Source organism: Salvelinus namaycush, chromosome 11 (assembly GCF_016432855.1).
Source record: "Salvelinus namaycush isolate Seneca chromosome 11, SaNama_1.0, whole genome shotgun sequence".
In the NCBI taxonomy this organism is placed as follows: Eukaryota; Metazoa; Chordata; class Actinopteri; order Salmoniformes; family Salmonidae; genus Salvelinus; species Salvelinus namaycush.
In genome coordinates this window covers 20,617,442-20,682,113 of record NC_052317.1, presented here as the reverse complement: position 1 = coordinate 20,682,113, position 64,672 = coordinate 20,617,442, and the positions used below count along the sequence as shown (strand labels likewise).

Genomic DNA, 64,672 nt, shown 5'->3' with positions numbered 1-64,672 from the left:
TATTGAGAAAATAGACAGTTTGAGAAAACTTGACTGTTGGAGTTTGAGAAAATGTATGAATTTGCTGAAACTTGACTGTTGGAGTTTGAGAAAATGAATGAATTTGCTGGAAGTTGTCCTTACCATTTCATAACGTGTGATTCCACGCTGTCATTGTATCTATAAGTGACCATAACTGCTTAGGAATAAACAAGCTATAGCCTACATATTTAAGAGACTGTGTGAATAATGTGAATATAATCTGAATAACAACTGGGGCCATATAGAAGTTGTACCAAGTTCTTGTTTTTATGTTTCCGGGTTTGTCCAGCAGAGGACATTGCTACAATAGAAAAATGGCTCAAAACATTTTACTGGAGAGGTCTTGTTGGCAATCAGAATAATGTGAAAACTTCCCACTGTCAATAACTTGCAAAGGTTTAGCACTCGTGACAGTGAGAACTAAACTGGACCAGTCAGTTATCAGTAGCAAATGAAAGGCTTTCATTAAATTGGGACTGGAAAACTGTACTGCACTCAAAGTGTTTACTTTTATCCAACATCCACTGTCATAGCCTACCATAAAAACATCATGATATACATTTGAAAACACTTTCCAACATGTAACTGTTGAAGCATATCCTATGACATTTCCCATGATATTGTCTTATTATGCTGCTTGGGCACTTTCCACTGGCAAGGATTATTATCATGTGGCTGGGAATCAACGCCTAGCAACCTCTGAAACTGTCCCAACAGCCCAGCACAAACAGCTACTGTGTTAAACCAACTTATGTAAGTCCTTCCAGACTAAAGGGTCACAGACACAATGCTAACTAATGTTCTAGAAATAAGTATAATGCCTCTAACAACATGCATTTGTATCCCAAAGCACATGAGAATTTAATTCAAGTGAGCCATGTTTATTGATGTTAATGTTGTTTGTGATTAGTGTTTTCCCATTTAGGACAGTACAGTCACCCATTACTTATCAGAGAAGCCCTCACTAAAACTTTCCTCCCAAATAGAGCTGTGCCGTGATGCGTGAGCAAACCAGACAAATTAGGAAATGAGGATCGGCCAGGAACTTCCAGAAAAACGAAGACCTCCATGATGTTTTGTTTCCCTTTATGGGTTAACAATTATCACAGGATGTTATTCAATTATTTTCCACTTACTTGGCCCACTTATAAATGGCATGATGGGGGTGTTGTACCATGCTGTACCATATTAGCCAGATTTCCCTGGGACTACTAGAGCCTTGCACTGCATATCTTGTTCTCTTTTTACAGTCTGACTGGGGAGACGTTTAAACTGCGTCTAGCATCCTTAGAGAAATACTGCTATGAGAACTGAACTGAACAAACTGATTTAGTATTGGGGGTACAGAAGGGTGACATGGGTTTTGGGATTATACAGTTACATTGGAGAGCTTTATGTCACACTCAAAACAGTTACCCAGTTATCAAACTTCTCAGCTTTTGTATGTACTTTGCCAAGACGTAGTTTCACTGTTGTTATCTTGAAACATTTAATGTAGGAAGCCCCCATCCCAGATCCATGCCCCACCTCTCCTCTCCTGGATGTTTGATGGTCTGTGACTAAAGAGAGCAGACTGTGGCCCTTTCAGCTCAGTGTCACCCTGGGTACCCCACAGATATCAACCTGTTCAAAGCCTGACAGAATTCTAAAATAATGGGTCCCATTTTTAACCATTGTACACACCCCAATCCCAGAGCCCAGTCTATAAGAGGTTGCTTCAGAGACATGGGGGTGGAGGAGGCAACCCTCTATGGAAATTGTTTTTCTCACTCACATTATAGACATTTCCCTATAGGCATTATTGTATGCAGGAGGACACTTAAGACAGTGTGGAGTAGCCTAGTGGTTAAGAGTGTTTGGCCAGAAACTGTAAAGTTGCTAGTTCGAATCCCCAGGCTGACTATGACTTGGTGAAAAATCTGTGAGGCCCTTGAGCAAGGCACTTAACCCTAATTGCTCCTGTATGTCACTCTGGATAAGAGAGTCTGCTAAATGACTGAAATGAAAATGGAGTTTAGCTGTTTACCATACAGTAGATCACACCTAATAAATGAATTACAACTGAAATATGTTTATCACAAACTGTGATACTACCAGAGATTGTATCAAATACTGGGGGCTAAAGTGTGCATTTGTGGGGGGCTGTGTGTGTGCGGAATGTTCATGGCAAATGTACATTTTGTGGCTTCATTTTCTACATATTTGAAAGCTTCTTTGAAATAATCTTGTGCTCAATCAGAATTGAACTAATTAAATTGATTAAGATTGGTAATGGCAATTGCTGACCCATGGTTTGAAAGATCCGAATTACATGCACTGTCCTGATTTAGCCCTCCTCTGTAAGCTGTTGGCTAACCCAGTCACATCCCACAAATGGCATTCCACACAAGTCACATTTCAATTTTTTTCAAGCACTGAATACTAAGGCTGTTCTTGGGGAAAATCCACTTTCAGTACGTAAGCCATTACCGCGGTTACCAAAGCAATCAGTCAACAACCTATAACAACCATAGGGACACAGCAGGGGATCTGGCCTCCCATCATGTAAAAGAAAGCAAGTCTCACTTCTCAGATCTAAACTCACCATGTAGAACGACTCAGAAACAAAGCAGGCATTGGGAAAATATTAATCCACTCTCCACTTTTAAGCATAAAATTACCAATTCAAACTCATTCTACTGTAACGAGTATGATAAAGCTGTGAGTTGAATAGGCTTACAACATAAAAAGGAAAGGCGTTTTTTATCTACCTCTGAGAAGGATGATAGTGGTCTCATATACAGATATTGATGCTTTTGATGGCCATGGTTTGTGCCTTCCTTAGTCACAGTTTAATTTAACCACAACATACAGGTTTGTCATCATGGGCAGATTGGCGATTAAGAGTACACTGTGAATGGAATCCTTGACCCTGGAGATTGAATGAACGGACAGTGTTCTGCTTGCCCATTGAAACTCCCATTCCTTTCCACTGCCTCGAATCGTTAGATTTGGAACCATGTGAATTGTCCAAGAGGATGCAGACCTGCGGCCTGACATCGCACAATATGACATCGCACAAGAAAATCCCCTGCCCTTCCACAGAGCCTCTTTCACCACCAGCCACATGAGCCATGCGTGCCCTAGCCAAATCACTTTAAGTAATTTGCGGGACATTAACATTAAAGTTGATTTGACCCTCGATCTAAATTTAGCCAATCTAACTAAACTTGTTGAGTGCCTCTTTGTAACATCTCTATTGGTGTCTAGGACAGAATACTGAATCTCAGATCAAGAATGTGAAAATGTTTGTTGTATGAACAAAGAGAGGTTGTTGTTCGCTAGGTTTCAATGGAAAACAAAATTACTTAGGCTTTAATAACGTATCAGCTGCATCTTGCTGAGAGTGGAATTCAACTAAGCCCTGGGATGTAAAGTAATGTTCTCAGTGCTTAGTTATCATCAGAATGCTTGTCGAAGGTGCAAGTGATGTGAAGAATGTACACTCAGTGCAGACTGAGGAATGGGTGTTACTTTAGATTCCGTTGGGGTTACTAGATTCAAACTGGGATAGTTTGGAGCAAAAAGATAAAGAAGCATGCTGTGACTGCAATCTTTCTATCAGATTACTCTACTGGCGATAACATTAATTGCCAACAATTCATTCATAATCTGCCAACGGAGTAATGGGTTAACTCTACAGGTCAGGGTTTGTAACTTGTGAGAGACAGCCAATAGCTGACCAAGGGCAATAACACTGCTGTGTCATTAGCTAGCTGTGTCTTGTCTCAACTTAAGGCCCTAGGCGCTACACTTAACCCCAGGGGTCGGAGGTCGGCTGACACCAGACCTTGTTGATAACAAATTATTTCTGTTGAGTGGCTTCATTAAGAAAAGGCTCTGTGACCTGGCTTGTTAAAGCATGGTACAGAACAGCCAAATGATCATTAAATTGCAGGGGGGGATACAGAGGTTGAGGAGACAGGTGCTCCTGCTAGAAAATAATACCTCATGTAGGTGTCACTACTCATAAGCCTTAAAGCCTAATGAGAGGAACAATGGAGAGAACAACCAAAAAACAATGGAGAGGGGTGGTATTTGTGGTTTCAGAAATAAGAAGGCTAAACTCTGAGTAATATCTGTTAATGAATCTAGGCCTTGAATTAAATACTAGAAATCAGATGAGTTATACATTTTTAAACATATTGTAAAAATTACATGGCACAGAATTATATGATGGAACAATGCCGTCTCTATAGTGAAACAAATGCTCTTTGCAAGTTTCAGCAGAACATCTTCATTGACATGACAACAACAAATCAGTTATCTAAAATAGATAAGATCTGACCCTGTAGCGTATTGTCCTTGGGAGATTAGAAGAGCATGTAAACTCCAATCATCAGGGAGAAACAATCATGTCTGCATTCTCCACAGTTTAAATGTAGAGTAGGGAACCTTTACCAGAAAACCATTATCATTCTGACACCTACTAACTGTAGGTGTTAACATCCCAACCCAACTATTTTCACTGAAACCAGCCTCTTCTGTGTTCTTGGTGAGGGAAAGGTTGTTACATGCAGATAGCTGTTCTTACAATGTTATTCTGTTATAGTGCAATGGTTTGCCATAACACGGCTCACTTTGTCAGTGCGTGACTATGCCACTAGTTCCTTTATTACAGAATTAAATGGTTTTGGTTTGGGTATGTAATGGTTTTGGTTTGGGAATGTCATGGTTTTGGTTTGGGAATGTAATGTAATGGTTTTGGTTTGGGAATGTAATGGTTTTGGTTTGGGAATGTAATGGTTTTGGTTTGGGAATGTAATGGTTTTGGTTTGGGAATGTAATGGTTTTGGTTTGGGAATGTCATGATTTTGGTTTGGGAATGTAATGGTTTTGGTTTGGGAATGTAATGATTTTGGTTTGGGAATGTCATGATTTTGGTTTGGGAATGTAATGGTTTTGGTTTGGGAATGTAATGGTTTTGGTTTGGGAATGTCATGATTTTGGTTTGGGAATGTAATGGTTTTGGTTTGGGAATGTAATGGTTTTGGTTTGGGAATGTAATGGTTTTGGTTTGGGTATGTTTTGGTTTGGGTATGTAATCATGTTGGTTTGGGTATGTAATCATGTTGGTTTGGGTATGTAATAGCTTTGGTTTGGGTAAGTAATGGTTTTGGTGTGGGTATGTAATCATGTTGGTTTGGGTGTGTAATCATGTTGGTTTGGGTATGTAATGGTTTTGGTTTGGGTATGTAATCATGTTGGTTCGGGTATGTAATCATTTTGTTTTGGGTATGTAATGGTTTTGTCATGATGTGTTTTGTGAGACAGAGGAAAGTGTGGCTGACTGATTAGAGGACTTCAGCTAAAATAACAATTAGGCAAATTGTCTGAGTAAATTGTTTTCAAGTCGGTGCAAGTAAATTAACAACATAAATCTTCATCAGGATTGCTTTCATTAGAGCTTTCTTTCCCTCTCCCAGTTTTCTTGGAAACATCATGTCATAAACTTTATTGTAATAAATCAGTTGATAAACAATTATTAAATCATGTTAGATTGACCAATGACCATCCAAGATTGATGTTAACTTCTCCATGATCCTTTAAAGAGAGCACATCCAATTTCAAACTCTGTTCTGGAGGAATCTGGTGCAGTTGCATATCAACTGATATCAGCTCATAATAGCATATTGTGTCAGGTATTTGTGGGGATGCCTGGCATGGTCAACATGCCAACGGAGTACACCTTGCTAACGCTACCCTTGTCTCCAGCAGGTCCAGTTCATGAAGTCTGCCACAGATTAGCATCTAGACAGGGTGCTGAGAGTAATGTGATACAGGGTCTATGGAAAGGCCTTAACAGACCCCAGTGGTTGATGACAGCTAAACATCAAACAGACTTGCAAGGTCTATGACCTTATTACTAAACTTCCCTGTCACAGTGCCACTACCTGTTGTTAGGTATCAGCCATGAAAGGATGTTTACCATTCGTTTTGCAATATTTGACAAATATTTATTTAACTAGGCAAGTCAGTTAAGAACAAATTCTTATTTTTAATGACACCGAGGAACAGTGGGTTAACTGCCTTGTTCAGGGGTAGAACAACCTTGTCAACTCAGGGATTTGATCTTGTAACCATTCGGTTACAAGTCCAATGCTCTAACCACTAGGCTACCTGCCGCCCAATATTTTGTGATAAAATTATTTCCATTGTTGAGCAACTTCAAGTCTCATGAATCAGAACAATTTTTTTCAATTTCCCCCCATCTTGTCTCATTGAGTCAGAACAAAGTTTTGGCCAACTCAAAAATGTGAATTTATTGCAACACTCCAAATGAAACACTTGTGGAATTGGTTATAATTTTTTTCAGTTAGGCCACCTCTATTTCTTTTTTTACAGTATGTTGAGGAGCTATCCCCAGCCAGCTTGATAAAATGATTGCAATATAGCTGTCATGCCATCATATTCAGTAGCTATAATAAAAATAAAAATAAATAGTGCTGCTGGAAAAGTCGATGGCAGTTCAGCTAGTCGCCATAAAAATGGCGAGGATAAGAAGTTTAACGCAGCGGTTCAGTGAGGGATTTTAAGGAGTCAGATTTCCATGTCCATGGGCCAGTGACTCACTGAAGAACTGAGAATGTCTTTGTTCGATTGGTGGGTTTACTCCAGGCTGTCGGAGAGAGAGAGAGAGAGAGAGGGAGAGAGCTTGAGAGTGCACTCAGCCGCAGGAGATGCAAAGGTCCGCAGGAGACAGAGCGCGTGAGAGAGCAGATTCCAACTCTAAGCACGTTAAGGACCATTTTGAATTCTTGGATTTTGCAAATCGAGCCCAAAATGATTATTCGGTAAGGGTGTTTATTTTAATGTTTTGTGCTTAATTTTGAAGACCAAAAAAGATTCGGGCTAACTCACCTAACATCATTTGCTTATCTCCAGCATGTCCAGGTGGTCTCTGGTTATTCATCTCGTCCTGCTGTATCACTTTTCTACTGCGGTTCAGGTCATTGAAGGTAAGACGTTTTGAAATGTAAGTATTCATAATTAATATATGTCTATTTGATGTTTTTTTTTCTGGGAGATAGGCTACTTGGAAGTGCTGTATGTGATTCTCAAAGCCTAGGCTATTGACCTGCTACGTGTACCGCGGTAAAGAATGTCTTGAACATTGGCTAATTGAAAGACAAAGTAGCTTCTTTTCAAATAGCCTTCTTTATGTGAAATTGGTTACATACAATATGTCAAATTGATAAAGGCTACATGATCACTTTGCGAGGAGGTTGATTTAAAGCATGAATCCTTAGTTGCTAAATCGATTTTTGTACCTATAAATTAATGTTATACTCTATACCCATTGATTATTGAAGAAGATAACGTATAAATGCCTCATGAGCTTAGTTCAACTGTTCTACCCCATCAGAACCAATCATATAAGCTTGTTTTACTCCAATGTTTGTAAACTATGTAAATGTAAACACACACTGTATAGCCTCAAAACATGATTAAAACTCTAATTTGGATGGCCAGTCCTTGCATCCATAGCTCTGTCTATGAAGTTGAGAGTGGTTACATTTCTCCAGGCCATCTCTCAGCTTTTTACTAAAACAGAGGCTGGGCAACTGCTTTGTTATTGTTTCAATTAAAGCCACAGTGCGGTCAAAATTCTGTTATTCCTGTGTTTTATATCATATTGTACAACAGGTGATGAAACTAACTGCAAAAGTGTGAAAAAAATGTAATCAGTGTTATTTCCTGATACATGCATTCCGAAAGTATTCACACCCCTTGATTTTTCCACATGTTGTTGTGTTACAGCCTGTATTAAATGTGGATACAATTTCGATTATTTTTCACTGGCCTACACACAATACCCCAAAATGTCAAAGTGGAATATGTTCATCCAAATTAATTAAAAATGAAAAGCTGAAATGTCTTGAGTCAATAAGTATTCAAGCCCTTTGTTGTGGCAAGTTTAAATAAGTTCAGGATGAAATATGTGCTTAACAAGTCTATAAGTTGCATGGACTGTGTGCAATAATAGTGTTTAACATGATTTTTTGATGACTACCTCATCTCTATACTCCACACACCCAATTATCTATGAGGTCCCTCAGTCAATCAGTGAATTTCAAACACAGATTCAACCAAAAAGATCAGGGAGGTTTTCCAATGCCTCGCCATGAAGGGCTCTTATTGGTAGATGAGTAAAAAAAATCTGCCATTGAATATCCCTTTGAGCAGGGTGAAGTTATTATTACACTTTAGATGGTGTATCAAAACACCCAGACACTACAAAGCTACATACGTCCTTCCTAACTCAGTTGCCAGAGGGAAGGAAACCATTCAGGGACTTCACTATGAAGCCAATGGTGACTTTAAAACAGTTATAGAGTTAAATGGCTGTGATAGGAGAACTAAGGATGGATCAAAACATTGTAGTTACTCCACAACACTAACCTAATTGACAGAGTGAAAATAAGGAAGCCTGTTCAGAGTACAAATATTCCAAAACATGCATCCTGTTTACAACAAGGCGCTAAAGTAATACTGCAAAAAACGTGGCACAGCAATTTACTTTTTGTCCTGAATAAAAAGTGTTATGTTTGGGGAAAACCCATTAAAACACATTACTGAGTACCACTCCATATTTTCAAGCATAGTGGCTGCCTCATGTTATGGGTATGCTTGTAATCGCTAAGGACTGGGGAGTTTTTCAAGATATAAAATACATGGAAGGGAGCTTAGCACAGGCAAAATCCTAGAGAAAAACTGTTTCAGTCTGTTTTCCACCAGACAATGGGAGATGAATTCACCTTTCAGCAGGACAATAACCTAAAACACAAGGCCAAATATACACTGGAGTTTCTTACCAAGAAGACAGTGCATGTTCCTGAGTTTCAGAGTTACAGTTTTGACATAAATCTACTTGAAAATCTATGGCAAGACCTGAAAATGGTTGTCTAACAATGATCAACAACCAATTTGAAAGAATTTAGAAAAGAATAATGGGCAAATGTTGCACAATCCAGGTGTGGAAAGCTCTAGAGACTTACCCAGAAAGACTCACAGCTGTAATCACTGATAAAGGTGCTTCTAAAAAGTATTGACTCATTGGTGTGGATACTTATGTAAATTAGATATTTCTGTATTTAATTTTCAATAAATGTGCAAACATTTCTACAAACATGTTTTCACTTTGTCATTATGGGTAATTGAGTGCAGACTGGTGAGAAAATAAATCAGTTTAATAATTTTTGAATTCAGGCTGTAACACAACAAATGTGGAATAAGTCAAGGGGTATGAATACTTTCTGAAGGCACTGTACTTGCTGGTTAAAAATACAATCTACACAGGACCTTCTAATCAGCAGGTTTACATGGGCGGGAGTTTTAGCTTTGCATGGTGTCATCACCATGCTGTAAATTGGTTAATAGACCAATAACAAAGAGAGTACCAAATCTCGATACCAATAACAGCGATTTCTTTGTTTTTCCCTCCCCACTCAGACCACTCCCAGACATTTGCTAAAAACCTACTTTTGCCGATTTTAATGGAATTATATTACAGTATGGTACTTAATCGTTACCCAGAAATGAAATGATTTGATGTTGATATAAAAATGGCTGCATTGGGCCTTTAAGGACTCTGGCTTTAAGGTGTGAGATGTAAGCCTATGTAGTTTTATTTTAGTGTACATTACATTGGACCACCCAGGCTGCAGATGCTTTTCAAATGACCTGTCAGCTGAAAATTTTACCTCCACACTGAAAGTTGAATGCAACTATTTTATTGTATGAATAGCTGAAGGCATGTTTTATTCCATCACGTAGATTATCATGTGCATACAGTAGCATATGATAAACAGATTCAGAGCTAGTCTTGAGTTATATGATCATATGACGTCCTTATGTGGACCTGCATTTTTTGCATATGTATTCAAAATAATATGTGAGTCACATACAGTACAAGTAAGTGAACACTTTTTACATTTACGTCATTTAGCAGACGCTCTTATCCAGAGCGACTTACAAATTGGAAAGTTCATACATATTCATCCTGGTCCCCCCGTGGGAATTGAACCCTGGTCCCCCCGTGGGAATTGAACCCACAACCCTGGCGTTGCAAGCGCCATGCTCTACCAACTGAGCCACACGGGACCGGGACCTATACACTATAGAGTGTATAGATATCCCCCCCCCCTCCCAATTTAGCATGTCTAATTTATTGAATTTGTTTCAATAGGTCCTCATATACTGTGCTATAGGATGTGGATCTATTGTTTGTTTGATGGGACATGGTTTCCTCCCCATCCTTATGTGTGCACAGTGGACCTGGAAGCAGTGGTCTGGTTAAACACAGCACCTGGGTGTGAACTGGTGTGGTCACTTCTTATGTAAATTAGGACTTCCCTCTTGTCCACATGCTTGTAATGCTGACCAAGCCCGTGTGGAAAAGTGACTTTGAAGTGGGAGAGGAGGAAAACACTCCCATCCCATTCCCTCTATGGGTTTTAGACAGGGACGTGAGAGGGAGGGATGATATTGGGGTGTTTCTCCCACCCTGTGTGACAGGGTTTAATACGGTCTCTGTGTTTACAGAGCTGCACCTTCACTGGGTTTAAGTCCAACCAAGAAAGCCAAAAACATCCCCTCTGGCTACAGACTAATGTTGATTGAGTTGGTGAGCAGATATTATCCATTTATGCTTCAGCTTGTCATCTCAGACAAGTGCACTATTGTGGCACCTTATGAAGTAAGGTTCACTAGGACATTGTTATTACCATAGAGATATAACTGTGCTGTTATTTAAGGTTGTTACTTTATCATTAACCTGACTCTGCACAGTACCATCTGTTGAACACAGACTTATGTTAATCTCTGAAGGACTGTTCAGAAATACATATTTCCTTTTCAATCTGCTGTCTAATGGAGTGGCTCTGGAGAATATCATGTTAATTATGCTTCGAATCAAATTAGAATAAAAATACCAAAAGCCTGTATAATAACATAATTCCGATTCGCAATGTGCAGTTTTGAGATGTCTGCGTTAAAACATGGGAATGTGTGTATGTGTAGGAATGTCGTAATTCTAAATATAATCATCACTCGATTGCCAAAACATCTGGTAATTAAGATGTGAAAGGCAACAGGGATTGTGTCGTCTTCCCACAAAATCCACTGCTAACTGAGGTTTAATTTTTTTATGACCGAGGACTTCATCATTTTACAGTCAAGTCTATTTCACAGATTTTATTTTATTTTATTGGGGCCGAATATTACTGCCTTTCACATTTGATTTTAGTTTAGTTCAGTTCCTCATGAAGGAACTCATGTTTGGCCAATAAAGTACAGTGAGGTGACCCCCTGTAACGCTCGTCTGATGAAGAAGGAGTGGACCAAGGTGCAGCGTGGTATGTGTTCATGATATTTTATTAAATCAGAACACTAGAACAAAAATAACAAAGAGAAAAACGAACAGTTCTGTAAGGATACTGAACTATACAGAAAACAACTACCCACAAAACACAGGTGGGAAAAGGCTGCCTAAGTATGATTCCCAATCAGAGACAACGATAGACAGCTGCCTCTGATTGAGAACCACACCCGGCCAAACACAAAGAAATAGAAAAACATAGAAATAAAGAAACTAGAATGCCCACCCTAGTCACACCCTGGCCTAACCAAAATAGAGAGTAAACGCCTCTCTATGGCCAGGGCGTGACACCCCCAGTGGGTGTTTTCTTTCGAAGCCCAGTTAATATGTTGAACAATTCACAATATTAACCTTATTCACAGATTTATGGGCTAAGAAATTCCCTCCACTTCTTGGAAAGGGTCCCAGTAAGCTCCATTTCCAGTATATTGCCATGAAGAACAGAATTGTGTTTAAAGACCAACTGTAAAAGTTATCACTGAGCTATAATGTAACGGTTAGCTTTAGTTTTGAGGAGAAAAGCCACTCAATGGAAAGTTATTTTACTTTTTGGGACGTTGACGTGAATATCATATTTTCCATGTGCTCAAAATGTGTTATTTTGTAGACGTGAGGTTTCCTCCTTGGTTACATCTGTTGAAAAGGCTAGTAAGTACAACCCTCATCTAAAGATTATCCACATTTGAATGTGAAGGCAATCTTGTGTCTGCCTTAGAAAACTCTCTCTCTCTTTTCTCTCTCTCTCTCTCTCTCTCTCTCGGCTGCTGCTCCGTCCTGTAAAGTTGTGGAAACACACCCAGTGAAAGGGAAGTCCTGGCCATTATGCAGCTGTGTTGGGGACGACCTGACACAGATTCATAGAGAGATTACACTGGCATGGAGAATGAATGACTAGATGTACCTCCTGTCAACACCTCACATTTAGGTTATATCCCAAATGGCACCCTATTCACTTTATAGTGCACTACTTTTGACTAGGAGAGTGTTATTCCTGCTGGATGGTGTCTTCTCTCTCATCTGTGAACTCTTGCTCTGATTGGTCTGCTTGTGTTTGTGTTTGTGCTGCACAGATTACCTATTGTCTATTGTTAGATTATAGCAGCATCTCACCACCTCATCAAAGGGTCAGAGTGCTGTCTCATGAGAACCATTGAATGAACTAGACCAGGTGACACATTTAACATCCCAGGTGTGTTCAAACTCTACACTGTTCTCATTGTTAGGAAGAGGTTAACCAAACGTAGCATGTGTAAAATAAAATAAAAACTGTCAGGGGAGGTTCTCTTCTGCACTGTTCAACCAATCCAGGAGCAGGAGTTAAGATGTCGCCTGGTTAATGTTAAAAAGCAGAAGTCGTGTCCATTTCCCCTGAAAACTTGAACATCCGGTTGTTGGGGACTCTACAGAGACTAGTTAGAGGTTAACATGAGCTCAAAATGAACTTGTAAGATCATAAATGCTGCTGGCATATGGGTGAATTTACACAAAATGACTCCAGTCTTCTCCTGTGAGACCATAATTAGAGGAGAGTGTGACTGTGGGGCTACAAATCATTGAGATACCAGTCGACACTAGACAGTGATCATCACAGTGACAGTTCATAGTTTGAGGGCACGTTACTAAGTTATCTCACCTGTACATTTGACCTCTTTCACTCCCTACAAAGGGAGATTTATGAATGAACTCTGCTGGTGCTGAATCACTGCTCAGTCACTGTAACACATCTGTCTCAGCCTGAACAACAATCAATAGAGGTTTGTTTTACTGGACTGTTTTCCTGTGTGGACATAATGTTGCCACATTCTGTTATGACGTGATGCCACCAGTGCTGTATGATTTCTGGTTGGTTGAGTGAGCCAGTGAAATGGCTAGATAGTCTTTATAGAGCGGACTGAAAGACAAAACCAGACACAGAGGCATTGTGTTTTCCTTACCTGCCAAAGTACGTGTGTGTGTGTCTGTGTGTGTGCGCATGCATTTGTGTACTTGTTGTTTTTGGAAGGGGCTTGCTTGTCTGAACCCTGATACCCTGCTAACTCTTCTGTCCTGTTGTGTTGTGAAGGGACCCTTGGCAGACCCAGAGAGACGGCCCAGGCCCTCCTCTGTCTGACCCAAATAAGCATGAGTGGCAGACCACACAATGCATCTCAACAGGTCTCTCTGCCCAGCCATTACTACTAATTGTGGGAACAGCGTTGCAGCAGAAACGTCCCTAGTGAACTGTACTGTACTCCCAGATGTTATTAGGAATCTAGTGACTCTATCAGACACTTTATCAGCTACCTTTCCTTTTTTAGTGGATTTGGACATTAGGCCACTTTAAGCACTTAATGATCAAGGACTGTGTTATTTTGGCATGGCATCATACAATATAAGAAATGTATGTTCTTAAACAATTTATTGCATTAATGGTACTGTAGTACTTTAGCTGACCTGACCTCCCAGAAGGTATTCATTTAGAATTAGGTAAATAAACTCATCTGATTACCCAGCAAGACAGGTGATGTTTCAGAAAACGTTCCTGTTAATTACACTGATCTTTAAAGGTGTGCCCTTAAGGCTGACCCTGAGCTCTGTTTGTTATTGCTTCCAATGAGGACACAAAATGAAATATGGCCGTGTTAGCCCTTGTAGTGCTACTGTACTGTAGACCTGTGTTCAGGTCAGCCCAGCCTCTCTATACAGCCAAATGTAAATAGTTACACCCAAGCACAGGAAGACATGGCCATGAATGAACTATTCTCAACTGAAACATGATGTAGAGGTGTTTAAGAGGTGAATAGGACTGGGGGGAATTTAAATGCAATCACTTAGATTGTAAACAGGAAAGGATAGATTATATGTTATGTCATGCTCGGAGACACTATAAAAAGTGACACTATTTACAGTTGAAAGTGGCATGAAACATTTCATAATTTCAGTACTAACAGTACTCTGTGAACATCCTGAAACCAAGAAAATGTCAGCTACTAGCACATGACCCACCCTCCTTCACCACCCCCCTCCAGTGAGAATGGGATCTGAGGATTTACACTTGTGCTCAAGAGATTAAAAGTTTCAAGATTTTTCAGGCTGAGAAGTTGTGTTTAGATAGTGGCTTACAGCTGGGCAAACAAGAGGGCTGGCCACAGAAGTGTCTCCTAGCCAACCTCCACAAATGTCCATAGACAAGAAACCTCGTGATATTCATATAATACAATATGTTGATTGGAGATTCAATAGAATTCTCCCATTCAAACTCGTGTAAAATCCCACATTTTTGGGGCGTTTGAGCTAGGTCAAACAATTACACAATTGACAATGGGAGTGAACCTACAAGGCCACCACGGGCCAAATGAGCTCATAAAGGGTAGATCAACCATGAGAGACCACTTGTCTATAGGACTTACCACATTGACTCGCCTATTCAGCTCTCCCAATTATCTGGGGCACGCATTACCCAATGGAAAAACCACATCAATGTCCCCTACTGCGCTTGTCTTCAGGCGATGGTGGGCTTGGGGTGAGGGTGGGGGTGAGGATAAGGGTGGGGGTTAGGGTAAGGTCGGGGGACACTTGAAACAATAAAAACTGAGTCTACTGTATTTCAGTGGGCCAGATGTCAAGATTGACCAAGGCTTAGCCCCGCATGGCAGGCTTAGTATTGTCAGAGGACACACAGCTGTTGAAAGAGACTTTGACATTCAAGAGTTAATTGAAGTTAATACTAAAAGGTTGCTCAAATGTTTCATGCCTTGTATTATTCAATCTGTGGACATTAGTGTACACATCGTACAACTGAATGATTCCTGATCAAAATCAAATTTTATTGGTCACATACATATGGTTAGCAGATGTTAATGCGAGTGTAGCGAAATGCTTGTGCTTCTAGTTCCGACCGTTTAGTAATATCTAACAAGTAATGTAACAATTTCACAAAAACTACCTTATATACACAAGTGTAAAGAAATGAATAAGAATATGTACATATAAATATATGGATAAGCAATTGCCATGCGGCATAGGCAAGATGAAGTAGATGGTATAGAGTACAGTATATACATATGAGATGAGTAATGTAGGGTATGTAAACATTATATAAAGTGGCATTGTTTAAAGTGACCAGTGAAACATTTATTACATCTCATGTTTAATTATTAAAGTGGCTAGAGATTTGAGTCGGTATGTTGGCAGCAGCCACTCAATGTTAGTGATGGCTGTTTAACAGTCTGATGGCCTTGAGATATAAGCTGTTTTTCAGTTTCTCGGTCCCAGCTTTGATGCAGCTGTACCTCGCCTTCTGGATGCTAGGGGGGTGAACAGGCAGTGGCTCGGTTTGTTGTTGTCCTTGATGATCTTTTTGGCCTTCCTGTGACATCGGGTGGTGTAGGTGTCCTGGAGGGCAGGTAGTTTGCCCACGGTGATGCATTGTGCAGACCTCACTACCCTCTGGAGAGCCTTACGGTTGAGGGTGGAGCAGTTGCCGTACCAGGAGGTGATACAGCCCGACAGGATGCTCTCGATTGTGCATCTGTAAAAGTTTGTGAGGGTTTTCAGTGACAAGCCAAATTTCTTCAGCCTCCTGAGGTTGAAGAGGCGCTGTTACACCTTCTTCACCACGCTGTCTGTGTGGGTGGACCATTTCAGTTTGTCCGTGATGTGTATGCCGAGGAACTTAAAACTTTCCACCTTCTCCACTGCTGTCCCGTCGATGTGGATAGGGGGGTGCTCCCTCTGCTGTTTCCTGAAATCCACGATCATCTCCTTCATTTTGTTGACGTTGAATGTGAGTTTTTTTTTCTGACACCACACTCCGAGGGCCCTCACCTCCTCCCTGTAGGCCGTCTAGTCGTTGTTGGTAATCAAGCCTACCACTGTAGTGTCGTCTAGTCGTTGTTGGTAATCAAGCCTACCACTGTAGTGTCGTCTGCAAACTTGATGATTGAGGTGGAGGTGTTCATGTGTTATGTGCTCTGATAACTTCCAAAATAACTTGCATTTAACATAGGTTTATATTATTGATCTCACTGTAATGCATTTAGTACAAGTCATTCCACTCAATGAGCCAATGCCAGACACTGTATATCTTCTTTACTCAATTACCAATGGCTGCAGGCAACTGCTGTCCACCATCCCTACATGGCTGTCACAGCACACAGCCACACGCTTTAGGCCACTGTCTGTATCTGAGGAGAGGAGAATGTCTGAGGTTGGATAATTCTCCTCTCATGACTTCCTTTAAAGCTAATAGAATTGGCTGGACGACCTGCCCTGGACATCACAACCACTTTGGTCAAAAGAGACCCTCTCTGTACTCACTCTGTGGAGAGCTGTGTCGCTTTATACACTAAGTTCTCTCAAGGTTATCTAGAGCCAAAGCCAAACTCTGGATTTATGGCATAGAGGCATATCCTCAAATACAAGGCGCCTTTGGGATATTTTAATTTGCTGCTGAGCCACGTTACTGCTCTTCACAGTTGTGACAGTCGGTAAGCCGAAGTGCAAAGTACTTTTCTGTATAAGTTACCCACTGTCAACTGAAGACCTGTAAGTAAGCAGTTCGATTAGCGAACATACTCACTCAAGGACATTGATTGTCTATCAGTAACAAACAAGTACTTGGAAGACACCCTCAACATCAGGTTTAGTCTAATGCTACACTCAATCTGCACTCTGTGGTTTACACAAAATAGGAGGGTCACTACCCAGGCTTAGGTGATGAAGAGTATTTTGGAAATACAGTTTTGTATCTCAACCTCATAGGTTGAGGTCTCACAAGGGTCAGATATTGCTGTGCCTTAATAATCATTTGTTGGCTTTTTGGCTTTTCATTCTTTCTCTGAGGACATTCTAGAACAGGCATTCTTATTGTGAGGTCAGCTTTCTGGCCACCCCCAGGTTAGGTAACAACACACCCACTCATAGGCTCTATCTTCTCTCTGTTTTGGGGCTTTTCCCACCATACTTAGTCTGTCTCCTGGGACCCCTCCTCTCTTCCCAGCCCAGGTTAACTGTGATTGATCCCTGAGTGACAATAGAGGAGCTCCCTAGTTCTAAAATAATTGATTGAAGAAAATGCATTCACTCTCTTCTCCCCCCCTTTTCAGCTCTGACCTGCAAGTGGTCACTGTGTCTTTAGCTGGGTGTTGGGGAGACAGGAGGTGTCTTCAGCTCTAGCATTCTTTACATTCTCTGGATTTCACCTTCCCTGAGGGAGGCAGTCTGCATCACAATAAAGATGGGCAGGACTGGCCTTAGCCCTACCTAATCACAAACAAAGCCTATGTCAAAACCCCTTAGGGCTGGTTCACACACATGGGGTGGCAGGTAGCCTAGTGCTTAAGAGCGTTGGGCCAGTAACTGAAACGTCACTGGTTCGAAACCCTGAGCCAACTGGGGAAAAAATCTGTCGATGTACCCTTGAGCAAAGCAGTTAACCATGTAAATTGCTCTACTTCCACTTTTAATCCAACCCCACATACATAGGTTTTGGCGAGGTGAACTGCCACACTGGGAGCTATTGTAGGGTTTAAGCGTCTTGCTCAAGGGCAGGACTTTGGCATCTAGGATTTGGGGATTTTTTCCTATTGCTGTTTTCCTAGCAATAGGAAAACAGACCTGCAATCGAGGCTGCATTGAGTTGTATCGCTAGAAGGGAGAGTGAACTTATGTATCTATGTGTGGAGGGAGAGTTTAAAAGTTAAATGTTATATTATTACCTGTCCCAGACTGGAGAACAGTCACACACTGTCTACATCTCCACTGGTCTACACCTCTAGCTCTTATGTCTAGACAAGGATTTGGATTTTATGTTCCTCTGACACAATAAATACATTGGCTACCGTATGGACATCCTACATACTCTGTCCTCAAAGTGGATTGGTCCAACTGTAAATTCCAAGGAATATTTTATGCTTTTTATGTCAAGTTGGCATTTTGTCCATAGTAACGCCCTTTTATTTGAATGTCATGTGGCAGTTTTATGCCGTTGAGATGTTATGTCGTTTTATTAAAGACATTGGCCAGCCCTCAGATAAAATTTAGGCTGAACTGAATGTATACAGTGCATTCGGAAAGTATTCAGTCCCTTTGACTTTTTCCACATTTTGTTACTTTATTCCACTGTGCTTCCCTTTGTAGTCTGTAATAGTTGTAGTACAATTCAATCTTGTCCTGAAGCCACTCATGTGTTGTCTTGGCTGTGTGCTTAGGGTCGTTGTCCTGATGGAAGGTGAACCTTTTCCCCAGTCTGAGGACCTGAGTGCTCTGGAGCAGGTTTTCATCAAGGATCTCTCTGTACTTTCATCTGTCCCTCAATCCAGACTAGTCTCCCAGTCCCTGCCGCTGGAAAACATTCCCAACAGCATGATGCTGCCACCACCATGCTTCACTGTAGGGATGGTGCCAGGTTTCCTCCGGACTTGACGCTTGGCATTCAGGCCAAAGAGTTCAATCTTGGTTTCATCAGACCAGATAATCTTGTTTCTCATGGTACGAGAGTCCTTTAGGTGCCTTTTGGCAAACTTCAAGCGGGCTGTCGAGCCTTACTGAGGAGTGGCTACCTTAGTATTTAAAATAAGGTATTTCTGTTTTTTATTTGTGATACATTTGCAAAGAATTCTAAAGACCTGTTTTCACTTTCTCATTATGGGGTATTGTGTGCAGATTGATGAGGACATGTTTTTATTAAATCCATTTTAGGATAAGGCTGTAACGTAACAAAATGTGGAAAAGTCAAGAGGTCTGAATACTTTCCTTACTGTAAACAACTGGTGAGGATAGTTACTGGAGAAGGGATCTCCTGAATATCCTAATGTCTGGTGGCATACTAAAAATGTATTATTTAGCAAGGAAAATAATATTCAAAGAACAATAGAACATCAGAATGTTTGTCTTGCTACATGATGGGACAAATCTTTTTTTGAGAAAGAGACTTAGACCAGACTGAACTAGAGGCCACGTGTCTGATTAAATCACCCCAATAAATTCAGACTGCTTTTGATCTGCTGCCCATAATAATGATACAATATTTGAGGGGCTCTTGATGAGAGAGCTTCCCAGTGATGGTGATTTAATGTGGCGAAGCTCTGTTTTTGTTCACCCGTGAAGCCTCCTTTGCTTTGCTAAATGATTAGTGAGAACTGACCTCTGTCAAGGTTGGCTGTCAGGTTGGCTCTTCTCTTTAGTGAGACCTGACCCCTACTGACATCACATTGGTCAATCTAAAGTGACAGAGACTGCTGTGATTGGCTGTGGGTTGTATCTCTGTATCCCAAATTCCACTCTATTCCTTGTGTAGTGCATACTGTTGACCAGGGCTTTGGTTAAAAGTAGTGTACTATAGAGGGAATAGTGTGCCATGTGGGATGCAAGGGACGCAGACTGTGTATACAAGGCTGTTTTCTTAAGGGAATGAAGTTCTGTCTGTGATTCTAGATGTGACCACATGGTGGAGCTAGAGGACCACTGTGTGTGTAGTTGTTTTAGACTTCTCAGCGTAAACACTGAATTTACGACTATAGACAGTCCCAGTCGGTGTTCATGTAATATTAAGGAATTCCCCTTGACCATGCCCACAAATTGGGGAAAACCAACATTCTTTCCTATTGACCCCCACTGTAAAATAGGCAACATCGTTGTTGATTTTTTGTTATACAGAAATAACAAAACATGTAGAAAACACAGCTATGATGTTGTTCAATGTACATGTAGACAGGTAAAAAATCCCGACCTACGGTTCGAAATGCTCCAACGTAGAGAAATAGAGCCTGCAAGAAGAGCCCTGTGGCTTCAGGCTATTCGGTGTTGGAGAGGAAAAGGGGCATAAGGGAAGCCCAACAATATAACTTTCTCTCAGTAGGGAGAACGTTAGGGAGCAGGCAAGGTTGAAAAGTCATCTTTAGACATGTTGTACTCTTCTTAATTGTCGTTTTGTAATTTACTAAAACAACCAGACAACAGGCACGTTTTTGCTATGAGCCAATGGGGTAACCTAGGAATCCACAGGTTGTTTTCCCCACAGGCAGACAGGGTCGGACGTTCTATCTAATACTGGGTCTATGGTGATGGTGATTGCATTTACACCTGTTACAAATTACACAGTTACCAAAAATCTGAATTCTTATATTAAACACAGAGACATTTTCTGCTTCAAAGAGGTTCCATCACCATAGTGAAATTGACAGGAATTTATCACAGATTTTAATGGGTATTCAAACCCATTTTTTATAGTTAGGCTTTATATGTGCTCAATATTTATAGCATCAGTCCTCATTGTTCATTGCAATGGGCATTGAAATCACTTTGGGCCAAAGCTCTTCTATACATGTGATGAAGTTGCAGGTGTTACTATATTACTATATTGTCAAAGGTCTTGTGTGCTGTTTCCCTTTGGAAAATTACAGTCTCATCTCTGTGTGAATAGATTCACAACATGCTTCAGCTGATGGCTTGTGACAATAAACCAATTCATGGATGTCGTGGGGGCATTGAAGTGAGACTGAGGTTAGTGGTTACCTTCCCTGGCCTCCTAGCCCCTTGCCCCTCTGGCCTCTAGTCCCCCTGGATAAGACTGGGATTAGAGAGGGGTGCAACATGGATCCCCAGAACACCCGTACATAATACACTACCACCAGGGGGCAGGCTAACCAGGGCTTCCTTTCTTCCTCTCTGCTTTTCTCCAGATTACAGTAAATCCATCATCTGGTCCATTTAGCAAACATCCAGTCCCTCATTATGACCACTGTAGCACCAGTGTCCAGTCTCTTTAGTATGGAGTCCATCCATAGCACCACTGTGGATTGCTGGGAAATGATAATGCACTGTCAATTTCAAGTCCTGGTCGAAATATCCAAACATGCACATCACAGTAACAGTTAGTGTTCAATGGATGATTGTGTATAGGTAATCTTACTGTGCATTTTAATGGGTACCGTTACTGTTAATGACGCAATATCTGAACAGTGTGTTCCTCTGTTACTTATAAATGATTGGTCCGGAGTGGGCTCATCCTCCTCTCTGTGTGTGTGTGTGTATGTGTGTGTGTGTGTGTGTGTGCTGCTGGCAGGGCTGTCAGGACCTGTCCATAGGCCCCATCCTCATCCCCTCAACACACAACACCAGAGCCATGAGTACTGAGTAGCGGAAGAGGCTTCTCTTTGTCACTACGCCTGCCTGCCTGTGTCTCTGCCCAGCCCCTCTGATCACTGAACTGTGCAGGCTTGGCAGAAACCCATCTCCTCTCCTCCGTGCCTTGTTTCTCCTCCCCTCTTTTGTCACAGTCCAGCTTTTCACTCTCCCATGTAAAATCAGTGTCCATGGCCCCTCAAAGTCAGACAGCCACTGATTGGCAGATTCCTGGCCCTGTACTATTTGCCCGAGTTGAGCATTTATGTCAATAATTTAAAAAACTGTGGAGATGTACCTCTACACCTGTACTTCTATTGAGTTTATTAATGGACATGAATGCAACTGACTGAGGATAGGTAATATGTTAAATGCCAAATGTTGTAGAAACCGTTAATGTTACATTTAATTATTTGTTCGTTTGTGGTGCCTTTTTTACAGAATTCTTTTGAGATCTTGTAGTCCTGATTTCTGTCCCTGGGGGATTGAAAAATGTGTGCAGTGCTCACTATGTCCTTATAAGCAGGAAATATCTCATCCAGGAGCCTAGCCAATGTCGCAGTGCCCATTATTGAACATTCTTCCAACTGACCACAATTTGTTTTGTAAACAAAGACCAGTGATAGACAGTTCCTTCATGCTCAGGAAGCTGTAGTAGAGTTAGTGATAGTGGTATACGGAGGTAGATTGCATTACTCAAGAGGGCTGTGGCTTACATGCTCTTAACAGACCCACTGTGATGCTGGCCGGACATAGTGTACAGCTGCTGCTGTGCCGGACGTATAGTAGAGCTGCTGCTGCTGCTGCTGCTGCTGCTGCTGCTGCTGTGCCGACTGTGAAATACCTAAGTCTGCATGGTGCTGAGGGGGTCTGGAGCATGGGTCACCGATAGACACTGAGCAGAGCAGAGGAGGACCAGGAAGGGAGAGAGAGAGGAGAGAGATAGGAGAGAGAGAGAGAGCGAGAGGAGAGAGTGGCTCGCAAACACACACACAAAGAGAAAGAGAGAGAGAGAGAAAGAGAGAGAGCAAGAGCATAAAGTGAGAGAGCAAGAGAGAGCGAGAGCATAAAGTGAGAGAGTTAACATAGATAGAAGCAGGGAAGAGAGGGAAGGCTGAGAGCTGAACTGTTCTGCTGAGAACATACATCTTGTTGAAGTTTTTAGTCAGTACTTGGAGCATCAGGACAGGATGGCTCTCCTGCGTCTTTATAGTCTGCTGCTGCTCATGGCTCCTGTTCATGGCCAGTGGTGGAGTGCTTTCCTGGGGAAAGCACAGGAGATAACCACACAGCCCCCCACCACCATCCCCACAACCACCCAGGTATTGTGGACCACAGAAGGGACAGAGGTGGGCCAGGTGGGGACTCAGACGGAGGTCTTCACCACTGCACCTGTTCAGAGTACCCCACTACAGAGCATACAGGAGCCTGCTGGTGATGGAACCACAGAGATCAAGCCCAAGGCTAAGAAAATATCTCTGAAAATGTGGAAGAGTCGTGGTGAGTTAGTCTGGAGTATGTTGGGTGATGTAGTTGTTTCAGTTTTATTTCCGTGGGGGGATTCTGTCCAAAAAGTTGTCTTTATTTTGGGGTTAAATAACAATCAGTTCTGTTACTGGTTCTGCACATTAATTGTTTGCACTTTCAATGAAAGAGAACCAATGCAGTAATGATTTAGCATAATGCTATGAAAACTCTTTCCTGAATGAATCTGAAGACACTGACATGTGGCAGCTGTGGAGCTGTGGACTCATGGTGGTTCATTATTTTTTGTTAAAGTAGTCTCAAGCTGATACTTGTAGTGGGATCATGACAGGGATTAGTTAGTGTGTTCCCCCACAGCTTGAGTGCGGCTACGCTTTTTTAACTTGTCTAATTGAGGCTGTGCGTTGTCGAGGGGAGTAGGCTTGTGGTTTCCTGCTAGCCCCTTGGTTTCCAATGTTAATCCCTATCACATGATATTATAATAATAGGATTAGGGCCAGGAGCCTTCCTGGAACCTGGAGAAATTGGGGTCTGAGCGTGAGCATTGTTTCAGAGCCTCCCGCTGGGCTGGGCTGGGTTGTGGGGTGAGAGAAAGAGGGGAGTGGGGGACAGACGGTTGATGGATGGGAGGGCTGGGATACGGGGTCCAGAGTTATTATGTGTACCACAGGATGATGGTCCCGCTGGGTTGTGGGGTCAGGGGGAGAGGGGGAGAGGGGGAATCAGGGACGAATGGGTGAGGGATGGGAGGGAGGACTGAGATCAAGAGGCTGGAGATGATAGGAGAGGAGAGATACAACATGTTTATCATTGAGATGGATGGTGCACCAGTTCTAGGGAAATCAGTTACCAACATACTAAACTCAGCAAAAAAAGAAACGTCCTCTCACAATAAACTGTGTTTATTTCCACCAAACTTAACATGTGTAAATATTTATATGAACATAACAAGTTTCAACAACTGAGACATAAACTGAACAAGTTCCACAGACATGTGACTAACAGAAATTGAATAATGTGTCCCTGAACAAAGGGGGGTCAAAATCAAAAGTTACAGTCAGTATCTGGTGTGGCCACCAGCTGCATGAAGTACCGCAGTGCATCTCCTCCTCATGGACTGCACCATATTTGCCAGTTCTTGCTGTGAGAAGTTACCCCACTCTTCCACCAAGGCACCTGCAAGTTCCCAGACATTTCTGGGGGGAATGGCCCTAGGCTTCACCCGCCCATCCAACAGGTCCCAGTCGTGCTCAATAGGATTGAGATCCGGGCTCTTCGCTGGCCATGGCAGAACACTGACATTCCTGTCTTACAGGAAATCACACACAGAACGAGCAGTATGGCTGGTGGCATTGTCAGGCTGGAGGGTCTTGCCAGGATGAGCCTGCAAGAAGGGTACCACATGAGGGAGGAGGATGACAACAAGCTCAGTCAGATGATGCTGTGACGCACCGCCCCAGACCACGACGGACCCTCCACCTCCAAATCAATCCCGCTCCAGAGTACAGACGCTCATTCCTTCGACGATAAACGCAAATCCGACCATCACCCCTGGTGAGACAAAACCGCAACTCGTCAGTGAAGAGCACTTTTTGCCAGTCCTGTCTGGTCCAGCGACGGTGGGTTTGTGACCATAGGCGACGTTGTTGCCGGTGATGTCTGGTGAGGACCTGCCTTACAACAGGCCTACAAGCCCTCAGTCCAGCCTCTCTCAGCCTATTGTGGAAAGTCTGAGCAATGATGGAGAGATTGTGCGTTCCTGGTATAACTTGGGCAGTTGTTGTTGCCATCCTGTACTTGTCCCGCAGGTGTGAATTTCCGATGTACCGATCTTGTGCAGGTGTTGTTACACGTGGTTTGCCACTGCGAGGACGATCAGCTGTCTGTCCTGTCTCCCTGTAGCGCTGTCTTATGCATCTCACAATGCGGACATTGCAATTTATTGCCCTGGCCACATCTGCAGTCCTCATGCCTCCTTGCAGCATGCCTAAGGCACGTTCACACAGATGAGCAGGGACACTGGGCATCTTTCTTTTGGTATTTTTCAGAGTCAGTAGAAAGACCTCTTTAGTGTCCTAAGTTTTCATAACTGTGACCTTAATTGCCTACCGTCTGTAAGCTGTTAGTGTCTTAATGACCGTTCCACAGGTGCATGTTCATTAATTGTTTATGGTTCATTGAACAAGCATGGGAAACTGTGTTTAAACCCTTTACAATGAATATCTGTGAAGTTATTTAGATTTTTACGAATTATCTTTGAAAGACAGGGTCCTGAAAAAGGGACATTTGTTTTTTGCTGAGTTTATATGTCTGAAGTCTTAACTGACTAGAAGAATTGGGCGCTAAATGATCGTCCAGTAGACTCTTCAGAAAATCACAAGTCAAAGAGGACAAGCTCTCTCAGAACAAAATGTGTTGTTAGCATTTATAGTAAAAACATAAGCTTCATGATGAAGGCTCTCCTGTCTATTCCTCTGTCTGAGCTGTACTGTAGGTGTGATGCCCTGACAGCTTTTCTTCACCATGGTAATGTACAACAGCTGTCTGTCGCTCCAGCCTCCATAAACAGTAGCTCTGCACCCAGATGTCCGCTCACTCAGTATGACAAGCTACTTAAAGAACTTTACACAGGTTCACACCCTTCACCTGTATGTTATTAGCATTACTGTGTTGATATACTAAGGCAGGGTCCTCATTGGATGTGCATGTTTCGATATATTTCCACCAAACTGCTTTACATGAAATTCTAATGGATCTCTCTCTCTCTCTCTGATCGCACTTATAGATTGGCTTGTCTGTGGCAGTGTGGGTTGTGCGACTCAGTCAGTGTTGGTGTGAGGCTGCATGTTGTGGGAGGCATTCGTTCCGAGTGGAGGATGTTCAAACACTACCACCCTCCTCCCTAACTGTCATGTCTTTTTCCACTTCGCTAATTTGATGAATTACAGACCCAATCAGAGACCCTGTCTAGCCTAGTGGCAGAGATCAGAGGCCCACTGATGTGTAGAGGAAGGTTAATACTTGACAAGACTGAGGTGAAACTAACGGCCAAGAGGTTACCTCAGTGGAATGTTGGGGTGAGAGTGGTCGTCACGGGAGATGAGCTCCATGTGGGAGAGAATGTGATCGATCTTTCTCCACTAAGCACTCTCCCTACGCCATGATGATAAGCCCCCCAACGCCAATGAAAGGCTTTTCACCTAGTGTCTGGAGTTATTTGGGGGGAATTAGGGTCTGAAGAGGGGAAGGGGAAGAAGAGGGAGAGCAATGATCCATAGGTGAATGTCTAACTCATTAGGGGTTTGTTACTGTCAGTGATGAGGATAGATGAATTTGTGAAAAAACTATAGACCATGGACACATCAGTTACCGCAAGATGAGATATTCTCTACATCTGTGCTTATGCTTTGTGTGTTCTCATGCAAACAATGATGTAATAGTGATTGTGATGATAGTCAGGTGATAGCACAGAAGTACATCTGCTAACTGATTAGTTACATTGGAGGAGATCCATAAATGTTCAGTGGTGAAATGGCATACATATCTTTATGACGTATGGTGACATATCTTGACGAGAGCATTGGATGTTATCGTTGTACAGTTATGCAATGCTGAAATTAGAAATGTTGCTGATATCTATAGTAGTACCGTACCCTTTATATCCGTACATATATATCCAAGATGGCGTAGCAGTCAGACGTCTTTGTCTTGTCTTGTCTCGTCCCATGTACATATCTTTTTATATCTTTTTCTTCGCATTCTTTTTTATATTTTTTCCTAAAGCTCAACTTCAAAATACTCTCCTGCAACCCGCCTCACCCAATGTGGTTTGGATCTGTTTTTTCCCCAAAGTATTTATATTTACCTCAACTGTAGCTAGCTAACTAGCTAGCTAACTAGCTATCAGCTATCAGTCAGCTAACCTTTAGCTCGGAAAGCTCTCGCCAGTTCGTACAACGCGTTTCAAACCAGAGCATACCGGACCTATTTTCCTCTCCATATCCCCCGATTCCTACCGCAAACTCTGAACCCTTTCATCTGGATCATGGTAGCTAGCTAACCGCAACCCGGGTTGACTACTCCTGGCTAACGTTTCCGTGCTGGAGCAAGCACCAACTAGCCTGGGGCTAGCCCAAGCTAGACCCATCTCCCGGCTAGGGCTCCTGGGCTACTCCTGAAGCCCACTCCTCGGCTACAATATCCGGAACCCTTCTACTGCCGGTACGGGGCACGGAACCCCGCCGATCCTTCACGACTCCGAATACCGACAAAATCTGCCCGAGGATCCCAACAGGCCCCTCAGGCGCGACGTCCCCTGAAGGCCCATTCTGCTAACCGCGGCCAGCTAGCTATCTATAGCATATTGGACTGTTAGCTGATCCATCGGACAGTTTCTTGGACCGCTATACCCATTTTGCCAATTGGACTTGGACCCCTCTGCTACTTTGAACCCTACTAATTCCACGACTGGTCTATCGACGTCACCGCACGAGGAGGCAAAAACAGACCACCATCTCACCATCGCAACATCCCTCTAAGGCCCTTATGCTAGCTTGCTAGCCCCGGCCTGCTAACTGTCTGAATCACTGTGTCCCCAGCCAGCCCAACCACTCACCGGACCCATACGATCACTTGGCTACGCACGCCTCTCCCTAACATCAATATAACTTGTCCATTACTGTCCTGGTTAGTGATTACTGTCTTATTTCACTGTAGAGCCTCTAGCCCTGCTCAATATGCCTTAACCAACCATGTTGTTCCACCTCCCACATATGCGATGACATCACCTGGTTTAAACGTCTCTAGAGACTATATCGCTCTCTTCATTACTCAATGCCTGGGTTTACCTCCAATGTACTCTCTTCCTACCATACCTTTATCTGTACATTATGCCTTGAATCTATGCTATCGTGCCCAGAAACCTGCTCCCTTTAATCTCTGTTCCGAACGTGCTAGACGGCCAGTTCTTATAGCCTTTAGCCGTACCCTTATCCTACTTCTCCTCTGTTCCTCTGGTAATGTAGAGGTTAATCCAGGACCTGCAGTGCCTAGCTCCACTCCTACTGTGTCACGGATACTAAGAGTGGTGGGTAGGAGTCAGGCGCAGAGAGCAGAGGGTTCAGTGATTTGTTCAGTGATGTATTTCTCCGGCACAAAACGGTCACGCCAAAATACAGGGCGCATAAACACTGACCAGCCCAAACACAGGGCAAACGATCCGGAGAAAAATGAAAACACATCCACAACGGACAGAGAACACAAATAACCCCCCCAAACCTAAGCGGGCCTAACAGGCTTAAATAGACCAAAAATCAAGAAACAAAAAGCAACAGGTGCAACTAATAAGACTAAACTAACAGAAAAGGAAAAAGAAATCGGTGGCGGCTAGTAGACCGGCGACGACGACCGCCGAGCACCGCCCGAACAGGCAGGGGAGCCACCTTCGGTGGGAGTCGTGACAAGGTGCTCTCATTTGTTGACTTCTGTAACCGTAAAAGCCTTGGTTTCATGCATGTTAACATTAGAAGCCTACTCCCTACGTTTGCTTTATTCACTGCTTTAGCACACTCTGCCAACCTGGATGTCCTAGCCGTGTCTGAATCCTGGCTTAGGAAAACCACCAAAACCCCTGACATTTCCATCCCTAACTATAACATTTTCCGCCAAGATAGAACTGCCAACGGGGGCGGTGTTGCAATCTACTGCAGAGATAGCCTGCAGAGTTCTATCTTACTATCCAGGTCTGTACCAAAACAATTCGAGCTTCTACTTCAAAAAATTCACCTTTCCAGAAACAAGTCTCTCACCGTTGCCGCTTGCTATAGACAACCCTCTGCCCCCAGCTGTGCCCTGGACACCATATGTGAATTGATTGCCCCCCATCTATCTTCTGAGCTCGTGCTGCTAGGTGACCTAAACTGGGACATGCTTAACACCCCGGCCATCCTACAATCTAAGCTTGATGCCCTCAATCTCACACAAATTATCAATGAACCTACCAGGTACAACCCCAAATCCGTAAACACGGGCACCCTCATAGATATCATCTTAACTAACTCTCCCTCCATATACACCTCTGCTGTTTTCAACCAAGATCTCAGCGATCACGGCCTCATTGCCTGCATCCGTAATGGGTCTGCGGTCAAACGACCACCCCTCATCACTGTCAAACGCTCCCTAAAACACTTCTGCGAACAGGCCTTTCTAATTGACCTGGCCGGGGTATCCTGGAATGACATTGACCTCATCCCGTCAGTAGAGGATGCCTGGTTATTCTTTAAAAGTGCCTTCCTCAACATCTTAAATAAGCATGCTCCATTCAAAAAAAATTGAACTAGGAATAGATATAGCCCTTGGTTCACTCCAGACCTGTCTGCCCTTGACCAGCACAAAAACATCCTGTGGCGTTCTGCATTAGCATCGAATAGCCCCCGTGATATGCAACTTTTTAGGGAAGTTAGGAACCAATATACACAGGCAGTTAGGAAAGCTAAGGCTAGCTTTTTCAAACAGACATTTGCATCCTGTAGTACAAACTCAAAAAAGTTCTGGGACACTGTAAAGTCCATGGAGAATAAGAGTACCTTCTCCCAGCTGCCCACTGCACTGAGGCTAGGAAACACTGTCACTACCGATAATTCCACAATAATTGAGAATTTCAATAAGCATTTTTTTATGGCTGGTCATGCTTTCCACCTGGCTATCCCTACCCAGGTCAACAGCCCTGCGCTCCCCACAGCAACTCGCCCAAACCTCCCCCACTTCTCCTTCACCCAAATCCAGATAGCTGATGTTCTGAAAGAGCTGCAAAATCTGGACCCCTACAAATCAGCCGGACTAGACAATCTGAACCCTCTCTTTCTAAAAATTATCTGCTGAAATTATTGCAACCCCTATTACTAGCCTGTTCAACCTCTCTTTCGTATCATCTGAGATTCCCATAGATTGGAAAGCTGCCGCGGTCAACCCCCTCTTCAAAGGGGGAGACACTCTAGACCCAAACTGTTACAGACCTATATCTATCCTACTCTGCCTTTCTAAGGTCTTTGAAAGCCAAGTTAACAAACAGATTACTGACCATTTCGAACCTCACCGTACCTTCTCCGCTATGCAATCTGGTTTCCGAGCTGGTCATGGGTGCACCTCAGCCACGCTCAAGGTCCTAAACGATATCATAACCTCCATCGATAAGAGACATTACTGTGCAACCGTATTCATCGACCTGGCTAAGGCTTTCGACTCTGTCAATCACAACATTCTTATTGGCAGAATCAACAGCCTTGGTTTCTCAAATGATTGCCTCGCTTGGTTCACCAACTACTTCTCCGATAGAGTTCAATATGTGAAATCGGAGGGCCTGTTGTCCGGACCTCTGGCAGTCTCTATGGTGGTGCCACAGGGTTCAATTCTCGGGCCGACTCTCTTCTCTGTATACATCAATGATGTCGCTCTCGCTGCTGGTTGTTCTTTGATCCACCTCTACGCAGACGACACCATTCTGTATACCTCTGGCCCTTCGTTGGACACTGTGTTAACTAACCTCCAGATGAGCTTCAATGCCATACAACTCTCCTTCCGTGGCCTCCAACTGCTCTTAAATGCAAGTAAAACTAAATGCATGCTCTTCAACTGATCGCTGCCCGCACCTGCCCGCCCGTCCAGCATCACTACTCTGGACGGCTCTGACTTAGAATATGTGGACAACTACAAATACCTAGGTGTCTGGTTAGACTGTAAACTCTCCTTCCAGACTCACATTAAACATCTCCAATCCAAAATTAAATCTAGAATCGGCTTCCTATTTCGCAACAAAGCATCCTTCACTCATGCTGCCAAACATACCCTCGTAAAACTGACCATCCTACCGATCCTCGACTTCGGCAATGTCATTTACAAAATAGCCTCCAACACTCTACTCAACAAATTGGATGCAGTCTATCACAGTGCCATCCGTTTTGTCACCAAAGCCCCATATGCTACCCACCACTGCGACCTGTATGATCTCGTTGGCTGGCCCTCGCTTCATACTCATGCCAAACCCACTGGCTCTATGTCATCTATAAGTCTCTGCTAGGTAAAGCCCCGCCTCATCTTAGCTCAATGGTCACCATAGCAGCACCCACCCATAGCACGCACACCAGCAGGTATATCTCACTGGTCACCCCCAAAGCCAATTCTTCCTTTGGCCGCCTCTCCTTCCAGTTCTCTGCTGCCAATGACTGGAACGAACTGCAAAAATCTTTGAAGCTGGAGACTCTTACCTCCCTCACTAGCTTTAAGCACCAGCTGTCAGAGCAGCTCACAGATCACTGCACCTGTACATAGCTCATCTGTAAATAGCCCATCCAATCTACCTCATCACCATACTGTATGTATTTATTTATTGTCTTGCTCCTTTGCACCCCAGTATCTCAACTTGCACATTCATCTTCTACACATCCTACCATTCCAGTGTTTAATTGCTATATTGTAATTACTTTGCCACCATGGCCTATTTATTGCCTTACCTCTCTTATCCTACCTCATTTGCACATGCTGTATATATATTTTTTCTACTGTATTATTGATTGTATGTTTGTTTATTCCATGTGTAACTCTGTGTTGTTGTACGTGTCGAACTGCTTTGCTTTATCTTGGCCAGGTTGCAGTTGCAAATGAGAACTTGTTCTCAACTAGCCTACCTGGTTAAATAAAGGTGAAATAAAATAAAATAAAAAATACCCAGAGTTTTCTATACAGCTTTAGGCTCATACATGTGATTCTGTTCATTTTGTTTAGATCTCATGAATCTGTTGTTTCCTCCTCCTTACAGAGCGTGGCTCTACGGGACACCTAGACCTGACCGAGTTGATCGGAGTGCCACTCCCTCCCTCTGTCTCCTTCATCACCGGCTATGAGGGCTTCCCGGCCTACGGCTTTGGGCCTGACGCCAACATCGGACGTCTCACCAAGACCTTCATGCCCGATCCTTTCTTCAGGGACTTTGCCATCATCGTCACCATCAGGCCCAGCAGCAAACAGGGAGGGGTGCTGTTCGCCATCACTGATGCCCAGCAGAAGGTGGTGCAGCTGGGGTTGGCACTGACGCCCGTGGAGGACGAGACCCAGAGGATTCAGCTGTACTACACCGAGGGGGGCGAAGAGTCCTCACATAGCCAACAGGTGGCGTCCTTCAAGTTGCCTGATATGAGGAATAAGTGGACGCGCTTCACTCTGTCGGTGCAGGACCAGGAGGTACGCCTCTATATGGACTGTGATGACTTCCAAGCAGAGACCTTCCACAGGAGCAGCCGCCAGCTCAGCTTTGAACCCAGCTCGGGCATCTTCGTGGGCAATGCTGGAGGAACTGGCCTGGAGAAGTTTGTGGTAAGTAATGTCTACCACTTATTGGTCTTCTGTTTCATTTGACCATGTTGCAGTGTGTGTGTGTGTGTGTGTGTGTGTGTGTGTGTGTGTGTGTGTGTGTGTGTGTGTGTGTGTGTGTGTGTGTGTGTGTGTGTGTGTGTGTGTGTGTGTGTGTGTGTGTGTGTGTGTGTGTGTGTGTGTGTGTGTGTGTGTGTGTGTGTGTGTGTGTGTGTGTGTGTGTGATCACATTCCCTGCGCTGTGTAGTGTGAGTCCTACTGTTTGCCCAGTCTGTGTTAGCATGAACATTACTCCAATAACATGATAAAGACTCAAAGATCGTCTGTGTAGAATTATTCTTAACAACTGTACTAAAAGCTCCACAGCTGGGACTTCTTCCAGCTGGCTGTGCACCACTTGTCTAGCATACAATATCCTATTCTGACAAGAATGTTTAGCTATACCATGTATAGTGATTACTGTATGAATGTGCTCAGTCATGGATTATAGTCAGTTGATCACAGTTTTTCAGAATCAGCTCATATAAGGTTGTATAACTCAGCTCAAAACATTCTGGTATTTGACAGCCATCGATAGGACACAGACCTGATTCAAGGCTAACGGGAGGTCTTGGCGGTCTCTCAGAGAGGAAGGGAGAGATATCAGTAAGCCTTGTTTAATAAACAGAACCACCTCTGCATGGTCAACTCAGCTCAGCTCAAGGCCTCGCGTTAATGTATCCTGTGATCTCTGTTCCAGTCTTCTCTGAGAGGAGAGACTCTGAGGTTCACTCAAATCAAATCAAATTTTATTGGTCATATACACATGCTTAGCAGGTGTTATTGCGAGTGTAGGGAAATGCTTGTGCTTCTAGTTCCGACAGTGCAGTAATATCTAACAGTAATCTAACAATTCCACAACAACTCCCTAATACACACAAATATAAGTAAAGGGATGGAATAAGAATATATACATATAAATATATGGATGACCGATGGCAGAGCAGCATAGGCAAGATGCAATAGATATTATATTATATTATATAAAATACAGTGTATACATATGAGATGAGTAATTTAAGATATGTAAACATTATTAAAGTGGCATTATTAAAGTGACTAGTGATCCATTTATTAAACGGTGTCTTCCCCTTCTACCCCACATTGACTGTCTTCCAGTGACGTTACAGAGAGTGAGACCATTGAGATATTTCATATAGATTATCTATGGAGACAACTGTACAGCTGTTTCAATATAGTCTATGAAAATATTAATATCATACTTCAAGCCCAATAAGAGCAAAACTTCCCTTAAAGCCTGGCCACTTCAATATGGTCCAACAAACACTGATGATGATGGAGTGAATGTGAATGGGACTTTATTCTCCAAATGAACCGTCCTTGTCACGTCCTGACCAAAGAGAGTCCTTATTTTCTATGGCAGAGTAGGTCAGGGCGTGACTGGGGGGTTAGTCTAGTTTATTATTTTTATGTGGGGTTCTAGGTTTGTTTTTCTATGTTGGTGATTCTGTATTATTCCCAATTAGAGGCAGCTGGTATCGTTGTCTCTAATTGGGGATCATATTTAGGTAGCTTTTTTCCACCTGTGTTTATGGGATATTGTTTTGAGTTAGTGCCCGTAGCATCGCTGTAGTCACGGTTCGCTGTTAGTTTATTGTTTTTGTTAAGTTTCACGTTATTCGTGAAATTATGTGGAACTCAACATCCGCTGCGCCTTGGTCCGACATTTATTCTAGTGAACGTGACAGTCCTGCAATGTTCTTTATTAGCATGCTGCTGCACTTTAAGAGTGGTGCTGACGGTGGTGGTAGTGGTGTGTGTTTGGGAAAGTGGTTTCCATGGCGATGGCAGCAAAGTGGGTAGCTTTTCCTTTTGTTGTTGTGAGGCACTTTGGTGCCTACCAGGGGCCTGAGGAGGCCAGGAGGGGTAAAGACAGTGTCTGTCAGTCAGAGCAGAGGGGCCAGAGAGGGAGGGAGGAGAAGGGGGAGGGAGGTGGAAGAGGAGAGAGGCAGGGAGGTGGAGGGAGATGGGTAGAGGGGTGAGTGAAAGGGGGGAAGAGATCCCACAGCCAACAGAACACAGTGGACTGTCATGCTGGGAGATACAATACTGATGGGCCAAATGCCGTGCCAAGAGATGGCTCTCACCCTTCAAAACCAGCCTGGACAAAGCTCTGGGTTTTGTTCTGATGCAGCCTTCATTAGTTTCACTCGCTCCCTCTGTCTGTCTTTGTATCTTTGGACTTGATTTTATGATTTCACAGTAAATGTGTTTCAGTCAGTAGTTTGCTGTGTTCTGTACTCTGTATTTTACTGATCATAATCTGCTACTGAATCTGCTACTGTACGTGATGTTAATCTACTCATCCTGTTGGCTTCTAGTCCAGGGGCCTTAGCCAATGTTTTTATTGCCACACTCTTTCATGATCAGTGGTATTCTCTATAATGTCCTCCAATGACGTCATCGTGTTGCACATTACACGCTTTAGGTTAATAACGTGGAAGGAATGCTTGTGAAAATGACAGTTAATGAGTGTGTGTCAGGCCCGTCCCTATCAAATACTGCTCACAGATTAAAATGTGTGTAACCATGTGTTGCTTGTAGAAAGGGCCTCTTGCCTCTAAAAGTCAGCATTCTACCTGTATAGGAAAGCCTTCAAAATAAACATTCCTGCTGTGTGACTCTTTTTGCTTCTCACTCTCTCTCGCTCTCGTCTCTCTCTCAATTTAGCCAATTCAATTAGCTATATCAGCACAATAACTCCCTATTATACATCACCAACGCATTATCACATATCTCGCTTTCTCTCCCTCTGTACAGGGCTCTATCCAGCAGCTGGTGATCAAGCCGGACCCTAGGGCTGCAGAGGAGCAGTGTGAAGAGGATGATCCCTATGTGAGTGGCTACACCACAGCCTGTTCCATAGATATGTATTTATCCATAGCCTTGAGCTCCTGATATTTTAAAGGCCGTGCCAGCACAGATTCTTTAATACGTGTTAAGCGTCTGGCTCTCAAGACTAATTTATACATGACTTGACTCTGCATAGAGCATACTGGTGGCTCCCTCTTGTGTTTAAAATATGAAATACTGTTTACTAGTTGATTGCTTCACTGGCTCATATCACTCACTATGTAACAACATTTGAATGTACAAAGCTGCCACTACTCTGGCCTTCTGTGCCTAAATTATGGAATGAAGAGTTAATTTCCTCTAGTGATTAGTGAGAGAAATGCTACTTCTAGGTCACTGGTGTCAATCTTTTTTTTTATACATTTTTTTATTTCACCTTTATTTAACCAGGTAGGCTAGTTGAGAACAAGTTCTCATTTACAACTGCGACCTGGCCAAGATAAAGCACAGCAGTTCGATACATACAACAACACAGAGTTACACATGGAATAAACAAACATACAGTAGACAAAAAGAAAAATCTATATACAGTGAGTGACAATGAGGTAAGATAAGGGAGGTAAGGCAATAAATAGGCCATGGTGGCGAAGTAATTACAATATAGCAATTAGACACTGGAATGGTAGATGTCCAGAAGATGAATGTGCAAGTGGAGATAATGGGGTGCAAAGGAGCAAGATAAATAAATAACAGTATGCGAATGAGGTAGTTGGATGGGCTGTTTACAGATGTGCTATGTACAGGTGCAGTGATCTGTGAGCTGCTCTGACAGCTGGTGCTTAAAGCTAGTGAGGGAGATATGGGTCTCCAGCTTCAGTGATTTTTGCAGTTCGTTCCAGTCATTGGCAGTAGAGAACTGGAAGGAGAGGCGGCCAAAGGAGGAATTGGCTTTGGGGGTGACCAGTGAGATATACCTGCTTCTTTGAATAGAGATGTGTGGTAATGTCTCCTGTATTCCAGGCTTCTGGGGATGGGAGTGGTGATTACACGTTGGATGACCGTGAAACAGATGACAAGTCGATGAAGAACATGGAACGAAAAAAGGAAACAGCACGGGTGAGTAAAAGTGGGAGGTGTGAGCATGGGGTGTAAGAGAGGAATGTGTTCGGTGAAACGGAATGTCAGCGGACGCTGGGTGAGCGTTGGTGAGACAAGGAACGTCCGCACAGCTAAGATTGGCTTGGGCACAAGGCACATTGTTGTCTGAGCAACACTCCCTGACAGACTTCATTGAACGTCTCTTACATGTAGCAGAACATCTTTTCTGTTTCATCAGTTGAAATTTGTCCTGGTACAAACACAAATATGTAAAATTGAACACGGGGATATGTTCCAGTAGGGAGATTCAGTACCTCTATCTCTCTATCTCTACCCAGAGATAAGTCTCTACACTGGCCTTTCATGTGTCTGTTATGGCTATGGGTAGCAGTGGTTGTTTATGTAGCTAGTGAACACCCCTTTGTTTTTGTCCGTTTCTCTTCCTTTGCTGGATTGCTCCAGATTCTGTCTGTGTGTACGCTACATTCACTTTCATCCTCCTATCACTAGCCGTGTAACATACTGTACTTGTCATCTCACTCTGCCCCTAAATAAACGCACAATCCGCCCTGACCCCAATTACTACAAATAAATATATTACATAAGCTGTCTGTTCTTATTTGAATCTTGTCCAGATGTTTTAATTAGCTAGATATTTCCTGTGTTACTCCTCAATATTTCAAATAAATTGGACATTGTTTTATCAGTTTACTTACTGTTCATTCCTGCTTCCCTCCCTTTACATTATCTATCTTCCTCCCTAATTTTCTTTCCCTCCAGCCAGAGGACATGCTAAGCGTGCCAGTGCGAGCCCCGCCCACAGAGTCGGAGCTAGATGTTCACCTGACCACCACAAACAAGGCACATCAGGAGATGCTGCTCGAAGGTGGGGAAGGCAGGTTCACCATACTCTTATCTTAACCAATCATGTCATGGCATTACAGGGCACTTTCAAATAACTTGATAGGCAAGCTTGATTTAACTCACCTGGTGACTGTGTAAATTATTATTTGATTTTCCCTTTGCATTGATCAATCTTATCTGTCTCTCATTGGCTAATCTAGTTTTTTTTTAATTTTACCTTTATTTAACTAGACAAGTCAGTTAAGAACAAATTCTTATTTTCAATGGCGGCCTAGGAACAGTGGGTTAACTGTGGTTAACTCAGGTGGGGCAGAACGGCAGATGTTTTACCTTGTCAGCTCAGGATTCGATCTTGCAACCTTTCAGTTACTAGTCCAACGCTCTAACCACTAGGCTACCTGCCGCCCCAGGTAGTCTAGTGGTTAGAGCGGTGGTTGTTGTTGTTTGAATACATCAAATATCCCTCAATGGTTAGCATTATTGAAGCCTCATTGGTGAATCATATTGGTGTCGCTTTTTCCTCTCAGGATCCCACCAAACAGAGGAGCCAGGGGAGAGGTCAGGGGATGTAAGTAATAGCTAAGATTATTACACGTAACGTGCCTCAAAACCTGATGTGCTTTAAATGCTTAAGTTATTCAGCTTAAGTTATTCAGTATTTAATAGATTTTACACAATGTTCTCCTGCTGATCCTCAGGACAGGCCTCTTAGCCACGGACAGAAAGGAGAGCGAGGAGAGCCTGGGCCTATGGGTCCTGCTGGCCCCCGTGGCCCCGCTGGCCCTTCCACTCCCTCTGAGGATAGGTCTGGACACGGCCAGCCAGGACCAAGGGGCCCTCAGGGGCCTTCAGGGGCCCCTGGGGTGCCAGGGAAGGACGGACAGCCGGTGAGCTTTACCTCATTATAATCTCCCATTACTCTGTGATACTAGTACATGTTTGATTATGTTTTCTATTATCTTCACTTCACTTGGCAAGATTGAACACATACATCTAAGGACTGTTCTCATTTTTCAGGGAAGCAAGGGTGAAGATGGAGACCCAGTGAGTACATCTGGTCTTGTGTCAAATGTGTACGGTTTTGTTATGTTATTATAGAAATATACTGTATGTCTTTAAATATGACCTATGTTAATCCCCACAGGGACAAAGAGGACCTCATGGATTCCCAGGGTTGGCAGGAGAGGTTGGAGTCAAGGGAGAAAAGGTACAATAATTACAAGTTAAAAAAAATTGTCAATGTGCATGAGATAGGCAGTTAGTCTTACCATGTGTTCTCTTCTGTACAGGGGGACACAGGAGTAGGCTTACCGGGGCCTCCAGGCCCACCCGGACCTCCCGGACCACTCAAATCTCACAGTGTACCGGTGGGTGTCAGTGTAACATCCTGGAAACATCGGATTGAACAGGGGATCAAATGGGGATTTGTGTTTAATTGCCTGTTTTCCTTTGAATTGCAGTATGGAGAGGATGCACTTGGCTCTGGCTTTGGGGACCTTGACGATACAGAATTTATCAGAGTAAGAACATTCTTCTAATCTGTCATTCTGCTGTCAGTCTATCTTGTGAGCGGACCAAGTAATTTGGTGTCACTCTAAAGCGGAAAGGTGGAATAAACGAGTCAGGAGATTGAACACAGTTCTCTATTGAGAGATTTCTGTCAATACAAACACCAACACAATCAATGAGAATCTCCCAAGGAACAACATACATATTCTCCTTTAGATGACACAGGAACACAAGAGACGATTATCTTTAAACTATAACAACAATCACAGATTTGTCACCATCTTAATGGATCTTCTTCGATAGCTCCCCTCTCTTGGTAGTCATTCTACCGAGATAGTTTATCTTCTTCCCCTTTCCTGCTGGTTCCCTCCTCTCTCTTATAGGGGAAAGAGAATATATCATTAGTACCGTCAGCTGTGCTTAATTGCCTCTGGTTACCTTGTCTCACATGACTTGTTGGGCTACTATCCGTGAGCCCAGCCTGCCCTCTGGTGGTCCTTCCACATACCTCCCCCTCAGGACCGGACCGGAGGGTCGGGCGCCAGATGCACTGTCTTGGTCGCGTCGGGACAGCGCGTCTGCATTCCCGTTCCTCGATCCGGCCCTGTGGATAACATGGAAAGAGAACGGTTGTAAAGCAAGAAACCATCTGGCTATTCTGTTGTTATTGTTTCTCTTACCAGCCATCCACGTGAGGGGAGCATGGTCAGTAGCTAATGTAAACCTACGACCCAGTAGGTAGTACCGGAGATAATCGAGAGCCCACTTAATGGCTAGGGCCTCTTTCTCTATGGTAGCATATCTCTGTTCCTGATCGCTGAGCTTCCTACTTATGAAGAGAATCGGCCTCTCTGCTTCGCCTTCACCCTGAGCTAGGACGGCCCCGAGCCCCGTATCCGAGGCGTCTACCTGCACAATGAACTCTTGTGAGAAGTCCGGAGCCTGTAGGACGGGATCAGAACATAGGCCATCTTTTAGCAATTGAAAGGCATCTTCCGTCTCGTCCTTACACTCTACCCAGTTTGGCAAGTTTTTCTTGATGAGGTTTGTGAGGGGGTTGGCAATGGTTGCATATCCAGGGATGAAACGGCGATAATATCCCGTTATCCCTAAGAAGGCCCGAACGTCCCGCTTGGTCCGGGGTCGAGGCCAATCTCGAATTGCCCTGGTTTTCTCTGCCTGTGGGCGTATTTTCCCATTCCCCACGGTGTACCCCAGGTATTCCGCTTCGGACAGACCCAGGCAGCATTTTTTGGGATTGGCCGTCAACCCTGTGGCTTCCAGGCTCACGAGCTCCGCCCATAGTCGCAGGAGGTGACTATCCCAGTCCTCGCTGTGGATGACCACATCGTCTTTGTATGCCGCTGCGTACTCTTGATGGGGCCATAGAATGGCATCCATGAAGCGTTGAAAAGTTGCAGCGGCACCATGCAGTCCGAAGGGCATCCTCACATACTGAAAAAGCCCCTCCGGTGTGGCAAAGGCAGTATTTGGGCAATCCTCCGGAGCCACCGGCACTTGCTAATATCCCTTCGTCAAATCCAGGGTGGTGATGAACTTGGCCTTTCCTAAGCGCTCCAAGAGTTCATCCACGCGGGGCATGGGATACGCGTCAAATGTAGAGATGGCGTTCACGCTCCTAAAGTCGTTGCAGAGTCTCATACTACCATCGGGTTTGGGGACCAGGACTATGGGACTGGACCACTCACTCGTAGATGGCTCGATCACACCCATCCTCAGCATCTCCCTTACCTCGTTCTTAGCGATGACTCGGCAAGCCTCAGGAATCCTGTAAGGCCGTATATGCACCTTCTTGCCGGGTTCAGTGTGGATATGGTGGAACAGGACATCTGTTTGTCTTGGGAATGGAGAGAATACCCGGCCGCAGTTCATAATCAGCTTGTCTAGCAGTCTCGACTGCTCCGGCAGGAGAGTTTGGCTACGGCTCACCTGTGGCAGAGCCTCCTCTTCTCCTTTGCCCTCCAGGGCCATCAAAGCAACCTCCTCCTCTCTTCCATGGTACTTCTTCAACAGGTTTATATGATAGAGTTGGACCTTCTTCCTCCTGTCAGGTTGCTTGATGAGGTAATTGACCGGTGAGACCCTTTTCATTACCTCGTAGGGTCCCCTCCACTGCGCCAGCAAGCGGTGTTCAGCCGTGGGCACGAGCACCATCACTTTCTCTCCCACGGTGAACTCACGGGGTGTCGCGGACTTATCGTAGGCCCAGCCTTGGGTCCTTTGCGCATTCTCCATATGCTCCTTTACTATGGGCCACACTGCCGACAGGCGGTCTCTCATCAGGGTAACATGTTCTATTGTGGATCGAAAGGGGCATGGTTGGGTCTCCCAGGTCTCCTTGGCTAAGTCGAGGATCCCTCGACAGGGTCTGCCGTAGGGCAATTCAAACAGGGAGAATCCAGTGGATGCCTGGGGTACTTCTCGCAGGGCAAACATTAAGTGTGGGAGAAGCATGTCCCAGTTTTTCCCGTCTCTGGACCACTCTTCTCAACATGCTTTTAATCATTTTGTTCAAGCGTTCGCACAACCCGTCTGTTTGAGGGTGGAATATGTTTGTACATATCTTTTGAACCTGATATAACCGACACAAGTCCTTCATCAACCGCGACATGAACAGGGTTCCCTGATCGGTTAGGATTGTCTTGGGAAGGCCCACCCAAGAGAACATCATGAACAATTCCTTGGCAATTCCCTTTGACGACATGTTACACAGGGGTATGGCCTCTGGGAACTTGGTAGCGTAATCTACGACTACTAGGATGTACTCGTGTCCTCTGGCGGATTTTGGGAGGGGTCCCACGAGTTCCATAGCTATGCGTTCAAAGGGGGTCTCTATGATGGGGAGAGGAATCAAAGGTTTACGTAGGTGTGGCCATGGGGCTGTACGCTGACATTGATCACACGTCCTACAATACCTGGCCACATCCCGGGTGACACGGGGCCAATAGAATCTCTGCATGATTCTGTCGATAGTTTTGTCCCGTGCCAGGTGTCCTCCTAGGACGTGGGAATGGGCTAACTGTAGGACTGTATCCCTGTATGGTCTAGGCACCATTAGTAATTCCTGGTTTTCCCCCCTTCGTTGCACGACCCAATATAAGAGACCCCGCCTGATTGCATAGTAAGGAAGAGGGGGCTCACCTGATCCGTCTACGTTCCTCCCGTCGATCACCTTCACCTTCCTCATGGCCTCCCTTAGGTCTGGGTCTCTATGCTGCGAGGTGCCGAACTGTCCCTTTAATTCCTGGGGCAGGTCGACCTCGGTAGAGGGGTGTGGAGGTTGTTCCCCATCCCCGCCAGGGGTGACCGAGGAGAATCCCTTCCAGGTTCCCTCCTCGGATGGGGCTTCAAATATTTCCCTTAGCGCCTGGTTGCTCCTTCCTTCCTGCATCGTGTATAACCCTTCGCAGGTGTCTTCATCGGTGGTTTCCTGGAATATCTGTCGTAAACGTTGGGTCACTATTTCTTGCTCTGCTCCAGAGGACGAGGTCGAGGCTATGTTTCCTTGTAGGACTACTACCTCGGGCTTGGATTCGTTTTTTTTCTTCTTTCCTGCCCCCCTTCTTCCCGTGCATAACATCATCTGCCGAAGCTCTTTATTTAGGGGACAGTCTCTCCCGATCAATAATGGCACCTTCAGCTGGGGTACTTTCCCTGCCCTGACTGTACATCTTCCGTTCGGAGTGAGAATAGACAGATTCATGGTGGGGTAATAGTGGGTGTCTCCATGGATACAGGACATGGCTACTTTGTCTGGTAGCAGTGTTGCGGAGGTCACCATCAGCTCCTCTACTAACGTTACCATACGTCCCGAGTCGAGAATGGCTACCACATCTTGTCCTTCTACTCGAACCGGAATCTCTGGGGCTGGGGCTATTTCTGCTAACCAACAGTGTTGGTCCTGCCCTCTCGACCCGGGATGCGTGGGGATGGGCAGCGATGACTCCGTGACCATGGACTCGTTCCTACTGGGACATTGTGGGGCATAATGGTCTGGAGACTGACATTTATAACACTGACCCTGCTGTGTGTGGGATGACTTCTCCCACCTCCGGAGGGGGTTTGGATGTTTCGGTGGCGGACGCCCCAGGGTGAGTCGGGATACGGGATTTGCAGAATCCTTCCGTTCCTCCTTGTCACCTTTTAACAACTCCCCTGTAGTTCAGTATGTTTCCACCGCCTGGGCTATGTCGTCGGCTGACAACGGGTTGGCTTGCCCCACGACCCTTTTTAAGTCACTGGGTAATTCCCTTAATATCTTGTCCACTACGAGGGTCTCTATTACATGTCCTACTCCCTTTCCGGGTTCCAGCCACTGTTTCGTCAGTCGTATTAGTGCGAAGATCTGGGCACGGACGGGTTGGTCAGCAATATAGGTCCATTGATGGAACTTTACGGCTCTATCTCGGGCAGTCAGCTGGTACCGGGACAGGATTTCGTTTTTTAGTCGCCCATAGTCCGCAGCTTCGCGGGAATCCACGTCAAAATAGGCTTCCTGGGCCACCCCGGTCAAAAGAGGGGCTAATGCGCTCGCCCATTCTGTGGGCGGCCACTCTTCCAAGGTGGCCGTCCTTTCGAAGGTCATGAGGAAGGCCTCGATCATCCTCCTTGGAGAGACGAGGTAAGATGGCGTGAGCAGCCGCTCTTGGCTTCACTCTAGGTTCTTCTCGCCGGCTCAGCTGTTGTTGCAGGAGTTCTATGGTTGTCTGCTGTGCCGTGATCCACTGTTGTAGTAGGGCGTTGTCCATCGTTCTTGAATGGTTCCTCTGTGTCTACTGGAAGAATTTTGATTTACTCACTTATCCTTGTGTCACTCGTCCACCTAATGCCCGGATTCTCCACCAATGTGAGCGGACCAAGTAATTTGGTGTCACTCTAAAGCGGAAAGGTGGAATAAACGAGTCAGGAGTAGGTTTTCTTGATTGAACACAGTTCTCTATTGAGAGATTTCTGTCAATACAAACACTCGAACACAATCAATGAGAATCTTCCAAGGAACAACATACATATTCTCCTTTAGATGACACAGGAACACAAGAGACGATTATCTTTAAACTATAACAACAATCACAGATTTGTCACTGTCTTAATGGATCTTCTTGGATAGCTCCCTTCTCTTGGTAGCCATTCTACCGAGATATTTTATCTTCTTCCCCTTTCCTGCTGGTTCCCTCGTCTATCTTATAGGGGAAAGAGAATATATCATTAGTACCGTCAGCTGTGCTTAATTGCCTCTGGTTACCTTGTCTCACATGCCTTGTTGGGCTACTATCCGTGAGCCCAGCCTGCCCTCTGGTGGTCCTTCCACAATCTGTTATGTTTTTTTTTCTCTAATAAAACGTCTTTAGGATGAGTATTTTAGCCTCGTATTACCAGCCTGATCTCGCGAGCTCTCATAAATATGTTTCACTACATGGAATCACATATTTATGTAAGCTTGCGATATCAGGCTGGTAGTAAGAGGCTAAGCATATTCACCTCTCTGTGTTAAATGTGTGTTATGGCATCCCATATCCAGCAGGTAGTGGTGTTTCATCTGATCACATAGAGTTGAGACCACTCCACTATAGTGATGTGATGATTTTACAGTGAGGTGTCCTCTCTCTCCTAGGGTTCCCCTGGTCCTCCCGGCCCTCCAGGTCAACCTGGCCCGCCTGGTCCCACCCGTTTCTTCGAAGCCTCCGAGGGCTTATTCCCTGGACAACCAGGTCCTCCAGGGCCACCTGGCAGAGACGGCCTTGTTGGGAAACCTGGACCACCGGTGAGATCTCTCTTTGTCCCACGTTATCCTTATTAAGATCCATTATGGATGTTTCCCCCTGTTTCCACCGGTTACCAACTGTTATTGATGTTCCCACTTTTGTTTTGTATTGTAAATGTTATTTTATAGTCTATATGTGTATGCATGCATTGTAGCTGACAGTGGTTTCCTCTCTACTCTCTGTTGTTATTGACCTGGCTGTCCCTGGCCTTTATTGTTTCAGGTGATTGAGGATTGGTTTAGTGGTTCTGGCTCGGGCTCTGCGTTTGGCTCTGAGTTTGGCTCAGGGTTGTTCGGCTCTGGGCTTGGTTCTGGCGAGGTATTGCCCTGGTTCCGTCACTGAACCAGTAGGCTTGAAAAGGAAGACTGTACTCTCCAACCATGTTTACTAACAGCCTGGCCCATTTAACTTACTGTGTGTGTGTGTGTGTGTGTGTGTGTGTGTGTGTGTGCACGCGCGCTTATTGGCTTCTGCTTATAGTTGTTTACCCATCTATGAAACCATCGGGGCTCTATGCTCATCCCCCGTCCTCTCATTAAATGAGAAACAACCCAGGTTTGACTTTAACTGCCTTGATGGACATTGAGCTTGAGCTACAGTATGTGTTTCATACATCAAACATGGTCCAGCTACATTGGAGAGAACCTTCCTTTTTATATAAGTCTGTTGCGTGCGTGCTTTCATTAACTGCATTGATGGAGCTTGCACTTTATTTTTTACAGTCGATGAGCCATGTTGTTCCTTCGGGAATGGCAAAGGGAAAATGGTCGCACCGGCTGGCTAAGATTTATTAACATTTTTGTTAAACCTATTTAGAAAGTAGAATATCATATTTTATGATGAAAAGTAACTAATTCAGGGCCTCCCGGGTGGCGCAGTGGTCTAGGGCACTGCATCGCAGTGCTAGCTGCGCCACCAGAGTCTCTGGGTTCGCGCCCAGGCTCTGTCGCAGCCGGCCGCGACCGGGAGGTCCATGGGGCGACGCACAATTGGGCTAGCGTCGTCCGGGTTAGGGAGGGTTTGGCCGGTAGGGATATCCTTGTCTCATCGCGCTCCAGCGACTCCTGTGTCGGGCCGGGCGCAGTGCGCGCTAACCAAGGGGGCCAGGTGCACGGTGTTTCCTCCGACACATTGGTGCGGCTGGCTTCCGGGTTGGAGGCCCGCTGTGTTAAGAAGCAGTGCGGCTTGGTTGGGTTGTGCTTCGGAGGACGCGTGGCTTTCGACCTTCGTCTCTCCCGAGCCCGTACGGGAGTTGTAGCGATGAGACAAGATAGTAATTACTAGCGATTGGATATCACGAAAATTGGGGAGAAAAGGGGATAAAAAATAAATAAATAAATAAAAAGTAACTAATTCTGTGGGATTAAAGTAATTAAAAAAAGAATCTCATCATGAATAATTATGAGAAACCTTTTAAATGACTTGGAAGTTATCTTTGCAATGGTATATATGGTAGCTACTATGACACTAAGAAAATCAAGACAGTCTTGGTCATGGTTGACTAGTCACTTGTGTGACCTTTATGTGTAGGAGATTCAGAGAGCGACGGTTGTGACATCACATCTCTCTGCTGTTGATTTCAGGGTCCTACTGGTCTGGATGGGGATGCTGGGCTGACAGGGCTTAAAGGTCTGAAGGTAAGATGACAGTAACTCAGGAGGCTATTGTTTTTGTATTTTACAAGGGAAATTAGCTGGCTAGATCCCATATTACCATGTCCATTGCAAATGCTTACTCTAACCCAGGGGTGTCAAACTCATTCCACGGAGGGCCTAGTGTCTGCAGGTTTTTGGTTTTTCCTTTCAATAAAGCCCTAGACAACCAGGTGTGGGGAGTTCCTAACTAATTAGTGATGTTAATTCATCAATCAAGTACAAGGGAGGAGCGAAAACCCGCAGACACTCGGCCCCCCGTGGAATGAGTTTGACACCTGTGCTCTAACCTATCTATTTTCCTCACATAGGGTGAACAAGGACTAACTGGACCAAACGGACCAACGGTATTTTAACCATCTGACAAATCAGTTATCAAATATAAAATGCATAAACCAAACAATGAGAGCTATGTTCCTAATCATGCTGTTGACATGCAGAAGCATCTACTTTAGGCGTTGTCATTTTAAGTCAAAACTATACTTTGTTCTTCATAGTCAGTTAAATGGGTCTATTCTTCCTCGCAGGGTGAATCAGGTGACCCAGGGCTGACAGGAGTTACAGGACCAAGGGGACCAGAGGGGAAGAAGGGCGACCCTGGACCTCGGGGGCTGCCTGGCCCCCCAGGAGGAGGATTCTTTGTCGAGGTGCTGTTTTGTTGATTTTACTGTTGAGTCAGTTTCCCATCATACTGTTGTCTTGTTTTGTCTCTATTGATTCTGAATGCAATAATGTTGTGTGTTGGTGCTTGCAGGACGTGGAGGGGTCTGGGAAGAATGACAAGGTCCTTGGCACAGAACTCAAAGGCCCTCAGGTGATTGAGATTGGTATATGTGTGTGTCTCCTGTAGTTTTGAAGTCCTTTTACATTGTATTTCACCTTGAGATCTATGGGAATAACTGTCGTTATCTACTCTCTTCTGTAGGGACCTCCTGGTCTCCCTGGCCCTGCAGGACCAAAGGTAGGAGTACAAATGAGGAAAATAACTATGCTGTGGAAAAAACTAGGTTCACATGGAAATCTGATCAGTTGTATATCCTGTCTGTTTTCTACAGGGTGAAGATGGGAAGGATGGGGCTCCTGGGTTGTCAGTGAAGGTTGGTTGCATCTCTCTTACACCACCTTCTACAATATTATTAGTGGACATTGGTGGATGTGTCTTCACCTTTGTTCTGTCTCTTTTCAGGGTGAGCCTGGTGCTTCTGGACCTGAGGGACTCCAAGGGCTAGCTGGGTTACCAGGCGCCAGGGTCAGTATTGAACCAGAAAGTATAGCATCATCTGCAGTAACCATGAATTTAAAGTTTGTAGCTAGCTAAACCTCAACTACTACCTGGCTACTATTTTTAACTGTGTTGTATGTGCTTGTCTCTGCAGGGATTGAAAGGAGACAAAGGTGATCCAGGATCAAAGGTATGTTAGTCTTAGACAGCAGTACGACTCCAAACTAACCCTGATGTGGGCTGTTCTTCTGTTCATCATATGTTCATCATATAATACTTGTGGTTGTATCAAAGCCTGTTACAACATTATAGACCATCTTTGGTTGTGTCATTCAAATGGCTTGTTGAGTTCATGGGGGTTCTTTGTCCTAACTCTCCTGTGTGCGGTGTCTTACAGGGGGAGTGTGGTCCTGATGGACACAATGTACCTGGTCCTCCTGGTCCTCCCGGCCCTCCAGGACCAATCATCAATCTGCAGGATGTACGTCCACCCCACACACCTCTCATCCCCTGTCTGAGTGCTGTTTCACAAATTACACACACACCTTGAACAGGAATAGAGCTGTTGTGGTTTATTAAGGGTTATTAACTTCATGAGCATTCATAACAGGAAGTAACTTGAGTTGTCTGTCACCATCCACATGGTTTTCATATATTCATAGTTTGTACAGTATGTAAAGTTTATAACTAGTATAGCTACAGTAGATTTGCTACTATAATCAATATGTCATATGTTTATCCTCAGCTCCTCCTGAACAATACAGAGGGCATGTTTAACATCACTGAGATACGTGGCCCCCCTGGCCCAATGGTGAGTAGCACAATGTTAATTTGATGTATTTCTGAAACTAGCCCATTATATTTAAATGGCAATATCCATTATGCTTTACATGAAATAGTGTGGATGCTGGAGCATGGCACATATCAATATGCCTCAGGGCAGTTTGCATTTATTGCTATTTCATGCATGAGCAATGATGCTAATTATTCATTCACACCTGTCATGTGTGAAGCCAGAATGGCCTGTTTTCATTTGCAATGCCTATTTACTAGAGATACTCGTAGGCTCCGCTAAGGGTCAACCTAACCACCCAAACAACCATTAATGCAACCATAATGCATACTTGATCCATAATACAGGTTACTTATACAATGCATATGCTTCGCCTACTTACATAATGCATACACTTAAACTATGATGTTATCAGGTTTAAAAGCTTGTTCTTACATTACAGCCTTGGAAATGTTTGTGCTGTATTTTGTGAGATGGATGCTATCATGCTAGTATATTCTGCAAAGACGCTGCATGCTACTTTATTATTGCATGTGATTGACAGCTATGCTGACCCAGTCCTGCTACCTGCCTGTGTGTGTTTTGTTGCATGTCACAGGGCCCTGAAGGCGAGCCTGGCAGAGCAGGATTCCCTGTAAGAGCAACTCCATACTTAATATGTGATTACTGGGTTGTTCCACGAAAAGAGTGCCCTTTCTTTGATATTTTAAGTAGAAATTGTGCACTAATATTGAGTTTTAAAAGTCTGTGCTGTTTAATATAGACCACATGGAGAATTCAATAAATCAGGTTTTTTATATGAATAAAGTCTGGCTGAAGTGCCAATATTCAGCATTTTGACAACCCTGTGTCACTTCTAGGAAGATTATAACCCACTTAATCCCAAAATGTCTCCAAGTTTCACCCTCATTGTAAAACCCTAGTTATTTTGTTGCTTCTAAAGTTATTTCTAAAGATTATTATTTATTTGATGTGATAAGTGATTCATTTACAGTACGTCTGTCCCTCAAGGTCAAAGCTGTTACGTGAACTGAACTCGTAATATGGTGAAACTGTTTTTTTCCCCATAAGAAACAATGAACATCTAATATTCAAATCATAGAGTAAAAGCAGGTGAGCTGGTTCTACTATTTTTGGCCATTTTCTGTTGTTTTGTGGTGGAAAACTGAGCGGGTCGAGCATAACATGTCAACCCTGTTACCTATAGATAGACAGGCCAGAAATTATTTAACAATTAGATTTTTTGGGTGAAGCTTGCATTCAATTGCCACTCCCTGTTGCACACAACAAGCTTCCATTCCCCCTGTCACAACGGGATTTATGGCTGATTTAAGAAGAAATCGTCAACGGTCAACCCTGTTACTTTATTTAGCACTCAATAGGCACTTACTATAGTATATATATTTTTTTCCTCTTAAGATGGGAAAACATGTTTTTTATGAAGATACACATGTGGTCTTTATGACAGAATGTTCAAATTAGGCGAAATCAACAACAACAAAAATTGACCAAGGTACACTTCTCAAAAGGCACCGAATTGGTGGAACGACCCAACCCCATATATAACATTCAGGATGGATTGTATATTTATGTACTACTGTAAATACCATGCTGATTTCATTTTGTCTTTGCTGCCATGGGAAGGAATTGGGTAGGTTCCTTATCATAATGATAAGAGTCTATAGTTCTGAATATAACATATATTTTGACTCACTACTATAAGTAAATATGCTCTAATATGCTTATATCTTCTCTGTCCATAATTATTATTGTGGTCTTTGCCCAGGGCCCAAGAGGACCAAAGGGTGACAGTGGGCTTCCTGGTTTTCAAGGTCCACCAGGAATGAAGGTAAGGGTCAGAAGCTCTGTTAATGTTTACTGCCCCTCCATGCCAGATAAGTACTACTTCATGGATCTTACATCAGATAGGACTTTAACAACCTAACCAAGACCTGATGATCATGTCTATGTGTCTACTATGTCTTTTCTCCTCATAGGGTGCGAAAGGGGAAGCTGGTGTCACTATCGCTGCCGATGGAACTGTGTTGACAAGTGTCAGGGGCCCTCGGGGGCCAAAAGGAATCAAGGTGACTCCTCTCTCTACCTCTAGGGTTAAAGGTCACTGTATGGTAGTGGTTTTCTGATGATTCAGTGCTCTGACCATGTCGGTGTGCTTTTCACAGGGTGAGCGTGGCTTCCCTGGAGCTTATGGTGTCATGGTAAGCCAATGATGCCTTGTGAAAGCATAAAATAATGCTCTATAAAAATGTACACTGTATTTGCTATACATATTGGTATCTGTAACAACTGTAAACATCTACTGTCTAGTAGTGGGTGAACGTGAAATGATAGAAAACCATGTTCTTTTTCAGGGACCAATTGGACCAACTGGACAAAAGGGAGAATACGGGTTCCCTGGTCGACCGGTCAGTGCTTTTTGTCAACCCTCTGCTGTTTTAATTTGGTTGAGTAAAAGATGAGTCCCTGTAATTTTCCCCGTGTAAGTGTTGGCATTCTTACCTCCGCAGGGGCGACCTGGAATGGCAGGGAAGAAGGGAGACCAGGGAGATGCCATTGGTCAACCAGTAAGAATCTCCATCTTGAAACATGATTTTATGCGATTACAGTACAATCAACTAACTAAGTGACAGAAAAGTGAGGTGTCATTGACTGTGATTGATTGATCTGTGTGATTGTGTTTGTAGGGACTTCCTGGTCCTCCTGGCCCTCCCGGACCCCCAGGTCCAGTAACAGGACTCAACGGAGTAAGTACAGTATGCCTGTATAAGTACACATTGATGTTATTGCTGTATAAGTACACATTGATGTCATTGCTGTATAAGTGCATTGATGTCATTGCTGTATAAGTGCATTGATGTCATTGCTGTATAAGTGCATTGATGTCATTGCTGCAAAAGTACAAATTGATGTCATTGCTGTATAAGTACACCTTGATATCATTGCTGTATAAGTACAGATTGATGTCATTGCTGTTACTCTACCATAATTAGTATGCGCTATGGAAGGGATTGGTCCTTTGATTTAGTAGAAATGTTCATATAGACACAACAAGACACACTGGAGACAAACAAAACAGAACAACAAAATGGTAGTTTGTCTCCAGTAATGATCTAATGTCAACACATGAAGAACTCGCTTCCATTGGATATCCAGATGTCGTCCATGACGTCAATATCAATGCTGATGTCATAATTTTCCTCTGAATCTTAAAGACAGTTTTTCCGGTCCGTCCCAGACCGTTCTGCAAAACACCAGTAAGTTAGTGTTTGAGCCCCTTTAAGGCTCTTTGGGTGTAGCGGCGCATGTAAGTCCATGGGCTCTTACCCCTAACAGGCAGCCCCTCCCTTCCCTCCTGTCTGCAGCCGTGCTGTCTCCCTTTGTGTTTCCTGGCTTTGTGGTGGTCCTCACAATAGCATAAAGCTGGCTCCTGCTTCTCCGCAGGTCAGAAGGTCATGTGACATCATACAGTCACTTTACATATATTTATCTATCTCAACCACACTGACTAGTCATATTGAATTCAATACATCAATTTCAGAATCTATGATTTAAAAAAATATATATCTATTTTCTGCCTGCTTTATGCTGACGGTGTAAAAATTCCCCTTGAGTGTTCCTGTTCCTTTAACTCTGAGCCCCGGTTTGGCGTGGTGGAACGTCTCTACCCCCGGCATGTTGCATGTGGTTTTATCTGTTGTTGTTTTTTAGCTTTACAGTGCTAAAATGTTAAGGCTAACTCCTGTGATTCAAGGTGACCAACCAAAATAAGAACATTAAACCGAGTTCCTTAGTACCTCTTGCCATCCTTGTCCTCATTTTATGTTTAACTTTTGTGTGCAAGGCTGGCATGAATGTTTTAAAATCCAAATTAATTACAAATCTCTCTCCTATAACATGTGTCTTTTGATTTTCAGACATTTTTGAATGGCCATCTTGACTGAAACAAAACAACTATACCTGTTGTGTGTGTATAGGATGTAAAGCTGTTTTATTGTTGATTATTTGGTGGTTTTGGTGGTGGTTCTGGTTGTGGGTATAATTTCATATTTTAACCATGTAGTTTGTGAAATCCTTCCACAATAACAGCACAATAACCATACCATTTTGACTTGTAGGTTAATGGCAGCAAAGGGTCGTCACAAGGTAAGTCATCAGATATTCCATTGTACGCAAGACATACATTATACTCTTGTGATAATGAATCTGATCATACAGGGTGATCATCATAACAGTATGATCACTAGTCTATGGACAACTATTTTCAACATATACATACAGATGAGCTCAGTGGTCTCATACACCTGTACTGTATTTCTGTGAAGGTGGCAGGAGAGGAAACGGAGGTGTTAAAGGGGAAAAGGGAGAGGTTGGACTTCCTGGAATGCCTGGAGAACCAGGTATGCATGTGCAGCCAGGGGTGCAGTTTCTCCTCCATTTAACTTGTTTATTGGCAATAATCGCACTTGATTAGAACGTGTTTGCAACCGACATACAAGATGACATATAAGATGTGTGTTCTCCCTCATCAGATGATATTCTACCAGAAGGCTTTGTAGTGAGTATTTTACCTTAACTTCTTTAAGGAACATTTACCAGTTCAAAACTCAAATACTGTATAAGTAGTGGAAATGTATGTTATGTAAAACTTATGCATGTGATAATATAATAACAGTCTGATTCAACCAAACTGTTTGTTCCTCAGGGAGAAAAAGGAGACGTGGGCTATGAAGGAATGAAAGGAGACCAGGGTGAACCTGGGTTGCCTGGCCCTCCAGGTCTTCCTGGGAGATCAGGCCTTGTGGTGAGTAATTCCAGACTCAAAATACTCAACAAGTACAGTATACATTTGACAAACTATAGTCAATGTAAATAGCAAAGACTAATTTGCATACATGATAAACCTATTACTTAGACATTTGTGTAATGGTCAGAGACACTGTCAAATGTGCATTTTGTATATGCTTATGTAGGGGCCAAAAGGTGAGTCCGTCGTTGGAACCGTTGGTCATCCTGGAGCTCCTGGTGAACCAGGGGTTCCTGGCATTGGACGACCAGGCTCTCGGGGGCCCCCTGGCCCTGCCGGACCCCCTGGACCACCCCCTGTTTATGGTTCAGGTAACTGTGCACGGCGTGCTCGCTAAAATACAACATCTTAAACTTAGCGTTGCTGTCAAGTTCCATGTGTATGCATTTGAAAAGCACAAATGTATGTTTAGTAGACCTACAGTACACTGTGATACCTTTGTATGACTGTTCTATTTTTCAGCTGTGAGTATTCCCGGCCCACCTGGGCCTCCCGGTTCTCCTGGGATTACTGGCTATGAAAACCCGGTAAGGTAACCAGTAGGGTACTTCCTTATATACTCACCAAGTCAACATAGAGAAATGTGCGTAGGTGTTTACCAACTTGTGGGTTTGCGTGTGCACTAGTTCACACATTGTCACCATGGATTGGCTTGAGCAGTGTTGTCTATGTCCAGAGGATTCAGTGTGAACTTCCTCTCTTCTCGCACCAGGTGTCCACATACAGGAACACCAACAGTTTGATGAGGGAGAAACACCGTGCTGCAGAGGGCTCGATGGCCTACATCTCAGACAAGGGAGAACTCTACGTTAGAACTAGAGATGGCTGGCGCAAGGTTCAGGTACTGCATGCCTTTACAGTCCCACAGTGATGTCTCCAGTTAATTAAAGCCTTTGATATGGCTAAATGTGGCAAAAAAATTCTAGAAAATGTGATGTTGCCTGTGCTTATTCAGTGAGGTGTGTCCTGTCTCCCCAGCTTGGTGAGCTCATCCTCGTCCCAGCAGAGAGCCCATCCTCTGCAGTGTCCCAGGCCCTGAGCAGACCAGGAGATCGCACCAGACCCCACAGCCAGGTACTGTGGTTACACTGCGCATTATATCTGCTCTCTTCACAGTTTGTTATGAATGTTTCATTTATGATTTCATTATTCAGTGTCAATCTGCGCTTGTGTTTTTTTTAGGAACTAGTTGGAACTAGCTACGTGCCCAGCTATAATGTCCTACCTCATACAGTACACTCAGTACCAGCGGTAAGGTGGAATTTATACCTCTGTTGCACATTTATACCTCTCAGTTGCACAGTCACCTTGGACTAGCTTGAGCTGTGTTGTCTATGGTTACTTCCATTGACTTTTGCCCCCCTCAGCTGCACCTGGTGGCCCTGAATGCTCCGTTCTCTGGGGACATGCGTGGCATCCGGGGGGCAGACTTCCAGTGCTACCAGCAGGCCCGAGCCATGGGTCTCACTGCCACCTACAGAGCCTTCTTGTCCTCACACCTCCAGGACCTGGCCACCATTGTCAAGAAAGGAGACCGCTACAACATGCCCGTCATCAACCTCAAGGTACAGTTGTTGTCTCTTATGACAACTAAAACATAAGCAATGGACTGATAGGTCCTGAGTTTTTTGGTTATGATGCGGTTGTTGAAAATAAAGTGAAGCCAGTTCAGAAAGGGAACCCGAAAACCGGCTAGCTGATGCGTCAGCTGAGATTGCACCAATTAGATGTTGGTAACAATCACGCTTACCTTATTTGGCGGTCTATTTTATCTGACCGGTTCTGCTCACACATCCTGCTGCTGCTAGTATGCTTCTTTTGCTCCCACATGTTAGGTTCTGTTTTCCTGCTAGGGAATTGGTATAGCCATACGCACTACCTGCTTGTAGGTCATTTTATATATTGATACTTTGCTTGGACAGTGAGCTACCCTGAAGGAGCAGAGCCTATATTACCAAGATTTGCATTATTCATTCTTTAATAAATAGTTAAATATATTTCTACGTGGTGTTTCCTTTCTGAACTACAGGAAGTCTGTGACTGTAAATGTGGCTTTAACCACATCTTTTCCACAGGGAGAGGTGATCTATAGCAGCTGGATGAACATCTTCTCTGGGAACGGAGGCGTGTTTGACCCATCCATCCCCATCTACTCCTTTGAAGGACGGAACGTCATGACGGACCCTACTTGGTGAGTGACCAGCTTTGGCTGACCCCTTAAAACACATACAGAGAACAACCACAGATTGGGATATTTAGGTGAACATTGATGCAAGTCACTCTGGATAGGAGTGTCTGGAAATGTAGAATGGCATAGGTCTGTGTTTAACTCTCGGTGTGTGTTTTCTGTGAATGCAGGCCTCAGAAGCTGGTGTGGCATGGCTCCAGTACGGTGGGCATCCGTATGACCACTAACTACTGTGAGGCGTGGCGGGCGGGTGACATGGCGGTGACGGGCCAGGCCTCGCTCCTCCAGACAGGCAGACTTCTGGGCCAACACACCCGCAGCTGCTCCAACCATTTCATAGTGCTGTGTATCGAGAACAGCTACATTGACCACAGGAGGTCTAATTAACCTCAACACACATACATCTAGTATACACTCTCTCTCACAAACACACACACACATACGTCTCCTATTAACATAGAGCAGCTATGTGCTGGACTACATGAGGCGCTATCACACACCACAGCACTCACCTCGCTACCACAAAAAGACAGAGCAGCTTCATACTGACCACAGATGAAACTCCCCCTGTTCATTCACCTCTCATTATTAAACTCCCATCAGCATCACTGCATTGCACTGGTCACTAATGTATGTTTACTGTTTCTTTAAGAAAGGTGTAAATATAATGTAAATTGCTTCCTGTCAATAGCACTGCATCACTCCAATTCATTGTGTTTCAATTTGACTGAAGAAGGAATGCCAAAGAACTGGTGATCAGCAACCAACCGACTAACCCACATTGTTTCTGCAGGAGTAGCCTTTAACACACAGTTTATTTTTGTTGGTTTGCTCATTCGAGTCTTATTCTTAAGTGCCGAGTAGAGTAGTTTGCATAGAGACAGCAACCATTCTAACCTTTTGTGGTTTACTGTATCAGACCCCAAAACAATATGATGAAATTAGGACGACTGGTCTTTTCTGTTTCCCGTGATAAAAAAAGAATAATGAAATACCAGGATCTATTCAGACAAGGGAACCATGTGTTGCTCCCTCAAGCCTTGAAGTCATTTAGATGCACTTTGAGTTTATTTGAATAGTTTGGGGTTTCCATATCCATGAAGGCTTTTTGTCTGAAAATTAAGGGTTTTTCTGTTGCGAGCGACTTTGTCTTAGTATTTAAGTTCAATTCTATGTTTCGTATTTTATTTATACTGTAACAGGACATAATCTTAAAATGTGGCAGCACATAGTTTCACTTTGAAAATTAAATGAAATTGAACAATGTGTGTGTGTGTATATATATATATATATATGCTGTTGTTCAATCTGCCTGCGCTATCACCATGAAATAGTTGTTTTTGTACAGTATTCCGCAGATTGACTTACTGTAGATGTACTTTCAACAAATCTATGATTGAGAACTAGATATTTGAATGGCTGTTACAGTGATTCAGAGAAATACTATGTACTCATTGACTGGTGCTCAGTGAATAAATGTTTTTTTTTTTAAGACTTGGCTATTAATTTATTGTGGAGCTTAATTTAATGTGGGTCAATAAATGCATTTACACCAAATGTGCACTAGATGGTAGCACACCATCTCACTTTACAGATAGTTTTGTTGAAAGTGGGACGTGAACCTCAAAAAATAAAACACCTCAGCATAATTTGATATGAGCGCTGATACAGCTTCATAAATCTGGGTGGTGACATTTGAGAAATATTTCTGGTTTGTTGCTCAAAGGGTTATCAAATCGGTCTTACTGGATGACTGACTAGGTGTTTCTTACATGTGCAATGATACAGTACCACCTCAGTGCAAGTTGAAGACTTCTATGTTTCTGTTTTGAATTATTCATTGACCACAGTCATTTTATAATATAGATGTTCTTCTTATTTGTAAACAGTGTTTTCTCTGAATGTGTCATTGTTTCCCTGAATCTAAAACTGCCACGCCCTGATCAGTTTCACCTGTCTTTGTGATTGTCTCCACCCACCTCTAGGTGTCACCCGTTATCCCCATTAGTCCATGGGTATTTATTCAGGTGTTCCGTTTGTCTGTTGCCAGTTTGACTTGTCTGTCAAATCAACCAGCGTGTTTTTCCGTGCTCCTGCTTTTTCTTATCTCTTTTGCTAGTCCTCCCGGTTTTGACCCTTGCCTGCCTTGACTCTGGATCAGCCTGCTTGACCATACTGCCTGCCCTGACCTCGAGCCTACCTGCCACTCTGTACCTCCTGGACTCTGACCTTGTTTATGATATTTTGCCTGCCCACGACCATTCTCTTGCACCTTGGATTATAATAAATATCATAGACTCGAATCATCTGCCTCCCGTGTCTGCATCTGGGTCTCGCCCTGTGCCCTTATAGTATGAACTGGTCATGACAGACCCAGCAGACTTGGACCAGCTCCGCCACGCTGTCTCCCTGCAGGGAGCCACCATTGGGAGGCATGAGGAGCTACTGCTGGACCTTTTGGAAGGGCTTCGTTTCGACGGAATGCCACGACAAAGGGTTCAATGCTATTATGGAGCAAATCAGGGAGTTAGCTCATAGACAGTCTGCCACCTCTGAGACGCCCCCCCCCCCCAGTAACTTTTTTACTATTAGTGGTGGGTTTGTACAGCCTACCCCGGCTCCCTGAGAACTCTGTTTACCTACTCCGGAGCGATATTCTGGGGATCCCGGAACCTGCTGGGGTTTTCTTTCTCAGTTGTCCCTCATTTTTGAGCTGCAGCCATCTTCGTTCCCTTCGGATCGGTTGAAGATAGTGTATATTATTACGCTAATGTCGGGAAGGGTGCTCTCCTGGGCTACAGCAGTTTGGGAGCAAGAATCCGCTATTTGTCGTGATTTGGAAGACTTCATGACAGAGGTGAGGAAGGTTTTCGATTCTCCGGTATCCGGGAGAGAGGTGGCCTGAAAACTACTTGAATTACGTCAAGACTTTCACACGTTGGCCGCCGAGAGTGTCTGGAATCTGGAGTCCCTATTCGATACCTTCCTTCACGGATTATCAGAGGTGATAAAAGATGAGCTAGCTGCTCGGGAGTTTCCGGTGGACCTCGATTCCCTCATCGTCCTCACCATCAGGATTGATGGACGTCTACGGGAACGCAGGAGTGAGAGGTCTGGCCTAGGTCCCACTCATCCATCCGCTGCGGCTCACTCACCTCCGAAGGAATCCGGAAGTCCCCGAAGGCTGTTTTCCGAGAGGATCCAAGGCCACCCGAGCTCCCTCGAGAATCATCGATGACGGGTGAGTCGGATACACCGGAACCTATGCAACTGGGAAGAGCTAGATCATCGCCTAGGGAACGTTCACGCAGGCTAAGCTCTAATTGTTGTCCGTATTGTGGTGCTGTAGGGCATTACATAACCACTGCCCAATGAAGAGACCTGAATCCTTAGTAGGTACAAGTACACTGGTGAGCCTGACTGGGAAACCTCTAATTCTCATTACCCAAACTCCCTTTTTATGTGATCTTGCTGTGGAGAGACCAGCCTAAGTCTCTCCGGGTGCTCATTGACTCTGGTGCAGATGCGTTTCATGGACGCTACCCTGGTATCGGAACTAAGTATCCCTACTCAACTCCTCTCCGTTCCCATGGATTAATATGCGGGTATCTGGAAACCACAGTGAGTCAATACAGCTTCTCATTGAGTCTCCCCACATCACTATTGTTTTGGGCTTTTCTTGGCTCCAGAAGCACAACCCCGATATTGACTGGACCCCGGGTTCCATCCTGGGTTGGAGCCCATTCTGCCATTCACATTGCCTATAGGCGGCACAGCCTTCCCCGGAACATCTGCCTCCAGGATTGAGTACGGCCTCAGATCGCTCTGCCATTCGCGCAGAGTACCATGACCTCCTGGAGGCTTTCAGCAAGGCTCGTGCTACCTCCCTTCCTCCACATCGTCCTGACCTCCTCCCGGGCACCACACCGCCTCGAGGCCGGCTATATTCCCTGTCTGGTCCTGAGACCAAGGCCATGGAGGAGTACATTGAGGACTCTCTGGCTGTTGGGAGTGTTCGTCCTTCTGCCTCTCTTGCTGGTGCAGGATTCTTCTTTGTGGGGAAGAAGTTCAAGACCCTGCGTCCATGCATTGATTACCAGGGTCTCAATGACATTACAATGAAAAAATTGGTATCCTCTACCACTCCTCTCCTTGGCTTTCGAACCTCTCCAGGGGGCTACCATCTTTTCTAAACTGGACCTTCAGAATGCCTACCACCTTGTGAAGATACACGAAGCAGATGATTGGAAGACGGCTTTCAACACTGCCAGTGGACACTGAGTACCTGGTCATGCCGTTTGGAGTCATCAACGCGCCCGGTGCCTTCCAGGCCCTGGTCAACGATGTACTCCGGGACATGTTGAATCATTTTGTTTTTGTCTACCTCTGACATCCTGGTTCTCTCTCGTTCTGCCCAGGAACACTCTCCATGTTTGACAGGTCCTTCAGTTCCTCCTGGAAAATCAGTTGTTTGTAAAAGCTGAGAAGTGTGAGTTCCACCGCTCCACTATCTCCTTTCTGGGATACATCATCGCTAAAGGGAATGTTCAGATGGATTCGGGGCTACAGAGACTCGAACCATCTGCATCTGGGTCTCGCCCTGTGCCCTTATAGCCTTGATGGTTATGGCACACACAGCGCTGCTTTGTACATTATTGTCCTCTAGACCAGTGGTCCCCCAACCTTTTTTGAGTCGAACACTTTGAGTCAAAATGCAAGCCAAGATCTATTTATTTATTTTTTACATGAAAAAAGTAAGCCTATGCAACATTAACCAATTTAAAAACAGTACTGTAGTAATGAGGTTTGGGCAGTAGGCTATAGGTCCAAAACATTATCACCTCATGTCGGCTTTGCTTGAATTGCCCTGCCAATGCATTGTTCTTCTCACACCATATTATTTTTTTTCTATGTCAACATTTGAGGTAGGCTATATGATCACACCGGTAATAGATCAGTTGTTGTATTACTTGTGAAGTACAGCTGAGTGATTTGCTTTTTTATTTTACTTGGCTGTTGGAGCGTGCATCTGATGGTTAGTCTCAGCCTCCCTTCCTTCCCTTCCTCCGCTGACCAAAAAGGGACACCGTCTTCCAGCTGATGGTGTTAACTCAAGTCGCACCACATTATTTCTGCCTCATGCACAAATTAATGTTACTTCTATGACCAGAGAAAGTGAAATATTCTTCAATATTAAAAGACCCTTCTAATAATAACGCAAGCCTATCGATATACTTTCCTATTTATTCATTGCAGCTGCAATGCTGGTTGTAGTGTAAGTGCAAATGGAAGTACGGAGGTCGCCCATTTTACGGTATATAAGTGTTTAATAGAATGTTGACAGTGCTGAGCAAACTTAAACATGACCTAACTTATAAAAACTGCAGCTCTTTTATCCGTTGAGTCTCTTTCTAGTCATGGTTTTAAAAGTTTTCAAATCTCACAGCAGCAATTTTGCTGTAGCGTTCTTTTATGACTGCAACATTACTGCAGACACGATAATCTGAGCCAACCGATTGGCCAGTGGTAGACCTATAGTGTACTTGATTTACTCCCCCGGGCCGCTGGGAAGGCAGTTTGTAGCTGAGGACATATGAAATGGCTCAAAATGAGAGCACACCGCCTACCCGCCATGCGAGAGAGCTGAATCGGGTGCACCTACCGTCAACAGTGAAAGACAAATAAATAAAATAAATAGGAACACAAGGTTTGACTTTTTTACAGAAGTCGATCGCAATCGACCAGTTGTTGTCCACTGCTCTCGACAAAGCTGGATTTATGTGAGAGCCTTTCTCTCTTTATGAAAAACAGGATGCACTTTTGAATTGACCTTTTTCATTTAAAATTAATTTTCAATTACAATATATTCAATGTAAATAAGTTATACACACAGAAAGAGTTAAGGACAATTTAAAACTTACTGTAACAAAGTTTCTAAACACAGAGGGTCAGTGCTCCCTGTGATCCTTGGGACATCCATACCCTAAACCCTAACCTTAACGCCTAATCTTAACCCTTACCCATTTTAAATGTCAACTTCAACGCGGATCAACGCAGAGGCGACACATCGCGAGACTTCCGGGAACACTTGCGAAACAGACCAAGCTGGGGTTTGAGAAGGCAATGAGAAGTTCCTCCATAGGTTGTTCATTTTCTGTAAATGTAAAGGCACAACTTAGATTTCAGCCAATGTCTTAAGTAGTTGAACATGTCATACTCCAACCTCCTAAAAGTGGCAAACGGAAACGTTTTCATGTCAAAAACAACTTTATATCAAAGGAGTGCCTTTATTTTGCACATGCGCAGTTCGGCGCGAGACAACCGTTAGACCCGATGCCGTGTTTCTCAAATTGGATCTTTCATCCCTCATAAAATCAATAGCATCCATAGTAGTCATATCCGGTTCAAGAAGTGCATTGACTTGGGAGTCAGGGGCAGCTTACCTTACTTCACCTGTGACAGAGGAGGCCAGTTTCTCATGCGGCAGTGTGTGTTTTCTCCATCATTTAATGAAATTACTGTAGAATAGATGTTGAATTGACGTCTGTGCCCAGTGGGTAGTGTCTGCTGTTTTTTGGGGTTTACCTTTCAATTAAGACCTAAACAACCAGGTGAGGGGAGTTCCAATCAGTGACCTTAAGTAATAAATCAAGTACAATGGAGGAGCGAAAACCTGCAGACCATTGGCCCTCCATGGAATGAGTTTGTCACGTGTCTAAAGGCTCAGTCTACTCAGCAGTCAAATAAACAGGAAGCCGTGTTGCCCAACTCAAAAGGGCAGCATTCCACATTGATCCCCCTGTTTTTGGGGCGGCAGGGCCTGGGGGGAATTTGGTGTAGTGCGTCCAATCCACTACAACACACAGGCTAGGCTAGACAGCAAGGACAAGGCCTGTTGACAAATAGACCAGAGAGAATGTCCTGTCATCAATCTATTCTGCCACAGGGAAGGATTGAGGGGGACTGAGTGTCAGATTGCTAGCTATCTATCTTTGTATGTGGACCCATACACCCAGTGGTAGGTGGGACAAATCATAATTCAATGTTGAAGTCTTGATATTGATTATATTGTAGCTATCCTCACAATATCCACATTACAATTCCCAGCAAGTGTGTTAACCCTATTGGCGCCATGCATACGGTGTTTGCATTTCACGCCACCAACCTGGGTTTGCTTCCCTGCCCTGCCGTTCGATACACTGGTGTCAGAAATGGAATGGCCATCAGAACGCATGACCCGTCGTGTAAGGGAGCTGAGTAGTCAAAGCACGGGGTTCGGAGGGGGCAGTGTAGCGATCCTGCTATTTGAGCCACTTTACAATTCTCACCAAGTGGGTTAACCCGATTGGTGCGATGAATAGGGTTTTTGCATTTCACACCAGCGACCCGGGTTCGCTTCCCTGCATCTCGCTACAATATGTATGCCACACTTACTCCTCAGCCTGAAGTGGTGGCGATGACTGGGAAGACGCTTCAGGAGGGCGGTCACGTGTGCTAGCAAGGCAGAGGTCCTGGGTTTGAGCCTTTGGGTGAGCTGAATCAGGAAGAAGTGGTACTTGCTTAGCAAGCAGCGTGATGTCCTTTAAATAGGCTACATTAGCCCAAGAATGTAGCCTACTGTTACGGAGTCTAGGCAAGCCTACCATTGTCTGAGGACTGGCCTTGGCAGCCAAAACAGCCAAATACTCCATCTAAAAGTTAATTGATAATCAAGTGGAATACGGTTCTAGAAACATAAAGCCCTTTACTTTCATATTACATCAAATAATTTCACTAATGCAAAATATACACTTACACAAACACCTGGCATTGTTTTTAACCGGGTTTAACAGCCAACAGTATTTTTCAATTAACCCTTTCCTGGTTGTCACTAGTTACCACAGCCACAAGGTCAAAATTGGCTATATCGTAAACTCATGAAAACAAGAATGTGTTTTATGGACTTAATTTAAGGTTAGGGTTAGGCATAAGCAGTGTGGTTAAGGTTAGGTTTAAAATCACATTTATGAAGAGAAATTGTGGGGGTTTAGCATTGGTAGATGTAGCATGCACAACTCTGCTATAAAGTTTATAATAGAACGCGTGTGAACACACACACACACATCTAAATATTGCACTTGTTTTTTTCACATCTTAAAGTAGAAATAGAATGAAACAAACAGGCATTCTATTTTTGCTCTATTATAGTGGCCACTATAGTAGACGTCGATCAAGTGCACAAGGCTACATGTGTGCAAAAATAACGTCAATAAAAATGTAATAATCCCTTCTCACTCATGTGTTACTGTCAAGTTCAACACAACAAAAACAATATATTTGGGCTCCACTGCACATTATTACATCGTACAGTTTCTGCCTGTGGACATCTATTCTACAATGTGCCAGCACAGCATGATACCCTTTGTTGGCATAATTGATCTCTTTCAGGCAGAGAGTACACCTGGCATACCCCTTTTTATCCACTAATGAAAAAGTGAGAGCGGGAAAGTGTGGTATTCCTTCCAACTCTATAGTGGCTTCCAGTTTAAGCCAGGCACAGCTCCAACTACACTTGATCCCTGAATCCACTTGTTTAACAAGCAATGCCTCATTTTCACCTAATTCTTTAATTAAAAAAATTAACCACATACTGTAGAGGGAAAACATCAGTTCACAGATAGTACTCTAGTTAACATTTCACACAGATTGCAAGGGTCCTGTAATCAACTAACGCGTTATAACTTGAGGAATGGCAAGGAGTCGTATACCAGTTAATACTATAGCAAATGGTTAGGTTACTAATGTTAGTTAACCTGATGTTGTAACGTTAGCCGTCTGACCTTAGCCGACTGAGCCAGCTGATTTTCACACCATAAACTCAAGTATTTGATCAGTTAAATTGGCTAATGTTGCTCTACATTTCTCTGGCTAGCTAACGGAGAATTCGATCCAGCTATTGTAGCAAGACACTAATGAAACAGGCAGGGAGCAGGTCTCGAACCCTCAACCTTCTAGCCCGAAGTCCAGCGCGCTATCGAATGTGCCCCAAAAGCATGCTCGAGCGGCAGAGTCGATAGCCGCACTTATAAACCCAGGGTCGTTACAATACTTAACAATGCTAACAATACTTGTTCCACCACACTTTCTCCCTCACCTCAACCTTCCCAAATGGCAGTTGTTTTTCGGTTACAGATCATGAAGTACGCTTCATCACCTTCTCACCCTAGTCTCTGTGGTTAGGCTTCTCACCTACCTCATCGTTATCGTTCTGGGGACACGTTGCTGTAGCTGGTAAACTGCCATTCAACTCTCTGCTCTCTCAGTGCGCGCTGTTGCTGTAACTAGCACATTGGTTGTCTCTTCTCTCTCCAGTCGAGTGCTGCATTCTGTTGTTATGCGAACGATTGGCTGAGCCTTGGATACAGACAGTATTGCTCCAAAAGCGCATCAATCATTCGCATACAGCCAGTAGTGATCCAAAGCCCCCCCCACCCCACCAAACTTTTCTCATCGG

General features: G+C 44.0%; 1 protein-coding gene across 1 annotated transcript; it reads left to right on the top strand.

The window, feature by feature from the left end:
• The first annotated feature begins 22,623 nt into the window (after nucleotides 1-22,623).
• LOC120055901 (collagen alpha-1(XV) chain-like) lies at nucleotides 22,624-56,647 on the top strand. Its single transcript, XM_039003943.1, has 40 exons — nucleotides 22,624-23,044; nucleotides 31,842-32,395; nucleotides 35,213-35,287; nucleotides 36,266-36,361; nucleotides 37,124-37,229; nucleotides 37,735-37,775; nucleotides 37,906-38,094; nucleotides 38,225-38,251; nucleotides 38,352-38,414; nucleotides 38,497-38,574; nucleotides 38,668-38,727; nucleotides 44,349-44,498; nucleotides 46,083-46,136; nucleotides 46,463-46,498; nucleotides 46,679-46,798; nucleotides 46,906-46,965; nucleotides 47,077-47,112; nucleotides 47,207-47,248; nucleotides 47,338-47,400; nucleotides 47,528-47,563; nucleotides 47,771-47,854; nucleotides 48,119-48,184; nucleotides 49,953-50,015; nucleotides 50,164-50,253; nucleotides 50,350-50,385; nucleotides 50,539-50,592; nucleotides 50,695-50,751; nucleotides 50,872-50,931; nucleotides 52,303-52,330; nucleotides 52,510-52,584; nucleotides 52,717-52,742; nucleotides 52,890-52,988; nucleotides 53,158-53,302; nucleotides 53,454-53,518; nucleotides 53,704-53,832; nucleotides 53,970-54,065; nucleotides 54,174-54,242; nucleotides 54,359-54,556; nucleotides 55,067-55,182; nucleotides 55,350-56,647. The coding sequence occupies exons 1-40, from the start codon at nucleotides 22,735-22,737 to the stop codon at nucleotides 55,564-55,566; spliced, it is 3,969 nt and encodes a 1,322-aa protein (XP_038859871.1). The 5' UTR covers nucleotides 22,624-22,734; the 3' UTR covers nucleotides 55,567-56,647.
• Nucleotides 56,648-64,672: the final 8,025 nt, after the last annotated feature.

What these genes read in the sequence shown, in the direction of transcription:
- LOC120055901 (XM_039003943.1), top strand. Translation starts at nt 22,735, where the DNA reads ATGGCTCTCCTGCGTCTTTATAGTCTGCTGCTGCTCATGGCTCCTGTT. An exon ending in AAGGTCCACCAGGAATGAAG is followed by an intron (nt 50,016 to 50,163) that starts GTAAGGGTCAGA and finishes TTCTCCTCATAG; the next exon opens with GGTGCGAAAGGGGAAGCTGG. An exon ending in GTCATGACGGACCCTACTTG is followed by an intron (nt 55,183 to 55,349) that starts GTGAGTGACCAG and finishes CTGTGAATGCAG; the next exon opens with GCCTCAGAAGCTGGTGTGGC.